At 42.4% G+C, this 72,089-nt stretch overlaps 1 protein-coding gene, 1 long non-coding RNA gene and 3 other non-coding genes across 13 annotated transcripts in view; all 5 read left to right on the plus strand.

Annotated features, from left to right (window-relative positions):
* Window positions 1-13,131: 13,131 nt before the first annotated feature.
* On the plus strand, window positions 13,132-23,742 carry LOC112102123. Of its 2 annotated transcripts, none has more exons than XR_002907721.2 (7): window positions 13,132-13,182; window positions 15,133-15,188; window positions 16,363-16,440; window positions 17,132-17,236; window positions 19,007-19,036; window positions 20,056-20,099; window positions 20,735-23,742. It is a non-coding gene; the product is annotated as an uncharacterized LOC112102123 (long non-coding RNA). The 2 variants fall into 2 exon arrangements; XR_002907722.3 differs by lacking the exon at window positions 13,132-13,182 and adding an exon at window positions 13,716-13,742.
* On the plus strand, window positions 17,992-18,061 carry LOC112102139. Its single transcript, XR_002907724.1, has one exon. It is a non-coding gene; the product is annotated as a small nucleolar RNA SNORD50 (small nucleolar RNA).
* LOC112102138 lies at window positions 19,089-19,157 on the plus strand. The gene has a single exon (XR_002907723.1). It is a non-coding gene; the product is annotated as a small nucleolar RNA SNORD50 (small nucleolar RNA).
* On the plus strand, window positions 20,471-20,539 carry LOC112102140. Its single transcript, XR_002907725.2, has one exon. It is a non-coding gene; the product is annotated as a small nucleolar RNA SNORD50 (small nucleolar RNA).
* Window positions 23,743-42,939: 19,197 nt separating the features above from the next.
* Window positions 42,940-72,089, plus strand: part of SYNCRIP (synaptotagmin binding cytoplasmic RNA interacting protein) — a 48,699-nt gene continuing 19,549 nt past the window's right edge. For 6 of the 8 annotated variants that reach the window (XM_024193208.2, XM_024193209.2, XM_024193210.2 and 3 more), the window contains exons 1-8: window positions 55,987-56,075; window positions 57,435-57,594; window positions 58,476-58,594; window positions 58,779-58,886; window positions 61,978-62,091; window positions 62,181-62,357; window positions 67,996-68,131; window positions 68,933-69,138. In XM_024193208.2, coding sequence (XP_024048976.1) covers window positions 57,447-57,594; window positions 58,476-58,594; window positions 58,779-58,886; window positions 61,978-62,091; window positions 62,181-62,357; window positions 67,996-68,131; window positions 68,933-69,138 — 1,008 coding nt within the window. In that variant the 5' untranslated portion in view covers window positions 55,987-56,075; window positions 57,435-57,446. Of the gene's footprint in view, window positions 42,965-55,918; window positions 56,076-57,434; window positions 57,595-58,475; window positions 58,595-58,778; window positions 58,887-61,977; window positions 62,092-62,180; window positions 62,358-67,995; window positions 68,132-68,932; window positions 69,139-72,089 lie in introns of those variants that run through there. The other 2 variants (XM_024193207.3, XM_024193213.3) reach the window with 2 other exon arrangements.

Raw genomic sequence — 72,089 nt, forward strand, 5'->3', positions numbered from 1 at the left:
CTGCTTGCTGCCCCCCGTCCCAGCCAGGCTCTCTCCGAGGCAGCTGGCTATGCTGCATGGAACAGCAACTGGGAACTGCTTGTGATGTTGTTAATATAATCTGGGACCATATAGAACATGGCTGCAACCAAAGTCCTGTAGTGGCACCAAATCTTGTATAAAGGGGGTCAAATGAGGTGTCTTATTTAGACAAGGTTACTTAGACAAGGTTATGGTTTACTGGTTATGATTATGCTGTCTGTGTGTCAATTTTGTAGTTGAAGTTGTGAATATTGGCTCTATACTATCTGTATTTCAAACTTATGCTATGCTTCTGGGAGACATCCCAGACAAGTTGATGTTAGCTCTGCCTAGCCTGCTTGATGGCCCATTAAGGACCATCAGCCATACAATTGACCCATGGAGAGAAGGCAGATACGCCTTGTAACTCAGCAAAGTATGCAGGAACTTGCCCATGTGACTCCAGGTTCCATTTTGCTGTTCCTTTCCACAGTAAGAACAAAGAGGGGTTCTTACACCTGGAAAAGACTATAAAAGGCTGATGCCTTGTCTCCATCTAGTCTTCAATCCTGCTTTTTACCTCTGGAGGGACTTTGTTCAGAGCTTCAGTTTGTAGCAAAGGACTGATGACCCATCCCAGCTGGGGATGTATTCCAGAGACTTGATTTGAACCTGCAGTTTATTTCATCACTGCTACAAGCCTAAACCAAGAACTTTGCCATTACTGTATGTAATTGATTCCATTTAACCAATTCTAGCTCTCATCTCTATCTTTCTCCTTTTATGAATAAACCTTTAGATTTTAGATTCTAAAGGATTGGCAACAGCATGATTTGTGGGTAAGATCTGATTTGTATATTGACCTGGGTCTGGGGCTTGATCCTTTGGGATCAGGAGAACCTTTTCTCTTTTATTGGGGTATTGGTTTTTATAACCATTTGTCCCCATAACGAGTGACACTGGTGGCGATACTGGGAAACTGGAGTGTAAGGGAATTGCTTGTGTGACTTGTGGTTAGCCAGTGGGGTGAGACCCTCTTAGTCCAGCTGGTTTGGCTTGCCTTAGAGGTGGAAAAACCGCAGCCTTGGGCTGGAACTGCCCTGTTTAAGCAATTTGTCCTGAATTGGCACTCTCAGTTGGGTCCCACCAGAACAGCATTGTTACACTGCTCCGTTCCACTCCCCGCCCAGGCCTGGCTGCCAGGGAGGGTGGCCAAACGTGCCTAGGGGGAACCAGCACAGCAAGAGGACAGAGCCCCTTCCTGCCCCCACATCCCCTGGTAACATGGGGCAGAGCACAGGGCCCCAGGCTGGGGGCAGGGCAGGGAGAAGACGTGGGGAGGTCACATGTCCTCCACTTTAGCTGGTGTCCCCGAGTAGAGGGCGGCACCAGTCATGGTCTATGCAGAGACCACTTGTATCTTTGTGGTCCGCATATGATATGAACAGGCAAGGCAAAGCACAGAACTGTGTAGTCCTGCTCAGATAAAAGGGTAGACAGTGTCCAATATATGGAGGCATTGCTCCTCCAGCTTAGGGGAAAATATAGGCAAATACATGGCCACTGAGAAACCACCTTGGATAAGAGCATCAGGTGTGACTGGAGCATTACCTTTGTCCTTAGAAATGTGTATAAGGAGGTCCCACCATCAGGGCCTGTAACTCGCTCACCCTGCCTCCTGGCAGAGGTAATAGCAATCAAGAATGCAGTTTTCCTGATGAGGGGCAGTGGACAGGGGAAAAGAGGCTCGAATGGAAGCCCTATTAGAGCTACTAAAACCATGTTCAGGTTCTACAAAGGGACCAGCTCTCAGACTGGAGGATGCAGGCAGAGAAGTCCTTTCAGAAATCTCATCACCATGGCATTGGCATTTTTCTTGGATATTGCTGCCAAGTGCACTCTCAGAGAATTGAGTCAGACCCTATTTCTGAAAGTATAGCAGGTACTACAAGATGTCCTGGATGGAAGTCCCTATTGGGTGGGCCCCACAGGCCCAGGACCACTCTAAAAAAAAAAAAAAAAAAACCTCCTACCGGGGGGGGGGCCAGCAACAACAGCTGCCCAGGCTCTGCTTCTGGGGACAGGAGCTGACTCTGAGCATGCTGGCAGGCAGCAGGGGTCACTGACTTGCTCAGCCGCTATCCCGGAAGCCAACCCTGGGCAGGAGGCAGCCTGCTGCTGCCGCAGCCAGGCACTCTCCCAGGCAGCTGCTGCACCGCACCAGGCAGCGTCCAGGAGTGGCTCTGTCCTGTTTCCTGCCCAGCTCTGGCTGTCAGGAAGAACAGCTGAACATGCCGGGGGAGGGAGCCAGCACAGTGGGAGGACAGAGCCTCTGCACACACAGGTAACATGAAGTGGGGTGGAGAGAACATGGAGCCTGGGGGCAGGGCATGGAGGGGAGGAGATGTGGGGAGGTCACGTGTCCTCCCCTTCCGTTGTGTTCCCCCCACCCCAGTTTGGGGGGCACCAGTTGTCACAATGCTCTTCCTCCTCATTCACCCAGGCAGCAGGCACCCTGTAGGGGGCAAGGAACGGATCGCTGGATGCACAGTGTGGTTGCAGTCCTGTGTGAGAAGGTCAGGAAGGAGAGGAAGCAGTGTGGGAGGCACAACTGACAGAGCAAGGAGATCCAAGAACCATCACTGTCTCGGCCATGCTGTGGTAATCAGGATGAGCCTAGCTCAATCCGCCTTGAGCTTGGTGTTTGGGATAGGAAGGAAGGCATACAGAAGAGTCAACTGCCAGCTGCAGTGGAAGGTGTCAGAGGGAGCTCAGGCTGAGACCTCCCCAAGAACAGAACAGGTGATGTTTCCTGTTGTCCCTTGTTGCAAATAGGTTGCTCGTGGGGATGTCCCACTCTGTGAAAACAATCTGAGGGACACCTGCCTTCAGAAACCATTCACTGCTCAGGGAGAAAATCCTGCTGAGATGGCTTTTGGGCTCCCTCTTAGCAAGTCAATAGCTAGTGGGGTGATGTCCTCTTCAATGCTGAACTGGCACAGGTTGATCACCTCTAGGAAGAGTGACCAGGAGTGGGCTCTTTTTGCTCACACAGTACATTGCAGAGGTATTGTCAGTGAGTATGTGAACCACTGAATGCCTGATACAGTCCCAGAAGGCATGACTCATGTTGTGGGTGGCCTGAAGCTCCAACACATTGATGTGGAGTGAGGCTTTGTGTTCTGGCCATTGGCCCTATATCCTCAAGTCCAGATGCACTCCCCTACCCAGAAGGGACACACTGGTAATCGCTGACTTGGTCAGAGAGGGTTAAGCGAAGGGGACTTCTTGGCATACATTGTGTGAGGCCCCCACCAGTGCAAGGACTCCAGGGCAAGTTGAGGAAGGCAAAGATGCAACCTAGAGAACTGGACCACCTGTGTGCAAGTGGACATGTGACCCAACAGGCTCAGCATACGCAGACTGTCATGGAAGGTTGAGATTGTAGACTGAGACACAGCTGTTGAATTTCCTGGAAGGGATCAGTCAGCAGAAACGCTCTCTACTTCATGGAATCTAACAAGGCCCCAATAAACTCTATTTGTTGAGTGGGAGCCACAGTTGACTTCATGATTAGAATGAGTCCCAAATGGTCGAGTAACTGCAGTGGGGTGTTGACATGGCCGAGAACTTCCTCTCTAGAGCAGCCCTTTAGTCCTCAAGAGGGGAAGATGTAGATTCACTTCTTCCTGAGGTACGGCATGACCACCACCATGCATTTGACAACTCAAGGGGCAGAAGAGAGGCTGAATGGAAGAACTCATGCTGACAATGACATTCTCCTGCTACAAAACACAAACTTCCTGTGACTCAGTAGAATGGCCACATAGAAATAAATGTCCTGAAGGTCCAGAGCAGCAAACCAGTCATTCTGAGACCAAGCAGGGAGGATAGCTGAGAGTATGACCATGAGGAACATCATGATGAATTTGAGTCTGTGAAAGTTGAGGATGGGCCTCATCCCACCCTTGAATTTTGGTATCAAGAAATACTGGGAGTAGAACCCATGACTCCATTATTCTTTCAGGATTTCCTCCACAGCTCCCTACGTTAGCAGAGAGCTGACCTGCTCAAAGAGCTGGCTCGTGCCGAGGTCTCTGAAGATGGATAAGGAAAGGTGGTGGGGAGGGAGCGTGAAGAGGAACTGGATGGTATAGCCTGATCTGACCATGTCAAAGACCCAGCTGTCAGATAATTGCAACCCAGCATTGTCAAAGCAGGCCAGTCTGTTCCCAAACAGAGGGACAACAAAGGTGGAAGAACAACAACTGGAATGGTGCCCTGGACTCACTGAAGAGTCAAAATGGGCACTTAGCGGGCACTGAAGGGTGAAAATACTGGCCAAGCCTTGAGTTCAAGCAGTTCCTCTTGTGAGACCTCTCTCTCTTCCTGGGATAGTCTTACTGTTTCAGGGGGAAGGGCTGCATGAAAGAATGCTGTGGCCTATATGACTGTTGCTGTGCATCTCTGCATGGGTGACATGTATAACCCCAAAGACACTCTTAAGGCCATTTATGTGTCTCTGGACCCTGTTGAGTTGTCAAGTTCAGATGGTTTTTAATGCCTTTGTGGTGGATTGGGTAATCGGTGAGTTGGAGAAGGATGCAAACCCTACCGCAAGGGGCAATCTCTGCCAAGATCTGAGCCCTCTTTCACACTCCCATTAGGACTCAACATTAAGCTGACAGAGACCACTCAGTGAGGAAAGCCTCTGGATGGCAAGTCCCACCACCACCACCTCATGATGAGTCAATAACTGGCATGGATCGCCAGGCAGAATGGCAAGGGTGAACCCCCCCTTATGGTGGGGTGGGCAGCCCCAAGAAAATCTGCTCCCCCTGGCAAGGGTAGCCTCCTCCAGGCATGGGTGAATCCCCCTGGTAAGATATAGCCTCCCCCTGTGAAGGGTAGTCCTTTTCTTCATAAGGAAAAATTTTTAATATTCATACTGTAGTGGCGCTGGACCAGGTAAACAACACCCCCGCTGCTGGTTTTGATGTCCCAGCAGGCAGTGTCAAATATGTTAGGGGACTAATTTTGGGTTGCTGGACTGATGCATAAAACACTTTTTGAGTGGTTGCCTCACTAGACTGAGATGATATGGGAGTGGAGAATTTTGGCTGGTTAGGTGAGGACCAGGTTGATGATTTGTTGTTTTTATGAATAGCTTTTTAAGAATTTGGATGTGGACAATTTTAATCCTAGTTTTAAATATTTAGGTACTTTGGATGATCTGTATTTTAATGAGATTAGACACTTCAGCACTAATTTAACTACTGTTTTTAATAATGCAGATAATTTACAAAATACCAGCTCATGGAAGGATTAAATATTTTTTTATTTAGAATATTTTGTTGAATGTTGTTCTACATGCCCACAGACTTTAGCAACCTTTGGTAAGTAGGCTAAACATACCAACGTAGTCCATAAGAGTACGGCCATTAGAGTTGTATGCAAAAAAAGTGGTAAACACGCAGTCCCATAATATAGCTTGCCACTACCCCAGTGTGTGCCCAAGAACGTGGCCACCCCGGATATGGGTTATGCCTGTTTGCTCTGTGGGTCGGCTTGCCACACTAAGTCAGGACTGAGCCAACATACTAGACATAGGCATCCTGAAGTTAGAAATGAGCAAAGGAGGGAAAGTAAGGTGGTTAGGAAGGTTGTTAGTGAGTCTACTCACTCTCAAATATGGACTGAACAAGAAGTTGAACTTCTTACCCGATTAGAGAGTAAATATGCAGGTAAGAGAAATACAAATGTGTATAGAGTGAATTAGGGACTAAAACTAATAAACAAATTTCAGATAAGACATAAGTTGGCTAAGAGGGTTAGTAAGGATATTGTTGATTTTAAGTAATGAAGGAGTTTGTGATAAGTGTATATTCCCCTAGGGAAAAAATTCTGAGAGACTCCATCGGTGGATAATGTGGTTACACTGTGTAGGCAAGGTAGACAAAGTAGAAAGGCTGAGCAGACGTTAGGTAGTCTGGAGGAAATCGAAAAGTTATTGAGAGAAGCTCATATGGCTTCTGTTGGTCGAGGGATGGTAGAGGAATTGTGTAAATCAGGGGTTGGCAACCTGCAGCACACGTGCCAAAGGTGGCATGTGAGCAGTTTTTTTTTACTGGCACACTGCTGCCAGCCAGGGTCCTGGCCACTGGCCCCACTCAGCCTGCTGCCAGCCTGGGTGAAGGGAACCGGCAGCAGGCTGAGCAGGGCTGGCGGCCAGGACCCCAGCTGGCAAGAGCCCGTGGATGGAACCCCAGACCGGCAGCAGGCTGAGCCGCTCAGCCCACCGCCGTTCTGGGGGCTGGCCCCTTGCCAGCTGGGGTCTCTGCTGCCAGCCCTGCTCAGCCCGCTGCCAGCCTGAGTAAACGGAACCCCCAGCCGGCAGCAGCTGAGCGGGGCCAGCAGCTGGGACCCCGTCTGGCAGGAGCCGGCAGACAGAACCCTAGACCGGCAGCGGGCTGAGCCGCTCAGTAGACGTTGAGAATGCAGATAATTTATTACTGAGTCGATCTCTATGGAGGAAGTTGGGAAGGCCTCGTGAATTATTCGTAAAACTAGTGCCCCAGGCCCTGACAGGGTAACTATTAATTATTTATGGGAAATATTTAATTTTGACTCTCAAATTCTCACACTTTCAATATTTTTTTATATGCAGATCCTTATTTATTCTAAAGAAAATAGAACAGTTTTAATCCCCAAGGTACAGGATGAGGAAGAATTGGCTAAACTGTCCTCTTGGAGACAGTTGACCATTGGATCTATTTGGATTAGACTGTATACAAAAATGTTAGCCAAGAGATTGACAACTGCAGTTAAAATATGTAACAGACAAAAGGGATTTATTTCAGCCCCAGGGTGTGAGGGGAATATTTTAATTTTAGATCATTTAAATTGAGAGTGAAACAGAATGGGGACGAGTTAGCTATTTTGTTGATTTGGCCAAAGCCTTTGATTCTGTTGGACAAAGGCATATTATATCTGGCCTTAAGAGGTTTGGCGTTAGTGAACATTTTATAGAAGTTATTAGGGATTTGTATAGTAATTGCACTACTAAGGTATAGGTTGGTGATGATAGTACTGAGTCCATTTTTATACAGAGCTGGGTAAAACAAGGAGATCCTTTGTCTCCAATTTTATTTAATATAGCTATAGATCCCTTATTAGTTTAAATTAGAATCAGTGGGGTCTGGGTTTTATGTTCAGGGAAATAGTATTACATCATTGGCATTTGCTGACGATGTGGCAATTTTAAGTAGTTCTTATCAGGGGAGGCGTAAAAATCTTGAGATTTTAGACTGATTTTGTATGACTACTAGTTTACAGGTCAATGTTAAGAAGACAAAAGGGTTTCACATATTACCTAAACATAAGACTTATGTGATTAACCCTAAGGAGAATTGGAAATTAGATAGCGAGAGTATCGACTATGTGCAACCAGGTCAGTTTGAAAAATATCTGGAGGCGAGAATCAACCCCTGGATTGGAATGGGTGATATGTCTCGAGGTTAAATTGACCAAGTGGTGCGATAGTCTATGCAGGGCTCCCCTTAAGCCTGCCCCAAAATTGGTGATTTTACAGACATATATTTTTTACCTAAGCTATTTTAGAATTTGCTTTTAGTTGAGCCTCCCTTTTATATTTTAAGTGGATTGGATGTTTTGGTTAGGAAAGGTGTTAAATATTTTACATCTCTGACAGTGTACTACAGATGGGTTATTTTATGTTAAGGAAAGAGATGGAGGGTTAGCATTAACAAAATTTAGTGTGCAGATTCCCAAAATGTTTCATAAATGGAGGAAGCATATAGTCTCAAGGGATAATGGGACTAATTTATCTTTCATTTACACTGGAGAAAATTTAGTGGATAAGATCTTGATTTATAGTGCTGATACTCCTAACCTGAGGAAATGGAGAGATGAGGAATTTTCCAGATAGTGTAGTTTGAGGTGTCGGGGGTGGGTGTAGTAAGAGGAGGCCCTGAGATATAAACCTTAGTATCAGAGGCCCAGTATGAGGCCTAAGGCCTGAACTAAAGTAATGATCAAGACTTTGCTAACATAAAGCAAAGTTAAGCTGTGAGCCAGAGGCAGGCCCTGCTCACAGAAGCTGGAAAGGAAAGGGCTGATGCTGCAAAAAGAGACATACCTAAAAGATACTGGACACCAGATATCAGAACATTTGTATACTTGTACATTCCACACAGATAACAAGGAACAAGCTGACCCATCCCAATGACAGGACCAAAAGGGTAATATGATGGATAGAGTTGTTTTTGTTCAAACCAACATGTACAAGGTGAGAGGCGGTACCTTACTTTGTAGTGGGGTTGTACCTTGCTACATAGAGGGGTTGCACCTCAATAAGTCAGGAGTGATGTGTAACTTGTTTGTACCTGTGTATAAGAATGCATCCCTGGGGCGGTATCTCTGTCTGGCCTACAGGGCAGGGAAAAGTCCCGCCACTGCCTGAGCTGGTCCATTGTCAGGAAGAGCATAAGTACAAGCTAGCTGCACCTTGGATCTCTGATTCAGGGAGCTGGAGACTGTTTCTCTTCAACAATAAACCTGGCCCAGGTGCCTTCGTACCTTACTAGAGTCTGTGGTAATTGGGTTTTCTTGGAGTCTGCTGTGTCAGCTATCTGCACAGAGCTGGGGCAGCACACAGAGGGAACACACATGCAGCTGACTGTTATCAACATTGAGCAGAGCACCACACTGGTAGCATCTGACAACAGTGGGTATTAAGTACTGTAAGAATATTATCAGTAACTTCTTCTTGAAGAGACCTTGCATAGCTAAATCTTCCTCCTTAATTGCTGCATTACAAATGAGGGCTAACATTTATCCAACTAGGGAGACTTTAGCAGGAGGAAGAGTTAATGCTAGGTGTAGATGGGTGGGGATGGTCCCCCTAACCTTTCCACATATATCTAGACAGTGCTATAAAACTAAAGATGCTCCGATTAAAAGACATAAGAGGATAGTCTCAGCTGTGATTGATAGTTAGTAAAGTTGGGTGGAAGACAATAGTGGAGCCACATCTTAGAAATACTGAAGGGAATTTGCATAAACAGGATGTTTTTGTGAAGGAGTGATACTACAGTTGTAGTAGATGTTACCATTTGTTAGAAGATCACCCCTTGTACAGGGAGCAGCAGGCTCCTTCCTACTGGACAGAGTGAGGATCACTGGATCTCAGCCACCACAGCCCTATCTTAGCCCCTACAGCCCCAGCCTACCACAGCCCCATCTTAGCCCCCTGCTCCCAGCCCTCCATGCCATCCCAAAGCCACCTGCCTGGTCTCCTGCACTCCACACACACCCCCCCAGGCCATCCCAGTCTGCATGGCCTATGCAGTCCCCCATGCTCAACTCCTGCCCAGCCTCTGCACCCTCAGCCCACACCTTCCCTATCCCACACTGTGGTAGCACCTCCAGAACCCAGCCACAGTGGGGTTGAAGTGGCAGAGGCAGCCATGGCAGAGCCCACATGCTGACAGGGAACAGGGCGAGTCATTGTATTTGTGTCTGAAGCCCCAGGAGCACTCGTGGTGCTGCTAGGAGCAGCCCTGAGCCACTCAGTGCCTGAGCCATGATCTTACTGGGGGCAGGGAGTGGTTGGGGAGGGGGCAGGAGTGCTTCCCCAGCAGCCCAGCTGGGGGCTGCTGCTTGGAGTGCCTGTTAGGGGATGGCCCCTGCCCAAGGCAGCCCCACCAGCCTCCATCTCAAAAATCTGCTGTGCTAGGCTGTGGCCTAGTTTGTCTATAGCTAGAGCAATTCCTGACTGGCAGCTATCAATACTCTTCAGCATAATAATACTTAAGTAGGAGGCATTGTGGACATATAACTATATTTCTAACCTTTATAGGTCTCTTTATTAGGCAGCAAATAAAAAGAGATTCACCTTAGGAAAATGCAAGTTAATACAGGTGGGGAATAATAATCTGAAAACAGATATTTAGTGGGTGGGTCAAACCTGGAAAGTAGCCTTCCAGCAGTGACTGGGGGGGACAAAGAAGGAAATAAGACTATAGTGTATGATGTAGGATGGCAGCAACAAATAAAGAATATCAATATGATTTTATGCTGCATACAAGAAGACATCATGTTCTGGAGTAACAAATTATAATCTCTCTGTGTATGACTCAGTTGAGACAACACCTGAAATATTTATTACTTCAGTGTCAGGAAATTTGATCAATAGCCAGGTGCTGAACAGATTAACAGGTGAAGAATGATTAAAATAACTGTCTATTATATAGCTTAGCCAAGTTATTAAACAGGGATGTATTAACCATTCTACAAGTATATGAAAGGTGTAAACACCAGGCATGGAGAACAATAATTTAGGATCATGTAAGGAGGTCACCAAGGATAATAGATTCAAATAAAGAAAGGGATTTTACAATATCAGGAAAAGTGCTTTGGGAGTGATTGTGGATGTGGATCCATTGCACTTCTTAGAGAAGGCACAATGTGCCTCAGGTGGCACATGACTAGGATTCATCACCGAATTTGGAGTGCTGTTTGAATCATTAGCTTCCCCAGTTTGGTACTGGTACTGATGGGGAGTGCGATGCGAGCACTGATCCATGCCCTTTCTCTTCTCCCCCCCCCATTGCAATTATGAGCAGTTACACAAGTAGGCCTACTGTCTTCAGTGGGATTGTTTTTGTGGATAAATAGTCATCCATGTAAGGGCTGAGTGATCTAGTCCTGAAATATTATAGTGACTGACCGTGCAACTTATTAGACTGCTGAGTGGCCTCCCTTGTGAATTAGTGGAAACCCATCACTAGGAATATTTAAAAATAAATTAGAAAATGTACTGAAAATAAGAATACTAAATTTCATAATCCTGAAGTAATCAATTCCATTCAAGAAAAGTTAGATAACTAAATCCCTATTTCGGCACCTAAATAAGTAAGAGATCTGCACTTTCAAAACTACCACTGAAGACGCTGGATTTTTATGTAAGTTTAGGAACACAAGTTTTAAACTTTTGGCCTTAGTGCTGTTTATTTAGGGGGATGGTCCTCCCTTTGGCCAACTGGCATTTATGTGCTTATTTTGGCTGGTATATAAAATATTAAAGAATGCAAGCATTATAATAAAGAGCCTGTGAAGCTTGCCTTAAAATTGTAATGCCTCTATAACGTAGACAGAGTACACAATTCATAGATATATTTACTATTTGAAAGAAACCCAGCCACATACCTCAGTGTTTTCATACCTACTTTGAAAAATATACAAGAACCAGCAGGGAAATTACTAAAAATTCATCTTTAAGCCTATTTCCATTCACATTGTGTCTTTTCATAGCACCCTCTTAACTATGCTACAGGAGGATGCACTGTTACCTCAGATTCAAACACAGCCCATGTTCACCTTCTCCCTGTGTCTGTAAGAGAGAGGCAAAGCTGATCAACAAGAAAATTTGTAACAACGAGGAGTCCTTGTGGCACCTTAGAGACTAACAAATTTATTTGGGCATAAGCTTTTGTGGGCTAGAACCCACTTCATCAGATGCATGGAGTGGAAAATACAGGAGTAGGTATAAATACATGAAAGGATGGGAGTTGCCTTACCAAGTGTGAGATCAACCACAGGTAATGATCACAGTTTCTTAATGCTGAAGCTATGTAAAACACAAGTAGGGGCAGTTATAGCAATTTAAGCAGCAACAGTGATTCTTACCTTCTAAGCATTTCAGGTCATGTACTGTCCCTTTTTTCACATAAAAAAAAATCACAATAGTTTGACCATGCAATTGTTGAGAAAAAACTTTATCTTCTTTCCTCACTTAGGCTGCCACAGCTGAAAATGCTGCCATAACCCTAACAAACACTATTCTGGCACTAATTAGACAATGCACAAATAGATTCTGTTTAATAATTTTTTCTCATGCACTCTGAGAGCCACAAGGGAGGGAGGTCAAGTCATAACTTTTATTGGCCCAACTTCTGCAGGTGGGAAGCAGAGCCGGCACCAGCAAACCATGCAGGTGCTTGGTGCAGCACATTTTCAGGGTCGGCATTCCAGCAGGCCTTTTTTTTTTTTTTTTTTTTTTTGCGCTTGGGCGGCAAAAGCCTAGAGCCGGCCCTGGCAGCAGCAGCGCGTCCTGCACCGGGGGCACTCTGGGGCCGCTGCAGTTCATGTCAGGGAGCAGCGCCCGCACCTTATGGCCGGGCGGGCTCCAAGCGCGGGACACTCGGGCTGGGGGCCATCCCTCGGGGCACACGGAGCCGCCTGCAGGTGCCGCAGGGCGGCCGCCCCCCAGCGCTGCAGCCGGGGCTGGGTGAAGCGGCCAGAGCTGCCCAGGGACTGTGGCAGGGCGGCCAGGAGCTGCAGCAGGGGCGGGGTCATAGAGGGCAGGGCGCTGCCATGCGGGACCTGTGTCCCGCTCTCCAGGGCTCTGCTCCCTCTGGGGCTGCCCTGCCCTGGCTCTTCAGCCCCCTGCCAGGGCGGTCCCCCAGCTCTATCCTCCCCGGTCCCGGCCGGTCCTGGAGGCGGGAGCCCCGGCTGGAGGGACCCTGGGCTGAGTCGTGGCCCGGGAGCCCCGCTGCTTACCCCAACCCGGCCAGCGCTGGACTGGCTGGAGGCAAGTGGGGAGCGGGCAGAGTCCGCGCTGGTGGGGCGAAGCCCAGTGCTGGGGCAGCTGCGGGGGGGGGGGGAAGAGCCCAGGGTTGGGGTGGCAGGGGGTGAGGGGGAGAGCCCAGGGTTGGGGTGGGGGGGCAGCCAAAAAATTTTTTGCTTAGGGCAGCAAAAAACCTAGAACCGGCCCTGGTGGGAAGGACACGCTTTGGAGCATCACGGGCTCTTCTGCGGCGCTGCAGACTGAACCACAGTTTGTCAATGCAGTGCCAGTACCCAAGCTCTGGGCGGAGCGAAGCACTGGACCCTCACCCTGCGCGCGCCGGCTCTGCTGCGCTGAATCTTCGCGCCGCTACGATGCGCGCTCCGGGAGCGAGGGGCGTGGCTTCGGTTGCACGACGAGGTAATCGGGACTCCACTCCCGCACAAAACTCCGCCCCTGTGCGCGCTGCCCAATGGGCGGGTAGGGGAGGAGTCGGCCTCGCTCTGGTTCAGGCAGCTGCTATATAACAGTCTCTGGGGGATGTTCCCTCCCTTTTTCCTGCGGAGAGTCAGAGATGGTGGTTCAAGTAGTGGGTGAGTCTGGGGTGTCCTGCGCCCGGGGAGGGAACGGGCTGGTCTGGTCCGATCCGGTCCCTATTCTCGGGAGACTGCGTTTTAGGTTTCTCTGGGAGCTCTTGCTGCATTTCCCCCGGCGCTGGCGGAACTGCCGGCTGCACCTGCCGAGGCCGGGTTGTGTGACTCGCGGCAGCGGCCGGATGAGGGCTGCGGGGACGACAAGTCCCAAAATGCACCGCTCCTCTGAGCCGCCTCTTGCAGGTGGCGCAGTGCATGCCGGGGTCGGCGGGCTCAGTAGCTCATAGAGACGCTGCGTGATTGGGCGCGGCGAGGCTGATCCGCGTGGAATGTGGCTTGGGCGGTGGGTCCGGCCTCTGTCTCGAGCCTTGCGGAGCGGGGGCAGGGTGCTGCGTTCGTGGCGGCGCCAAGAAACCGCGCAGCGCCACGTGCTGTGCCGCGCCGCAAAGGGAGCGCGAAATAAACTTGGCCTGGACAACAGTCTGCTCCTGTGCAGCACCAGGTAGTTCGTCCCTCTTCTTCCTATTCGGGGCCTGAGCTGTTCTCCGCGACATCCAGCGGTTAGTGTTCTCAGCCAAACAAGGGGCCGTTTTATGCTAATCTCTGGTCCTGTGAAACTGATCTGTTACTGCTCAGCTGTATGATGTGTGGAGTTCACGCTTGCCCAAGCATCCCTAATATGGTACTAGTAGCTGTGTGTGCGCAATAAACTTGCTTTAATCATGTAAATGTGTTGCTGTAGTCATATTAAGTTGAAAATGTATAAAGGTAGCTATTTAAAAGCATCTCAATCAATTTAAATGGGCTATTTCATGGATCCTCCGTGGCTATAAATGAATGCTATAAACTGATAGCTTTAATTCCTAATCCTTATGGTTGTTGCGGTATTTCATATTGAAATCCCCTTTCAGTGCAATTGTACAGTCACGACTCCCACCCAGTATAATTTTGTGGCTGATGCTTGAATTACTATACCTATAACCAGAGCAGTACACAAACTGAAGTCAGCTGGGAATCTTAGTTTTTGGAATATTACTGATTAATCTTTAACTCTAGGGATTTGAAACTACAATCAAGATGAGTTACACATATTCCAACTCTGATATCGTCTCACTCGAATTGGCCTAGTACTCTTAGATGTGGAACTGGCTTGGAGGAGCGGGGTGGCAAAGGAACAGAAAGCCCAGAGCTTCAGCAGCTAAGGCTCTCTGGACTCCTGAAGGACAACGAGGGGTGCTACAGCAGCAGCCTTGGGAGAGGAAGGGCTCCAACAAGCAATTGGGAGGTGGTTGTATTGATTTGGGAGAGTTTGGTGGGCTGCTTTGATTGAATATTGAGGCAGCTGGGTTGTGAACACCAAAATGTGGAACCACTAGTGTATAAAACTTCTGAATTAAGATTATTCAGCTGTAACAGGACACCCTCCAACAATTAATCTGTAACATTGCCCAGTTTAAGATATGTAGTTGAAACATCCTTAATTAAGTAGGTTGTGTACTTATTATTGTCAATTACACATTTCTGTGGCCTGTCAATTGGGAGACAAGACTATATAGAAGACTAAACAGCCCCACAGAATTTGCCAAGAGCAGGAACCAAGGTAGAAGCACAAACTTGTTTTAACAAACTTTTTACATAATAACAAAACAGATAGGTGACTCTGCTGCTTAAAGGGACATGTGAACTTTTAAATAACACACAGCCACTTTTGTTAAGCCCGCTACTATTGTGTCTATCTCTTAAGATTGTGTTTGACAATGTTTTTTGTATAATTAGTTGCCATGTTTGTGCTGGTCTTTTACACAGCAACGGAACACTTTGTAAATCTGCAAAAATTAGCGTGGGGACTCGTTATATTAGCTGAAATTACTTTTAACACTTTTTTCAACTGTCTGTATTTCAAGTAGGTAGTGCATATAACTAGTTCTGTTGCAATTTTGTTTATTCTAGGAACTATGGAGATAAACTTCATGGTGATATCCTGGAAGTTGTGCAGAATAATTAAGGTATGACTCTGAGAATATTTTGAATTTGGTTGGGCTGGAAAGGGCACTATGTCTTTGGTTTTGGTCAAGATTGAACACTCCAAAGTGCTTCAGTTGCATAGTACGCTCTCCACGTCTTCATCTATTTGAAAGTAATTCCCTCTTACGTATGTGCCAGAGAGTCAATTACTTTGTCACAGTATTACTGGGTAGAGCGGAACGAAAAGATAGCTACAGTAAATTAGTGGACTCATTTCATATAATCTTCCATTTATCAGCTCTCTAGCATCTTACTGCTTCTGCTTACTTGTTCTTAGTAGATTAAAGCACTTTGGTGCTATTACCAACACTGTATGCTATATTCTGGACTCTGGAGCACCTGTTTATCCTGGCACTATGTTGTTCTATGTTTGTTTTTAGACATGTTATACACCTAAAATTTAGGTCAACCTAGCTACATTGCTCAGGGCTGGGAAAAATTTCACACCCTATGCAATGTACTTAGGTTGACCTAACCCCCACTGTAGATGGGTTGACAGGAATTCTTGTGTTGACCTTGTTACTGCCTTTCGAGGGGATGGACTTGTTACAGCAATGGGAAAAACTCCGTCTGTCACTGTAGTAAATGTCTACACTAAAGAGATGTGGCTGCAGCTGTGCTGTGGTAGTGTTAGACATACCTTTAAGGTTAATATGTGAATTGGCCATATGGACTAAGCCAGGTAGTTGACTGTCATCTGCAGTAATTAGGGCCTCGATCCTGCAAGTATCTGAGCATGAATAGCTTTACATATGTGGCTAGTCCTATTGAGTTATTTTGTGCATAAGTGTTTGCAGGATTGGGGCCTAAGTGTATGTCTGATATGACTTGGTTTTTCAGAAATCCCGTCATCGCATAGGTAGACAATACTTCAGGTTAGCATACTACACCATGTTAATTTTGAGTGTCTATTGATTAGATGTAAACTTTTTCTCTGACACATGAGCTGAAGCTTTGTTTTGACTGACTTAGATTATAAATTCTTTGGGGCAGGGAACGTCTTACTCTTTTTTTAAACAGTTTTTATGGTGCAATATGACTTAGTGTTGTATCACAACAAAGACAGCATAAGTATTCCCATATTATAAAACTTGAATTTGCTATGGATTTTTCTACATTGAAATCTGACCTTCTTCTGTTTAATTTTAACTGCAGCCCTTCATGAAAACATCAACAGTTCTAGAAGACTATATGATGTACAGTTGTGGATGTTCCTGAATATTTAAGACAGAAGTATGTTTGTGAATGGTCAAGTGGAGGAATAAATATTAAGATGGGGATAAATGGATTGGCAAAAATCTAGACTTTAATGCATTTTGATTTAATTAATCCATATTTAACTGAATAGTTGAGGTAAAATTGTTGCTTTCAGTCCTGTGAGGTATCACGTGGTCCATCTTGACATTGTGAACAGTTGCGAGATTCATGGGAGTAGATGTGGTGGTGTAGTTTATTTTGATTGTAAACCATATCCATTTGTGGAGTTGCCCCACTAGGCTTTACAACCATGTTAATGTATTGTCAATTAACCTGAATTATCTAACTCAGGATAGAAGTTTAGTGTTCTCAACTCTTAAGAGGGTGGGAACAAAACTGACCTACTCAACGATTTTTGTTGGTGGTGAATTCAAATCTATCAGAGAAAATGAACATGTATTGTGGTGTGTGGTTTTAATAAAAATATGCTCACTTATAGGCAAACTAGCTGTGGTTTTTCAGGGTCTTGGCCAGTGACCCTGAATGGTGCAAACTTTGGGCCAGTTTTTTATAGCTTTTATGCTGGTTAACAAGAGTATCTAGTATTTCCCTTTCCTGAAAATGCTTGAGGGGAATGTAACTTGTTTTGTTAAGTCACTTTCAAAATGCTGTATTATGCAATATTTATTAGTAACAATTTAAATGGTTACTTTATCCTTATTTCTAGTGTGACTTATTAGCAAGTATCCAGTGGATAATGAATCAATGAATGAATAACTGACAGCGCAGTTGGGATATAAAACTACTTGCGACTCTAGTACTACTAAAACAGGTATTCTTAACTTAAAACAATTGAAAAATACACTTTTTTGACTATTTTGACACAACACAATATATTAAACTTCAAAGCACAAATAATACTTTCAAATACTGTAAAGTGTGGGACATAGCTAAGATATGGAGTAAGCTCTGGCTTTGTCAATTGAACCTTTGAGTAGTCTTTCTTATGAACTGCCTATACATTCCTGCCTCTTATTCTATAAAAGAAGTGGTTTAGATAGTTCTAGCTTATACACCTCTACCCCAATAGAACGCTGTCCTTGGGAGCCAAAAAAACTTGCACGTTATAGGTGAAACTGCATTATATCAAACTTGCTTTGATCTGCCAGAGCACGCACCCCTCCCTTCCTGCGCGCGAGCGCTGCTTTACTGCGTTCTATCCGAATTCGTGTTATATCGGGTCAGAGGTGTATAAGCAGTTCCAATCTTTTTTAAATCAAGACAAGACATGTAATGGGGACGGATCTGTTAAGTGCTTTCCTTTGTCAGGGCTTATATATATATATATAAAAAATTTATTTTTTTTTAGAAAAGCGATTTTTTTTCTTCCAACAGACTCTATTGTATCTATAAGTTGCAGAGCCTTGTATTGATAAAGGTATCTGGCCCAATTGGATAAAGGGCACTGTTCAACTTGTTGAGAAATAATTTCATTCTAGGATAGTATCTAAACTGAGTTACAGTTCACATGTTCATTTTGGTATAGTGTTCCAGTATACCAAAAAGTGTCTTCAAAAATAAGTGGTCTGTCAGTGATGAACCTATCCCGAACCTGACTTGCTGATGAGAAATTTTATACGGATCTGGCTTCTGAGATGAGACCACTAGCATTCAGAAGAGTTAACCTGGTTACACCTCTGTTCTGTGCACTACTTAGACATGTTTACTGCTACCACTAGAAAAGTATCTGTCAATTGATGCAGTTACTCAAATTGTCATTTTTGTGCTGTACTAGCTGTACATGCAGTTATGTAGTGTTCACACTTGGGGCTGTGCTGCACTGTGGTACATTGCTGTCTGGAAACCTATCCCAGAATTCCTGGCAAGGCTTGTTGGTGTGCTGCATTCTGGACACTTTGCTCCGGATTCTTTTGGCAAATCTGGGAAATTATAGTAGGAGGGGTCAAATACCATAATTCCCAGAACACTCCCTTTAGTGAAGAATAGTAACTAGGCTGGGATTTTCAAAAGAACTAAAGAGTTAAACTCTCAAATACCATTGATAATTATCAGAATGTCTGCTTAGTCAGGAGGTTTGAAGATTAGTTAAAATACAGTATTGTGGACTTAATGAGTGGAGTATCTGCATACAGCATTGAACCAGATCAGGAGGAAAAGCCCTATGGCAGACAGCCTGCATATATAGAGGCCAAAAGCATGGGCAGATCCTTAGGGACAAGAATTGACTAGGCCCTGTAGCTTAACTGCTGGACCCTTACGTTGGCATTCATACTTTTTCCACTTCCAGGAGCACATCTGAGATTTCTAAAGCTAACCTTCATAAATAAAATGCCAATATCAAATTTCTGAGTTGGTGTAATCCATACTGCATCTGTAAAGTGTTTACATGTAAAGTATTTACATAATCCTAACTTCCTGTGCAGTCAACTCCTGCATCTGGACAGGTAGCAGACTAGTGGGAAAGTGTGACCTCCTCATCACAGTTGCTCTAGGGAAATACTTCTTTAAAATAATAAATGAACATACTAACCCTTGGAGTATTCAATTTCACCGAACTACTGTGCAATTTGTCTTGTTGCAGAGATCTCTGAAGGCTGACTCAATATTAAAGGTATGTATTCTAATAAAGGTTGATATTGATGAAGTATGAGTAATTCTGGTCTGATCAATGATGATACTATCCCGAACCTGATTCCTTGATGAAAAACTCATACGGATCTGGCTTCTGAGATTAGACAACCATGATTCATATTGCTTTTTCTAAATACTAGAGCTGTGTGAAAGTAGTATTTCAAACAAGTAGATTTTGTTTACTTGGTAGATTTCATGTATTGACTGAAAATTTGCCTATTGTATCCTCATTTTCTGTTTTCCACAAGGCATGGTTCTTGCCTTTGTTTTCTTCTAAAACTGCACTGTTATTCCCCACTTCAGTCTGATTTCTGAACTTGTGGTGATGCATGGGCTGTTGCATGATCAGTGGCTCATTTTATGTACTTAAATGGTTTGGTTTGTGTGCTTTCTTTCCTAATAGGATATACTGCGTGATTGATTGTTCATGAAATATTTGATATTTCAATCTAGGATGAGGCCACTTCAGTTTCCATTTCTGTTGCAGTAATAGATTAAAATGCATTGAATACCTGACAGTGCAATAAAAGTGGCCTGGATGTAGGCCTTTAATTTAGTAATGCCTGCTGTTTTTTAGGCCCATTTAGGATTTTTATTGTTCATCATAGGCTGAGAATTAACTTCTGCATTGGGAGTTCCCTCTGGTTCTAATCTCTGAAGGATGGGAAAATAGGAATTTTAGTAGTCTAGTGTCATGATCACATTTGTTTGCTTGTTGTTTACCCAGCCTTACAAAGGTGCCAAATTATATGTGAGCCAGAAAAGCAGATATTTTAGGATAAGAAAGGGATGTGTAATCATGGTGTTACACATGCAACTCAACAGAATTTGCAGAATGCTTATACGGATATAGTATATATTTAATACTACGGCTTATTGAAGTCTTATATGAAAGGATGAATAGCTGTTACTTGCCCATTGAATGACGTTGGCACATTTCCTTGCCTAATCTAAGAATTAAAAATGAATGATTTACTAACTGAATCTTTTTTTGAACAGTGAAATGGTGGAAAATGTAGGAGCAGATGCATTTAGTTATTCAGGTATGTACTTGAAGAAAATGCACCCTTTGTTGTTGAAAAGTGCCTTGTATTGGTAATTTTGGGTTTCTCATTTCACAGATATCTATAGGCTTAACTTGGTCAGGAGCTGATCTCAATTTGTCCTGAACTGAAAGGACATCCCTCCTCTTTCCAAGGCCCTTAATATGTCAGTAATCGTAATTAGCCTTGGAATTAATCAACACTGCCCTCCTCTAATCTGTAGAGGTGTCTGTGAAATGTCAGTGTGCCTTCCTTCTATGGGCTGAGCATATTGCTTGCACTGTTTGTTTTTTAACTTAAATTTATGAACCAGAGAACTTATACATGTATAAGTATTGTACTTTAAATGTGGATTGAATTGTAATTTATTGGGGTCTTTATGATCCTATTCTGAACCTGATTTTGTTGCTGAAAAACTCTATGGATCTAGCTTCTGAAATAAGATCTTATTTTAAATTTCTCTATTGGATAAATCTACCAACTATTTCCACCATAAAGGCACACTTTCAGGTGGAATAGCTTCGCTTGCTTAAGAATAAAATGTAAAATGTCTTGTAACACTTTTTTTTTCCCTTTGTGGATTCAGTTTCTCATGTAAAATAAGCCATTTTATTTAGTTTGTTTTCCCTTTTTAGTGATATGGTGGAATTTTTGTATCACCTGACAAGTGTGGATAGTATCACTGGAAGAAGTCTGACACCTGAAGATACCAAGATTTTAACAACAAAAAATGTTACCAGGTTTATGCTTCTGAAATAGTTTGTGGGATTGTTTGGTAGTTAATATTTCTGAAACTTCACATGGCACAGAACCAGTCGGTCTCTGCTCACTGTTTTAAAAGAAGCAATCATGTTTTGTGGAAATCTGAAGATCTTTCCAAAATTGTAGACCCAGCTCCCTCTAGTGAAACCAAAGCTGTCTTATAATAGGGAAACTGCATGTGGGATCAAAGAAGAGAAAATTCAGTTTTGCTAGAATCAGTCAGATTTAACATCTTCTGTTTTCCGACATGACTTCTCAGGAGATTATGGTGGCTGAAGGGAAATAGAGCATACTTTAAAAGTGTAACATAAGATCTATTTTTCCCCCACTGTTTATCAGGAGAGGCTCCCCTACTCAATAAAGAAAATATTAAGGGCAACAACCAATAAGCTTGGGGGAGGGGGGTTGGAAAAAACTCCCAGTGGCTAGCCAGTTTCCTCTGAAGGAGATAAAAGCACAACAAAGAAATAAAGTACACTTTGATATTACTTGGAAAAAGTGTATGCCCTGAACAGTAATAAAATGGGCAATGGAAAACCCAGGCACCCTATGTAGAAAGATGGCGAGAGTACCAATTAATGCAGAAAATCATAGTAATGAGGCTTCCCCCTTTTGAGTGCAATTTCATTCAGGAAGTGAAAGAGGAAGGTCAGGTGGTGGTATTAATCCATGAAAGCACTGAGGAAGCAAAAATATCAGACATTTGTAAGAAAGCAAAATTCACCAGTCATCGTAGGAGTTGTGGTCACAAGAGAAAACTAGACTTAAACCACAGCCTGGGTTCTGTTTATGCTGATGGGGAAAGAAGTTTGTTTTTATGCACCACTGCCCAACCGCATGATAAGACCAATGCATTGGTGTGGAACTCTTTTCTCTTGAGCAGAAAGATGGTAGCAATGCTATGTTTTGTGTGGAAGAGAGGCACACCTGGGAACTTCTGCTTTAAGAAACCTCTTGAAAAATAACCATGCCATAATGTGGGAGAAACATCTCTGCTGCATTCAGCAACTAAGCCCTAATGCAGTAGGGAAAGAGATGGAGGAGACAGGTCATAACATCTGATAAAGTGGGGTCCACAGATACTCCAGTCAGTGGCATAACATCCAGTATGCCTTTTGGTGTTAGGAAGGGAGGGAAGCAGAATGAAAAAAGATACACAGGCAAACTACCCAGCGACTGACACAACCTCCACTTAAAGACACATCAAACTATAAGAAAAACCATCCTACAATCCCCATGCTTAATACAAAACTGGCAATAATGCTAGTAGTGGGTCTGCAGCCCTTTTCATTTGTCAGGGTAGAGGGCTTTCAGGCACTAATGGAATTCTCAAGTGGCAAATACCTAGCAAAACCTACTTTTTTTGGCTAAGGCAATACCATAGTTGTACAAAACTCATATTGCAGTGTCCAAGGCATTGAGGATGTCAAAGGTGAGGAAGATCCATCTGACCACTGAAATGTGGACTAGTGGTCAGACCATGGACTGTGTATCAGCTCATTGGGTATCTCTTCCTCTTCAGTTACCTGTGGTAGCAGGTAGCCAGACACTTTGCTACAGACTACAGCCCAACATTGGGCAACATGCAACACTGAAATTTTGAAAACCCCTACAATCCATTGTGTATTGGTGAAATTGCAGAATGGCTTTCCCCTTGCTCACTTTTAGCAGGATTTATTACCACATTAGTCCCATTATCAGACGTATGTGCCATTAAGGAAGGGGGATACTTCCATGTGCCATGCTTTGTACACATTCTTGATGCAGTAGTTCACATCCTCATCTTTGTTCAGAAAAGAATGAAGTGCTGGCCATTGCATGTCAAGTCTGCAGTTACTTCAGCTATTCCTTTACAGCTGCTTATACTTTACAAGAACTGCAAAGGCAAAATACCCTTCCATTGCACCAACTCAAACACTATGGCCCAGACAAATGGGATTCCCCTCTCTGTGCTTGAGCAATTACTGGGGCAATACAAAACTATTAATGACTATGTAGTGCTTCAGAAGTGTGAAGGAAGCAATCTGTTTCTAACTCTTCCACAGTGGAGTTTTAAGAAAAACCTATGTAGTATGCAGAGACCTTTTGATGAAGCGTTCAAAGGGTGAGCTAAAACGATGCTAGTTTTAGCCAAGTCATTCTGCTCATGTGCCTCCTAGAGGTGGAAAAAATGTGCCGCCTCTGAGAACAGTTTAGAGAAGTGGGTGATATTGCAGCAGTCTATTTGGTAAATGGTATATTAGCCATTCTGAAAGAAGACTTATAATTTATATTAGGGGATCTGAGGAGTACATTTTTGCTACATTTTTTTAGATCCATGATTTAAAGATGCATTATCTGTCTTTCTCCTATGGGGTGAGTCTAATATAGAATACCGCCAGACTGTTCTCAGATACGGTTGCTAAATGTATTTCTACTAGAATGGTAAGAAAATAAGCTCCTCTAGCATCAGGCATCAAATAGAAGAAAGTTGGAGCAAAACTGAAAGATTTCAACCTTCAAAAGGTGAGATCTTTTTGGGAACCCCAGTACCTCACATGCATCATATTCCAAAATGTCACTCTGGGATTTGCTCCTTGATCTAGGTTTGATGAAAGTAGCAGAAAAGGGTATCATGCCAGAAGATCCTGCTATCTCCAGGAAGAATTAAATGTAAATCATGGCAGTTTTTAATGCACAATGAGAAAATTCAGTCACTTACATGATTTTATAAAATTACTGTTCAACAAGATGCAAGACCTTTTAAAGTTCAGTTGCTTTGTAAATGAAGCATTAAAACATTACGTGTATCATGCAAAACTATGTTGACATCCTGTACCAATAGTCATTGGATTTGAATGTTGATGTCTGTTGCAAGCCAGTAAATGAGAAGTTAAAGCTACATTACTCAGTTTTATTGTACTTTGGGCTTTGATACATGTGAGAATAAACCGCGTGCCTTTTCTCAGGTAGATTTTTACCTTCATCTAAATTACATCATGGAGTGGAGGGAGAAATGTTTTGCACTCTTCCTTCCCTCCCCCCGGGGAGGGGGAAAAAAAATTTGGAATGGTGCTGCATAAATTCCTTGGTACCACTTACATTGTTTGCTTTTCTAGGGTGAGGCAGGAGCCTGCACCCCGTTCCTGAAGGGGCATTCTACTCTTGTCTATAAGTAGGCTAGGAAGGATTTGACTGAATGGTAAATGTTGGCAAACATTGATTTCACTGTACACTATTTTTACGGATAATAAAAATTCACAGATAAGCAGTGTTTTTCTTACATTGTCTGAGAACCAAGTTTGATTTAAGAATATTAGTATCTCTTAATTTGTGATAATGGGTGTGGTTATAAACCACTAACTTTTTCCATCTCAGTATCTGCTGTCATTAAAAATAGTTAGACCCTGTGTGCAATCCTTTGTGCAACTGAACTTAAACTGGTAAAAATGAGAATGGGAGCCATCAAATTCTGTATGCTAAGCAGCTCCTTCCCTAAACTAGGCCGTGGAAGATAAGGAATGTGCTCTATGGACAAGAATCCCTCTTCTGGTGTCAAACAGTTTAGGTGCCCCTAAGCTGTTTCTTGTGAGTATTGGGTAACTGCAAAGACGGGGGAAGTGGAGGTGGTGCCTCATACGTTTTGACCTGGGGGTTAGCGTATTTTTCTAGGGTTGGGACAGGGGCAGACCCACATTCAATTCTGTCTTTTGCCTGAGGGGAAGAGAGGATTAGAAGAGGGTTCTCTGCACTTCGGGAGAATTTCCTAACCACTGAACTGGGGTTACTCTGATAGATGTCTTCCTCAGTGTGTCCTATTAAAGCTGTTCTGCTGGGTATAGCTCGTCATTGGATAAGGGAGAGTGGGCCTTTCCTTCCTAGCTCGTGTGGGTGCCCTGCCCATCAGGCTGAAAAGTCATTGGGCCGAATTCAAACAGCTTCAGGCAAGGTAGGTGGAGAGTGCCTTTTCCCCCCTTTGTAGAGCAGTGGGGCTTAGGTAGGAGCCAGGTGTTCAGACACCTAGTGATGCTGCAGTGCACATGCTCAGAGCCAGAAACTTAGGTGCCTGAGAAACTTTTGCAGGACAAATTCATTTGTCAAGTGATGTTAGGCACTAGCTGAGCAGGGGTTTTGTGGATTCCAGTGGTGCCTAAATCTGGAGTTTAGGCATCTTGCTATCTTTGGGCATCTGGTCCTTAATGCCCAGCACAAAGCTTGAGGGTGGGGCTTTGTGTTGGGAAAAATTTGTTGCCCCCCTCAGACATTATCCATTAAAGTGATACATTCCCAGAGTAGAGATGGAAACAGAAATGGATTTGGTACAGTCTGGACAGAAATAACACTAAGGAGGAAGAAGCATATGGAAATAAGACATTGCATTACATGCCAAGGTCCTTTGTTTTCTGAAGTGGTCTGTTCCATTCTTTAGGCCAGAGGTTTCTGAACCTTGGGGCCAAGACCAAAATCATTTTCACCCCCTTTCCACCTCAGAAAAAGTCACTAGGCAACTGCTGGGACCTAAACTAGGAAAGTCAAATCATGCAGGGGTGAGAACTGAATTTCATTTGCAGTTATGGGCCATGGGCTGGAATATAAATGTTATATACTCCCTTTTCCTGCTACAGTAAAAGCCATTGGCAGCACAGAGAGGCTGTGACAGCTCCCTGGTGCCAGAACTTCTCACTGAGACAGGTAGCTACATTCTGCAGTGTAGCCATAGCCTAAGAGCCGTTATTTCAGGCTGCCTGCAGACTCAGGAAGACAACATTGTGTTGACTTAGTCATTTCATATTTGGGAAGTTTTCTTTGCAACCAGGAGAGGTACAACCAGTTTAAAAATCCCAAAACTTAGTTTCTGCAGAATTTGAATGTCATGTGGGCCACAAGTATATAAAGTGTGCTAGATCCAGTCTCTGTGCTGAGTGTTTGTCATCCCTCACCTACAGAAAGTTAAAGGAGAAAGCTCATCTTTTCCTGCAGTTCTTCCCTACCTCTGACATTACTTCTCTCTCCTAACACTACTGAACACCAAGTGAAATATGGAGACACAATAAGCCTACACTGTTTGTAGAACTCAGGTAGCTCTGCAATTTATTTACTTGAGAGTGGCAGGGGATTTGGGGAGGACTGAGATGCTGCAGCAGGAGTGAGTCTTCTCCCTTCTGATAATCCTCTGCAGCACTTCCACAGGTTGTCTTTCACCTTGCATTGCCTTCCCACTCCCATCTTGAATACATCACCCACCCATAGAGCTGTTTCTGACTGAAACCTCAGTCTTGTAACCTTGCAGGATTGTAGTCACAGCAGCAATCACAGTGCTAGTTTTGTGATTCTAGGTGGAGGATAGTTGAGGTTAACAGAACTGGAATATAACTATTCAGCTTCTAACTGTATAAAGAGTGAAAGTTTGGGGAATTCAAAATAAATCTTTTGTCTATCTTGTAAGGTTCCTAAAGAGGGAGAAAGCAGCTGAAATATGTAATATGTTAAATGAACGTAATTAGTGCCATATTAACATGAGACAATTCTCACCAGTTTTAGCTGCTTCCTGGTTTCTGTACTAGAATGGGTGGCATCACAAGTACCATAAACAAAATTTCGAAGGAAATATTTCATCCTCAAACCCTGTTTTTATTTGCTTTATTATTTGTAAGATCACTCCAGGAGAGAAATTAAGAACTCCTGCTCTTCTTGCATTCTATAGGAACGGGGTGTAATTTTGTGCAATATACATTTGTAAATAACTATATTTTACTCTAATCAAACATGCACATTTAACTTATTAGCAAAAACTTGTATTTTTAAAAATGCAACTACATTTAAACAATTGTTATTGCCAGTATGGTTTGTCTGTTGTACCCTAAACTAGGTACATTTCTTTTATCCTGTCTGGTTTGAATCTGACTCTTCTACTTGGGGAAATACTGTTAGCATTCCTGAAAATTGCCTATCTTCAATTCCAAAGAACAGAATGAAGAGATTAACTGTTAAGTTGCTGGTCTGACACTGAGGGGACATTGGTTAGAAAGAACTAATATCTCCCATTGCACACATCCTTCACATAAGCTAAGGGCAGACTAGACACTAAACATTTAGTGGGCAAGAGCAAGTTAACCCATGAGAATATAAATTTTAAATGGTAATAATATAGCAGATACTCACCATGATGAAAAATTTAATTGCAAGAATCCTATTACAGGGAGCCGTGCGTGGATTCTTAAGAGGTAAGTGGAGGTGCTTCTGACAAAAAGCAGATTCTCCTGTAAGTTCCGACAGTAGTGAAAATACTGAAAAGGATACGAAAGAGGCAAAAAATGGTGTTCAGGTATCCTGTCCAAGCAAGTTTTGAAATATATTTAAATTTCTGTATTTAAGAACTTAGTATTGATCTGGAATTCTGTATTGACCTAATGACCTGATCCAACTCCTAATAGAAATCATTTGGGCCCTGAGCCTCTTTATTTCTGGTTTATGTTTTATAAAGTACATGCTTATTTAATAGCTGATAAGGAGGGCATTCATTATGGTATATACTAGCATTGTGTTTCCCCCGTTCTCCATTTAGACGTAAAAATGTAAGTGCTCAGAAACCACAGCTCAGAATGGGAATCCTAAGGTCACTTCTTAACTTTACTCTGCTTTCCCACATGAAAGTGTTAACAAAAAAGTACATAACAATCACTTATATATAACTACAAATATACACCTTTACAAATATAAGGGCCAAATTCTGCCACCCTTATGCACATTGAGTAGTGTGTACATCATGAATAGTCCCATGGATTGCAGTGGCACTAATTCCAGAGGAAGGTTCTTCTCAACATGAGATGATACATAGAGTAAGATGTTCACTGCCCAAAAGAGTTTACAGTCCTTCTGGGTCAATGGAAGATCTCCTGTGATTGAATTTTAACTTTAATATACTTCGTAAAGTAAGCCTAGCTAAACTAGGACAGTCATATCAAATCACTGAATGTGTTTTATGATTAATATCTGCATGCATGAATATGGAGAGCAATAAAATAACACCACCAATAAAGAGCAACTGATATTTCTTTGAGTGGCTCTGTGTATTTCCATTTCTGGGTAATGCACTGCCTGGTGCAGTCATCTTAAAGAACTTGGGTTACAAATAAGTAACACTCATTTTCTTTTAAGTTTTGTATCTGTAATAGTTGCAGAACCCTAACATTTAAATAAAATAAATTCATTTAAAAATACAACTTTAACATCACTTCACATACATATTTATGCTAATTGTAATGTGTTGTAGAATAATCAGCATCTGTAATACACTTGATAAACTCCATCCACATTTTGAGAGTTGGCTACTGTTGGAAAACAGGATACTGGGCTAGATGGGCCTTTGGTCTGACACAGTATGGCCGTTCTTATATTGGGATAACTTGCTTCTATAGCAAATCAAGCTAAAATAATTAATGTACAGCAAATATCAGAACTATAGAATTGTCACATAATTTCCATTAGAAACACAGATACCGTATGAAACTCCAGAGTCTGATACCTTGCCCCGTACTTAGCATGAAAAAGAGGTTCCAGAGCAACTGCTGATAGAAGAGATTTTGCCCCCTCCAGTCTTGGTTTCCTCTTTGTCCTGTCCAGATGAAGCCATTTTGTCTTCGACAACTTCACCCCCTACTGATGATTTTAAAGTTTATCAGACATAGTTAACGAGAATGGCTGCAGACTTAGGTGTACAGGTCAAGGTGATTAGAGAGTTCTTACATTGGCTGGTGGACATTTTGTCATTTGTGGGTTCCACCAGGGTACCTCTGCCAATTAACAAGGCAATACTAGAACTTATAGAGGCTTTATGCCAGATTCCACCCTCTTTGTCTCCCACCTCTAAAAAGATAGAAAGAAGGTACCATGTCCCCTCCCAAGGTTTTGACTACCTTTATACTCATCCCCATCCAGGCTCATTAGTTGTTACAGCGGCTAATGAGAGAGCGCAACAGGGGCATGAGGCTGCCACCCTCCAAACCAAAAGATGGTAAGAGGCTAGACTTATTCAGCAGAAAGATTTATTCAGCGAGGGTTTGCAACCATGGCTTCCACAGTTGCCATGCATAGATCATCCTGGTTGCAGTCTTCTGGTCTTCCCTATGAAGTCTGAAATACCATACAGGACTTGCTATTTGAAGGTTATTCTCTAGAATCATAGAATATCAGGGTTGGAAGGGACCTCAGGAGGTCATCTAGTCCAACCCCCTGCTCAAAGCCGGACCAATTCCCAACTAAATCATCCCAGCCAGGGCTTTGTCAAGCCGGGCTTTAAAAACCTCCAAGGAAGGAGACTCCACCACCTCCCTAGGTAACGCATTCCAGTGCTTCACCACCCTCCTAGTGAAATAGTGTTTCCTAATATCCAACCTAGACCTCCCCCATTGCAACTTGAGACCATTGCTCCTTGTTCTGTCATCTGCCACCACTGAGAACAGCCGAGCTCCATCCTCTTTGGAACCCCCCTTCAGGTAGTTGAAAGCAGCTATCAAATCCCCCCTCATTCTTCTCTTCTGGAGACTAAACAATCCCAGTTCCCTCAGCCTCTCCTCGTAAGTCATGTGCTCCAGACCCCTAATCATTTTTGTTGCCCTCCGCTGGACTCTTTCCAATTTTTCCACATCCTCCTTGTAGTGTGGGGCCCAAAACTGGACACAGTACTCCAGATGAGGCCTCACCAATGTCGAATAAAGGGGAATGATCACGTTCCTCGATCTGCTGGCAATGCCCCTACTGCCCAAAATGCCGTTAGCCTTCTTGGCAACAAGAGCACACTGTTGACTCATATCCAGCTTCTTGTCCACTGTGACCCCTAGGTCCTTTTCTGCAGAACTGCTACCTAGCCATTCGGTCCCTAGTCTGTAGCAGTGCATAGGATTCTTCCGTCCTAATCTCGGACCAGATGGACAGTAAGCTCCATGGACTTAAGGAGAGCCACCTTGAAGTCCTTAGGTCTATACACACCTGCCCTGGTTAGGAACCACTATCGGCCACAGCAGATGCACCAATATTTCATACCTTTTCCTCGACAGGACTTGTCAAAAAAGAGGTCCAGCGGTTACAGGCATAGGCCTCTCCCTCCTGCTGGTTTCACTCCAGCTCCGCTCCAGGCCCTTCAAAACACCTGGGAAGTGCAAAGCAGTTATTTTGATGGGCCAGTCAAGGTCGACATACCAGTCTCCGTCTCTCCAAACCCAAGGTCCCTCACCTTCACAAACTGTCTTGTACTGTTTCCACAGTGCTTCATCCCAAGTTACTTCAGACCAGTAGATCTTGAGCACTGTGGAAGTGGGATATACTCTCCAGTTTGCTTCTACCCCTCCCTCCCTGTCTCTCTTCAGGGGCCACTCTCATGAGAAACTCCTCATCCAGGAAGTACAATCGCTCCTTCACTTGGGAACCATAGAGGAGCTTCCATATGGTTTCAGAGGGAAGGGGTTTTATTCCCAATATTTCCTAATCCCAAAAGTAAAGGGGGGAGCAGGGTCTCAGACCAATTTTAGACCTGCATCAACTCAACAAATTCTTAAAAAAGACAAAGCTTCTCATGGTCACCCTAGCTTCTATTATCCCTTCCCTGGATCCCGGGGATTGGCATGCCACCCTTGGCTTAAAATATGCTTACATCCATGTGGCAATCAATCAAACTCCAATTTCTGATAAATCAAAATCATTACTGGTTCACTGTACTGCCTTTCGGCCTGTCAGCAGCTCCCAGAGTCTTTACACAGGTCATGGCCATAGTAGCTGCATTCCTCCATAGATCAGGAGTTCAAGTTTTTCCCCTACCTGGACAACAGGCTGATCAGAGGGCAGTCCAAACTGCAAATACAAAACAGTGTTGCCTTAATCCAGTCAATGTTCAATGCTCTGGGACTGTTAATCAACACAGAAAAATCTCTCCTCTCCTTGGTAGAAAGGATAGAGTTTATAGGGGCTGTAATAGACTCATCACAAGCCAGGGCCTTTCTTCCAGACTTCAGGTTCCAGGCAATCCAATCAATTGTTAAAGGTTTGAAAGCTCATCCGGTCACAATGGCATGAAACTGTTTGAGGCTTCTAAATCGCATGGCCTCTTGCCACCTATGTTCAATATGTAAGACTGCACCTCAGATCTCTGCAGAGCTGGCTGGCATGTGTTAGACTCAGTGGTAAGAGTGCCCTCCCATGTCCTCACATCCCTAGAGTGGTAGACAAATCCAGCCAAAGTATGTGTTTACCCACCCACAAATGAATCTCATGCTCATGACAGATGCTTCTGCTCTGGATGGAGAGCCTATCTGGGTTCTCTACAGACACAGGGTCTATGGTCCTCAAAGGACTTAGCTTTACACATCAGTGTCAGAGAACTGAAAACTGTCAGAATGGCGTGCCAAGTATTTCTATTATAGATCAGAGGAAGCAGCCTGTTAGTCCTCACAGACAACAGGGTGGCATTGTTTTACCTCTACAAGGAGCAGGGAGCCCATTTTAAGTTACTTTATTCTGGGAGCTCTGTATTGCCAACTCAATAGATCTAGAAGCATCTTACCTGCCAAGGGTACAAAACAACCTGGCAGACCACCTAAGCAGATCATTTACAAGTCACCATGAGGGGTCTCTTCGCCCAGATGTGGCCATATACATCTTCCAGCAGTGGGGGTTTCCCCAAATAGATCTGTTTGTTACAAAGTCCAACAGAAAGTGTCAGCAGTTCTGCTCTCGGTGGGGTCACAGCCCAGGTTCTATAACAGACGCCTTTTTACTGACATCGTCAGGCAGACTTCTTTCGACTTTCCCACCAATCCCGCTCATTCACAGAGTAGTTCTGAAGATAAGACAGAACCAGGCCAGAGTCATATTTATAGCCCCAGCCTGGGCCCATCAGCACTGGTTCTCTACTCTCCTGGCGCTGTCAGTGAAACCTCCAATTTCACTTCCACTACAATTGGACCCAATCACTAAAGATCACAGTCACCTACTCCACCTGAGCCTACAGTCCCTTCACTTAACTGCATGGATCCTCCATGGGTAGACACTAGAGAACAGGCTTGCTCAAAAGACATTCAAGAGGTCATGCTAAATAGAAATCCCTCTACAAGAGCTACTTACCTTGCAAAATGGAGGCGTTTCTCCATCTGGTATTGTCAGTATGGGCATCACCGACCAGTTCTTCAGTTCAACATATTCTGGACTACTTGCCACTACTTCTGGACTAATACCTGAAATACCAAGGTTTGGTAATTAGTTCCATCTAAGTACATATGGCTGCCATTTCAGCATTCTATCCTAAAGTGGACAATTCTCCACTTTAGATAAGGAAAAGTTATTAGTAGATAAGGAAAAGTTATTTACTTATTCCCATAATACAAGAACTAGGGGTCACCAAATGAAATTAATAGGCAGCAGGTTTAAAACAAATAAAAGGAAGTTCTTCACACAGCACACAGTCAACTTGTGGAACTCCTTACCTGAGGAGGTTGTGAAGGCTAGGACTATAACAGTGTTTAAAAGAGAACTGGATAAATTAATGGAGGTTAAGTCCATTAATGGCTATTAGCCAGGATGGGTAAGGAATGGTGTCCCTAGACTTTGTTTGTCAGAGGGTGGAGATGGATGGCAGGAGAGAGATCACTTGATCATTACCTGTTAGGTTCACTCCCTCTGGGGCACCTGGCATTGGCCACTGTCGGTAGACAAGATACTGGGCTAGATGGACCTTTGGTCTGACCCAGTACGGCCATTCTTATGTTCTTACGTTCTCTGTTTTCTTCAATGACACATCCATAAAGTTTTTAAAGAGTTTAGTAAAATTATACCCTCAAGTGCAACGCCCCATTCCCCTGTGGCAGTGCTTCTCAACCTATTTACCATTGTGGGCCACATATGCTGCTCTCTCTGTGTTATGTGGGCTGCATCCACACAATATATATACTACCGGTATGGTCCGTCCTGAGGATGTGATATGGGTCGCAACTGTGTGCTGATTGGACTGCAAGTGGGCTGTGGGCTGCAGGTTGAGAACCACTGCTCTGTGGGATCTAAACTTAATATTATCAAGACTTCTGGGTCCCCTGTTTGAACTGTTGGTATCTGGTTGCTGCTGCATCTATCAACGAAGGTGGTAGGGGAAGCTCAAGCCACCCAATAGGTACCACTGAGGAAAGAAGTTTCTGATGGCTGTGCACTGGGCATACCAACACCAAGAGTGGAATGTGCAAGTGCAACACATCTTGAAAAACAACAGTTAGAGAACAGTTTAATAACCGTTTTTTCCTCGAAATCTTGATATAAAGTTGAATGTATAGTATATTTTTATAACATCATGATCCATTTTTTGTGTGTGGTTCCATGTGAGAAGTATCCACAAAAATAGCATAGTGGGGATTCATCATTATTGTTTTTTAATAATTGCCATATCAGATTTATTCAGTTAAGTGTATGCATATATTTATTACATATATACATAAAAACATTTTTTGCCTAACTTCGGTCTCTGCATAGTCAACATAAGGTTTTAAAGGTAATTTAGATTCTTTCCTTCTTGATCATCACCAGTAAAAGATTCCACAGACCAAATTCTGTCCTGAGTTATACTTTTGAAAACCTATTATCTTTAAATTAAGTCCTTAGTTAAACCTATGTAATCTTTTTGTATCCAGTGGGGCTTGGATAGGTGCAAACTAGTTCAGGATTTTTTCTGCAGATTCTTTTTGTGGGTGATGATGCATGAACCAGGAGAAATAATTGTCTTTCAAATTCCAGGCTTAGTATGCAGAGTTGGCATTAGGAATGAACATGGAAACTGCCCTCCGCCAGCCACATGCCATTTTTAGTCCCTTCTCAAAGCAAAACTGCTATTTAAAAACTCTGTTGACTACATGCAAAAGGAATAGAATTGTGTTCCCTTAGTTGTGTCAGCTCTTTGCAGTGATAATAGAAGTAGAAAGTAGTAAAAACTTTTGTCACTAAAGTAAACAGATAAAACTCAGTGGATTGTGGGAGTGAGTTTGATTAAGATGGTGCCAGTTTCAGATAGAATCATAGAACTGTAGGGGCGGGAAGGGACCTCAAAAGGTCATCAAGTCCAGATCCCTGCATTGAAGCAGGATCAACTATACTAGTCAAACCCTGACAGGTGTTTGTCTAACCTGTTCATAAAACTTTCCAATGACAGGAATTCCACAACTTTTCTTGGAAGCCTATTCCAGTGCCTATCCTTATAATTAGAAAGTTTTTTCTAATATCTAACTGTAATAGGGTCCTTGATGGGCTGGGTGGCCTAGTGGTTAGCATCCACCCTATAGTGGGGGCAGTGGTAAGGGAGCCATGGCCCACCCACTCCTCCAGGCTCCGACCCAGGGCCCTAGGAGGGTCAACAGCATTTGGCCTCCAAGGGGACTCTGTGAGTTACCCTCCCTGGGTCATTTCCTACTGCTACTTTCCTCCTTCACCTTCAGGTCCCAGATGAGGTAGAATGAAGAAAACAAACCATCAGCCCCAACTAGAGTGACCAGACAGCAAATGTGAAAAAGCGGGATGGGTGGAGGGTAATAGGCACCTATATAAGACAAAGCCCCAAATATCAGGACTGTCCCTATAAAATCAGGACATCTGGTCACCTAGCCCCAACTGGGCTCAGCATATAGTTCTATTCCTTCAAGAAGACTTCTGGTGCCTTTGTCAGGAGCCTTCAGAGTAGGACTGTCCTCTTCCCCAGCCTCCCCCCTTCTGAGCTGTGTTGCTCCCTTTTCAACCCTTTCTCTGCAGGGCAGGAGGGGCAAAGCTATCTAGGCCCAATACTGTCCTTTAACCACTTCTAGCCCAGTGTGGCATTTGTATACCGCATCACATTAACCTAAATCTCACTTGCTGCAGATTAAACCCATTACTATTTGTCCTATTTTCAGTGGAGATGGAGAATATTTCATCACCATCCTCTTTATAACAGCCCTTAACATATTTGAAGACTGTGATCAGGTTCCCTTTTAGTTGCCTTTTCTCAAGACTCAACATGCCCAGTTGCTTTAGTCTTTCCTCATAGGTTTTCTAAACCTTTTATCATTTTTGTTGCTTTTCTCTGAATTCTCTCTAATTTGTCTGCTTCTTTCCTGAAGTATGGAGCCCCAAACTGGACACAATACTCTAGCTGAGGCCTCACCAATGCCAATTAGAGCAGGACAATTACCTGCCATGTTTTACATACTATACTCCTGATAATACACCCCAGAATATTAGCCTTTTTCACAAGTGCATCACACTGTTGACTCATATTCAATTTGTGATCCAATATAACCTCCAGATCCTTTTAAGCTGTATTGCCTCCCAGCCCATTATTCCCATTTTGTAATTGTGCATTTGATTTTTCTTCCCTAATATAGTGCTTTGCACTTGTCTTTATTGATTTTCTTCTTGTTGATTTCAGACCAATTCTCCAATTTGTCAATGTCATTTAGAATTCTCATCCTATCCTCCAGAGTCCTTGCAACCCCTCCCAGTATGGTGTCATCTGCAAATTTTATATGTATACTCTCCATTCCATTATCTAAGTCATTAATGGAAATGTTGAATAATAGCAGACCTAGGACAGACCTCTGTGGAACCCTACTAAGTACATTCTCCCAGCTTGACAGTGAACCATTGGTAACTGCTCTTTGCATATGGTCTTTCAACCAGTTATGCACCCACTGGCATGCTGTCTAGAGTGACTCATGACCGTGAGTGCCTACCTCAGGGCAGACGGTCAAAAACAGGGCATGCCTCACAAACTCCTGATATGTTCTATACAGTAAAACCTCAAAGATATGGATTGACTGGTCAACCAGACACCATGTGAAACTGAAAGTAACCAATCAGGCAGTAGCAGAGACAAAAAAACCCACAACAAATACTGTACTGTGCTTGTATTTTATTTTAAAGCTAGGAACATCTGGGCTGCCTGTCCCCACCCCCACATGCAGGGCAACCTCTTACAGCAAGATGTGGGCTGCCAGAGCCAGCAGAGCAGGAGCAGGGCTGGGGTCTGCATGGCTTTCACCTCTTTGCCAGGAGGGGGACAAGATGATTTTAGCCCCTCTCCCCTGGCTGGAAGGGGGACATGCAGTTTACACACACACACATACACCCCTCCCTCCCTGCTGGGACGGGGGAAAGCTTGCAATCTCATGCCAGCGCTGAGTAGGGAGCTCAGCTTCTGCTGAAGCCTGGCCTGGAGTGTTGGCTGCTGGATCTGGAGCCCAAACTGCGCTTTGTTCAGAGTTACGAACATTTCAGAGTTATGGACAACCTCCATTCCTGAGGTATCCATACCTCTGAGGTTCTACTGTAATTAGATTTCACCAACCTAGTAACAAATGTGAATTCCTGGATCCACTACATCAGTCTTACCATGGAGTCACAGACCGTCCCCTTAGACTCTCCAGTCTATCTTGCCACCCAGGCAAGCTGGACTTAGTGATAAATAATCACTTCCAGCAAAAACCATAAAATATTCAGGTTGCTTCCAGTCCCAAGAGACCAGTCACTTACCCCAGGTCAATGGGTACTCTAGATTTTACACCAAAGACAACACCTGTAGCCAATCCTGTAATAAACTATCTACATGTTTATTAATAAGGAAAAAGAAATGAGAGTTACTTACAGGTTAAAATATGTAAACAGGGACACACAAATGAGTTGCAATCTAAAACCTCAGAGTGACAGAATTGTAGTGATCTACCAATTCAAAATGTCCTTCAGGATGGACCTAGGGGTAGCTGCAGGAGATCTCTAGCTTCAGTTTAGCATCTCTGGCCCTGTGAGAGTTCAATCCGCAAAGACATGCAAAATTTTCCTGTGTCTCTTTTATGTCCTTCATTCAGCCTCCAAGGCCATAGGACAAGCTTCCTTGCATGTAGCATTTCCAAGATCCAACAGGGCCATTCACCAATCCATTGTACAGTAACCCCTCGCTTAACAATGTAGTTATGTTCCTGAAAAATGCTACTTTAAGCAAAACGATGTCAAGTGAATCCAATTTCCCCAGAAGAATTAATGTAAATGGGGGGGTTAGGTTCCAGGGAATTTTTTTTTCGCCAGACAAAAGACATTATATACATATACAGTATAAGTTTTAAATAACTTTAAACAAACAATTTAATACTGTACTCACCAATGATGATAGTGAAGCTTGGTTGAGGCAGGGGCATAGCGGGGTCAGGGAGCGGGGGCTTGCCCAGTTCCACCCGCCCGGCGCTCCTGCCAGGGAGTGGAATTGGCTGCTTGCCCACTCCCCAGCTGGAATGCCGGACGGGCAGTGTGGGGTAAGCCCTGGTGCCCCGACCCCACTCCCCGACTGGAACGCCAGGCGGAGCAAGGCAAGCCCCCATGCCCTGCTCCCCAGCTGGAACGCTGGGAATACAGATATTACAAATAAGACTAATACATGCAGCAACTTACAAACATTCTACAGAGTCTAAACACTAATTACATTCTTATAAAGCTAATACCTTTTTTGAGCAACACTAAGATATAAGTGAACTGGTCTGGTCTCCAGCAATGAGTTTGTCATTGCTTAACTAATGCCTGCAGTCTTTGCAAGAGCTGGCACCTGGCCTGTCAGCATCATGCCCACCATATAGCAATTTCATCTAAACCACATTTCTCTAGTATGCTTACATATGTGGGATTGTGTCAAAAGACTTACTAAAAATCAAGATATATCGCATCTACAGCTTTCCCCCCATCCACTAGGCTAGTAATCCTGTCAGAAAAGGAAATGGGGTTGTTTTGGTATGATTTGTTCTTGACAAATCCATGTTGGCTATTACTTCTAACCCTATCATTCTGTAGGTCTTACAAATTGATTGTTTAATAATTTGTTGCAATATCTTTCCAGGTACCAAAGTTAGGTTGACTGGTCTATAATTCCCTGTGTTCTCTTTGTTCTCCATTTTAAAGATAGGTGCTATGTTTGCCCTTCTCCAGACCTCGGGGACCTGACCAATCTCCATGAGTTCTCAAAGATAATCAGTAATGGTTCCAAGATTGCTTCAGCTAGTTCCTTAAGTACTCCAAGGGAGGAATTTCATCAGGTCCTGCTGACTTGAATACATCTAACTGATCTAAACATTCTTTAACCCTATTCTGGCTTGCGCCCCTTCCTTTTCGTTATTTAATATTAATTTTGTTAAACATCTGGTCATAATTAATCTTTTTAGTGAGGCAAAATAGGCATTAAACACCTCAGCCTTCTTAACGTTATCCGTTATTAGCTCTCCTTCCCCACTAAGTAATGGACCTGCATTTTCCTTCATCTTTCTCTTGGGTAACTTCAAATATTTATAGAACCTCTTCTTATTGCCTTTCATGACCCTTGCAAAGTATAACTCAATTTTGTCCCTGAGCCTTTCGGATTATGTCCTGATATGCTTGTGCTATTCTTTTGTACTTTTCCTTCACAGTTTGTTCATGTTTCCACTTTTTGTAGGATTCCTGTTTTGAATTTTTAGGTCCTTAAAGTGCTCCTGATGGCCTCTTACTATTCATCCTATCTTGCTTCACATGAGGATAGTTGGCTGTTATGTCTGAAATATTGTCAATTTAAAAAAATGCCAGCTGTTCTGAACACCTTTTTCCCTTAGATTTTCTTCACAGGGAACCTTACCTACCAACTCTCTGAGTTTGTTAAAGTCCTTTGTCCTAACTCTGCTGCTCTAACTCTTTCATTTCCTTAGACTCTTGAAATCTAGCATTTCATGATCACTGTAACACAAATTGTTTTCTACCTTCAGATTCAAACCAATTCCTCAGTTAGTCAGAATCAAGTTTAAAATGGCTATCCCCCTGCTTGTTTCCTCCACCTTCTGAAGTTATTGATACATTCCAACACCTTTTTGTATGGACATTTTGTATTTTGCCATATTGCCTTCTTTCAGGACACTTTATAGTTTACCAATCCTTGCTATATAAATATTGGAAACGAAACAATCATCACAACAGTAAGCTTTTGTTTAAAGAGATGTTAGATAGGAATATAACCCTCAGATCTTTCTATTTAACAGGGTGTTACTATATCATAGAGTGAGCATCATTACAACATCTGTGGTGTTTCTAGTGATTTTATTAAATTGAGTGAAATCTCTATATACACATATTTAACAGACCAGATATGTCTATCAAATGTTAGTATTTAAAAAAAAATGGATAGATGTGTGGGTTCTGTTTTGTTGTTGTTGTTGTTTTTGTTTTTTGCAGAGGAAGTACTTTGAGTACTGAATAAAAGGTAACCAAATATCTAAGTATCTATCTATTCTTTGTCTGTTTTGCTGGGTTTGTAATTGGTGTATTAATTTTTCCATAACTACAACATCCCTTTTTTATTTTTTGAACCATTCCTCAATGGTTGGGCTATTTTTTTTTTACAAGGAGAGGCTACCAATAGCAGAGCAGCTACTAGCAGATGAGAGATTCGTTCTTCATTTCCCTTTGTGTGACCATTTCCACTAGGATACCCCAGGAGTATTACCAAAGGAGCATTTGGTAATAAATATCCAACAATTTGTGACATGTGGTTACAGATTGCATCCCAATACTCTCTAATGACTGGACAGAAGGTAAATACAAAAAACATAGAATTTGTTATTAAAAAAAAACAACACTCATGATTTTTAAGCTAATCTGATGAATTTTGGAGGCCTGACACATTTTTTGAATATTTGGGGTTGTCAACTGAGATCTTTTCTGTTTCAGTTTCTTGTTGGAATTATTTTATTAAACACAAGATAATCTGCCATTTAATGTTTATTATCTCGGTTACCTTCCTGTGCTCCACTCACTAGGCTTTGTGTGTTAGTTTGTTGGGAGAATGCACTTATGCATTAACCATTTTAATTATCCAGTTAGCATTTATGCATTAATACACTTGTGTACATGGTTAAATAGGGCAAGGAAGGCAAGAACTGGAAATTTTGATAAGTGCATGCTTTAGCGGAGATGAAATTTCCATTATGATTATTGATGTTATAGTGATGATTAAATGAAGTAGTCATTTAAGCTCTCTCTTCGGTCCCTTTTTTGTATGCAAAAATGTTTAGAAATATTTCTCCTTTTAAAAATGCTATTTAGAAATATTTTAAATAGGGGTTTATAAATAATTTACTCTGCAAATGTTTATGCAATATTAAGTTTTAGGTTTTAGTGGCACAACATTTAGAAAAGCCACTTAAGCATAGCTGATTGACATTTTTGTAATTATTTTTTTAGTCAAAAAAGGGCCTTTTATTTTAAAACAAAAGATTTAAAATAAATTTTGCTCAATTAAAACTGAAAACGTTTCTCTCTTTCTCCTGCTTTTATCCTTCCCCAGACTCCATTTTCCAGTGGCAAAATTGGAAAGGGGGAGGGGACACAAAGGGAGAAATGAAAAGCTGAACATTTTTAGTACAACAAATAAATTGAAAACCACCCCCCAAATTAGGGTTTTTTTTTAAAACTTCTAAACAAAACCAAACATTTTCAACTTTTTTGAAAATTTTTGTGAAATATTTATCTTTCAACAAGCTGTAATTTAAAGATTCATGAAGGAACAGTTAACTTTGATTTGTTCTCTGGCATACATGTGATCCCTTGGCGCTTGTGTTACCTGATCTCATTGGCTTAAGGGACTGATTGATAATGGGAGAGAGAACCTGTTACCTCTAGGTTCAGTTTCATATCAAGACTAGTTTGCTAATGTCCAAAATTTGCTGCCATATATAATGCTAATTTGGGTAATTAACCACTTGTAAGAGAACAAAAAGCCTCACCCCACAAGAGGAGCTCAGAAGGAGACTGAGCTGGAGGCTAAGGATATCGTGGTTGCAGAGATAGCTGCACCTCTATCCCCTTCATGGTTTTCTCTTAGTGCCCCCTTAGGTGTCAGGCCTCATGCCTTTCCTCTCCTGGGATGGAAAACATGATTCTTCTTCAAGTGCTGGTCCCTATGTGTATTGCACCCGTGAGTATGCATGCGCACCATGTGCCCAAGATGGGAAATTCTTGCAGGTAGCATCTGTTGGGCAGTGCCCGCACCCTGAATCTCCTCATGCTCACTAGTGATAGATAGTATAGCTGGAAACCAGTCTGGCTCACCTGTGTGTTAGTTGCTGCATGCGTTAATTTTACTTATAATATCTGCATCCCATGTTATAAGGTGTTTGCTCCGTAACTGTAAAAGTGTGTGCTCTGAAACTGTTAACCACCAGTCATGAGAAAAAGAATTACCAAGAGTGAAATACTATTTTAAGACAGGAGGTGTTATCTCCTGCCCAACAAAAGAAGGCACATAGACATCAGACAAACCATTGTGGAACATCAGAGGACAAAAGACTTGGTTGATTGCTTCCCCCGTCACATCCATGAAGAGGAGACATGGATGTGGACTTGTCCCATCAGCTTGACCTCTGAGGGGCAAGGGAATAAAAATCCCTGACAAGAGGAAGCTGTATCGTTATGCTGCTCGATTCTTGAGGCCTGGTCTACACTACAAACGTACATCCATATAACTGTGTCACTCAGGGGTGTGAAAAATCACATCCTAAGCAACTTAGTTATACCAACCTAATCCCCGGTGTAGATAGTGCTATCTCAACAGGAGAGCATCTCCCATGGATTTAGCTACTGCCTCTCCCAGAAGTGGATTAACTACACTGACGGGAGAAGCTCTCCCATCAGCATAGTAGCATCTTCACTATAACGCTATAGCAGTGCAGCTGCAGACCTGTACATATAGACAAGCCCTGAGGGACAAGGATTACTAGGCATAAGCTAAAGATCACCAGTGCTTGGCCTGGGTAGCCCTAAAGGACATATAGAGCTTGCTTATTATAGAAGCTTCTACCACCTTTTGGAATGTAAGACTGTAACTCATTTGTGTGTATATGTTTATCTGCTTTAACCTTGTAAATAACTCTCATTTCTTTTTCTGAGTTAATAAATCTTTAGATAGTTTGTTATAGGATTGGCTACCAGCAGTGTCTTTGGTGTGAGATCTGAGGTGCAATTGACCTGGGGTAAGTGACTGGTCCTTTGGGGCTGGGAGTAACCTGAACACTGTTGTGATTTTTTATGTAAGGGACCATCTATCAAAAGACAAGCTTGCTTAGGTGGCAAGATAGGTACCCAAAGGGACTATCTGTGATTCCATGTTAAGATGTTTATAGTGCATGAGGAGTTCACACTTGATGCTTGGTTGGTGAAATCTAAATATAGAACTCACAAGCAGTTTAGGGTTTGTGCCCTGTTTTGTAACAGTCTGCCCTGATTTTGGTACTCATCCTCTTGAGCCACTCCAGACAGCTTGACAGGGTCTTTCTATTAAATTGTTGCTAGGTGGACCCATAGCAATCAGTGCATTCCACTCTCTGGTGGTTGGCTATTCTATATTTATTTACCCAATAACAGCCAGTTTTCTAAAGGGTCTGACTAGGACCTTCCCACCAGTAGTGAAGCCAACACCACAGTGGGACATCAGTCTCTTACTTCCAGGCAACCTTTCAAACTGTTGACCACATGCTTGATGTCTCACTGGTCCATAAAGGTTGCCTAATCCTGGTTGCCACTACATAAGCCAGGATGGTGGTTCAGGGATGTAGGCAAGGCCATTGTTGTGAAAAATGCTATATCTTTGGGAAGCATTTTATCGGGCTTTCTGTAAGCATATTATGCTTTGTGTAAAGATTTCCTCATGCTTTGGTTATGGATTTTATCATGCCTCATGCAATGATTTTATGAAATTTTCAAACAATATCATGACACTTTTTATAATTTTAGTAAATAATAACCAAGTTGTAAGTAAGAAGAATGTTTGTTGAACATGACATGGTGCAAAGTTTAAAAAGCAGGGCAAAATTAAAAACAACTTAAGGGCTGAGTGACGCATGTTTGTGCAGATGAGGTCACAAACTTATGTAGGTGGAGCAGTACTCTGCGTCTTGGGGTGTGGGATGGTGATAGAGGGGCTTGCCCCTTGTAGTTGTCCTAGTATTCACTGTTCTCCTTGTTTTTTTGTAGTGTTGCCTGGTCAGGGAAGGACCTGTTACTTGGAGTTGTGGAAGCTGGGTGTCTCCCAGTGTGCAGAACTCTCAGAGGGCTGCAGGATATAGGTAGGTTACGGTAGTGTCGTGAACGTAATACTACTTTGTTCTGCAGTAGGATTGTCTGCTGTGGCCCTCAACAGTTCCCTGTTCTCCTCTCTCTCCTTAGCATCATGAGAAGGAAACTTTCCCTGCACTTTTCTGTTGTCTTCTCCCTCTCCTGGGATGCAGCCACAAGGTCACCAAATGTGTCATCCCTTATTCTCTTTCTCTTCCCTCAGACTTGCCATGCATTCACCTGGTGATAGCACCCTGGTTGTTGGGGACCATGACATGCCAGGTGCTAAGAGAGGGGACAGAGAAAAAGCACAAGTAGTTCTTACCCGATTTTAGTCTCCTTGCCAACACTGATAAAATGTTTCTTTTTTCTTCAATTGAAATTCCAGTCCCAAGGGCTCTTTTCAGTCTGGGTTGTGCTTGGAGCTAGTAAGATGTTTTCCAACTTCCTTCCCAATTTGTATAGACCTCTGGGATGGGGAGTGTATTTTTTGTGGGGGAGAGTTGGAGAGCAGTTGGGGGTAATTAGTAATTGCATGTACATGTCTTCAGGCTGTCAGTTGGCTTGGGGTTGGTTGGTTGATGGGGGTGGGAGAGCAGGGACAGGTACGTAACTGCATGTGCACCTTTGTAAGCTGACCTAGGACATTACCCTGAGTTGTCACCAAGAAGGGGGAAAGGATCTTGTTCAAAAACAAAGCAGGAGATATGCCTGCTGTTTGCCAGCATGGTGCCCCCAGAGTTGGTGTATGAGTGGAAGGAAAATCACAAATTACATGGGCAGTCATGAGAGCTGCATTGCTTTGCAATGTACGACCCAAAATAGAAGCACTGTCTTTGCATAAAGTTCTCTCTTGTGACACTTGCAGATCAGCATAAAGTGCACTGCAAAATAAACAGAACTCTGCAGTAATTGCTCTGGATCTAAGAGGGATAGCTATGAATGCCTTATGATATCTGACAATCTCAAATTTACCTCATAAAATCACAAGTCAGCTAAAAGATGAGGGCATTAATGAAACTGTGAGCCAAAATATTGCTGTTGCTTTTTCTTGTCTGTATCTGGCGCTACAATAGACATGCCTGCCATGCAATGCTTTTAATTTTTAACCCACACAGTGCCATTATTTTCAGTAGAGTGAGGGAGATGCTGCAATCAGTCAGGAAGGAGAAGGAGCAATCAGCAGTATGGGAAGGGGATGTCAGGGGGATGCCCTGCATATTTGGTCAATGGTTGTGGGATTTGATATTTTGGAGAAATAAATGGTATGTATGGAGCTTTTGAATTCTCTTGTGTAGCCATCATTTTGAGTATGCTGGGGGATGGGGGAGAGGGGAGGAGGGGAAACACTATAAGAAGAGGAGGCGGAGAGAGGGTAGCCAAACAGAAGCACCCTGACAGTACCCAGAACAAAGTTGCTTAAATTCCCCAGTTCAGTTGTACTGTAATATACCACATACACCTCTACCTCGATATAACACTGTCCTCGGGAGCCAAAAAATCTTACTGCGTTATAGGTGAAACCGCGTTATATCGAACTTGCTTTGATCCACCGGAGTGTGCAGCCCCCCCCCTGGAGCACTGCTTTACCGCGTTATATCCAAATTCGTGTTATATCGGGTTGCGTTATATTGAGGTAGAGGTGTAATACTTACTGAGAGAGGCTGCCTCCCAGGCAATGGCAGGTTGATTCTCCACATGTGATTCAGGTTGGTTCACTGCCCTGTGATTTGGGGGTCTCGTGGATCTGTAGCACTGTTTCTACCTCACTGTTTAGCAGTTCAAAGAGATCTGAGCTGTCCTTTTAAGTGGTGTCCTGGATGGCATCTGCAGAGGTGTTCTTAATGGTGTACACAGCGTGCTGTTGTTCTGTGGTGGCTCCCTTTGTATAGGGTGACCAGATAGCAAATGTGAAAAATCGGGATGGGGGTGGGGGGTAATAGGAGCCTATATAAGTAAAAGACCCCAAAATCAGGTCTGTCCCTATAAAATTGGGACATCTGGTCACCCTACCTTTGCAAAAATATGGTCCAGCTTCTCGTAGTAGCTGCAGACCGTGTAAACTGTGCCAGAGGTCTTGTTATTTTCCCTGAGATTTCTATAATCCTGCCAGAGCTTTGTGTCTTTGTCACAGCCCTCTCTCTAGAGGACAAGAAAATCCAAGACCTAAGCACGGGATCATGCAGAAGCACTATATGAGAGCTATATATAATTGCTGTATAATTGGTATGTGATTCCTGGTGTGTGAACTCAGCATGAGCTGGAATTGCAAAGGGGTGCACCTGGCTGCATGCCAGCATTTAAATTAACCCCGGAACAATGGAGAGCACACAGACTGAACAAACATGCCAACCCAGGTGTCCAACAAAGCAGTGTAGAATAGTGGGAGGAGGACTGCCAGAAGTGGAACTGTTGGTTCGAAATGGGGATGCATCTACTGGTTGAAGGAAAGCATCCTGAATTTCAGTAAACTCGCTTTCAAAGAAGGTTTATTAACACAGGTTGAAACACAAGATAATTCAGAACAAGAACTTTTGTGTATGAATGTAAAGTAGTTTATCCAAAAATCCTCAAGTTAACCCAAAACAACTTTTAAATGTAGACAAGCCCTGGGGGCTTGCCTACAGAAGGATGTTATTAAGGAAGAGCTGCTATTCCTGAATAACCCCATGTGTGGACCCTATTATTACAGAATAAGCCCTGGTCTACACTATGAGTTTAGGTTGAATTTAGCAGCGTTAGATCTATTTAACCCTAAGACTGTTCACACATTTGTGTTTGAAAATTAATTAAATCTAATTCAATTATGTCTTTAAAAGGGACTGTTCAGTGAAAAATAATGTGCTTTTGTCTCCAGTTGATAAATTTATATTGTAAAAATTAGAGTAATTGACCTAAGCCCTGAATCTGCAAACATATGCTTAACTTTATTTGTATGTATAGTCTCATTGACTTAAACGGTAATACTTAACTGAATAAAGTTAAGCACATACTTAGTTTGCACAAGTTTTTAGAGAGGGATTAAATGTATGAGGCACAGAGTTTGATTTTGTTTTTTAATCAGGTTTATTGTTGCTGTATTTTTTTAGCTATACAAACACACATTGCCACATTTGTCAATCTCAGCAGAGAGGCCAAGGGCTGAATAGATTTGGAAACTGAACTACCATCTAATCCAAAGAGATGGCTCGTGCAGTTCAAGATTGAGGCGAAGTAGCATGGAGAAGCTTGTGCTGCTGCTAAACCAGGCTGTGTCTGTTCTATGAATAGAGAGTTTCTCTCCCCAATACTATGAAGCTAGCATGTTTCATCAGTTCAAATATAATCATGCAAGTGAGTCTACATTTCCAATGGAAATTTGCTCAAGTGAGAAATCATAGAATCATAGGACTGAAAGGGACCTCAAGAGGTCTCCTAGTCCAGTCCCCTGCACTCGTGGCAAGACTAAATATTATCTATATCATCCCTGAAAGGTGTTTGTTTAATTTATTCCAGTGCTTAACCACTCTGACAGGAAGTTTTTCCTAACATCTAACCTAAACTGCCCTTGCTGAAATTTAAGCCCATTGCTTCTTGTCCTATCCTCAGAGGTTAATGGAACAATTTTTCTCCCTCCTCCTTGTAACAACCTTTTATGTACTTGAAAACTGTTATCAGGTCACCTCTCAGTCTTCTCTTCTACAGACTAAACAAACCCAATTTTTTCAATCTTCCCTCATAGGTCATGTTAATTTTGTGTTGCTCTTCTCTGGACTTTCTCCAATTTGTCCACATCCTTCCCGAAATGTGGTGCCCAGAACAGGGCACTCCAGTTGAGGCCGTAAAATCACGGCGTAGAGCGGAAGAATTACTTTTTGTGTCTTGCTTACAACACTCCTGCTAATACACCCAAGAATTATGTTTGCTTTTTTTGCAACAGCGTTACACTGTTGAGTCATATTTAGCTTGTGATCCGCTATGACCCCCCCCAGATCCCCTTTCCACAGTACTCCTTCCTAGGCAGTCATTTACCATTTTGTATGTGTGCAACTGATTGTTCCTTCCTAAGTGGAGTACTTTGCATTTATCCTTATTGACTTTCATCCTATTTACCTCAAAACATTTCTCCAGTTTGTCCAGATCATTTTGAATTTTAATCCTACCCTCCAAAGCACTTGCAATCCCTCCCAGCTTGGCATTGTCCACAAACTTTATAAATGTACTCTCTATGCCATTGTGTAAATCATTGCTGAAGATATTGAATAGAACTGGACCCAGAACTGATCCCTGTGGGATCCCACTCGATATGCCCTTCCAGCTTTACTGTAAACCACTGATAACTACTCTCTGGGAATAGTTTTCCAACCAATTATGCACCCACCTTATAATAGCCCCATCTAGGTTGTATTTCCCTAGTTTGTTTATGAGACGGTCATGCGAGACAATATGAAAACCCTTACTAAAGTCAAGATATACCATGTCTACCACTTCCCCCCTATCCACAAGGCTTGTTTCCCTGTCAAATAAAGCTATTAGGTTGGTTTGATACGATTTGTTCTTGACAAATCCATGCTGACTGTTATTTATCACCTTATTCTAGGTATTTGCAAATTGTTTGCTTAATTATTTGCTCCATTATCTTTCCGGGTACTGAAGTTAAACTGACAGGTCTATAATAAGAACATAAGAATATAAAAATGGCCAGACTGGGTCAGACCAATTATCCGTCCTTCTAGCCCAGTATCCTGTCTTCCAACATTGGACAATGCCAGGTGCTTCAAAGGGAATACACAGAACAGGGCAATTATCAAGTGATCCATCCCGTCATCCACTCCCAGCATCTGGAAGTCAGCAACTTAGGGACACCCAAAGCTTGGGGTTGCATGCCTGACCATCTTGGCTAATAGCTGTTGGACCTATCCTCCAGGAACTTATCTAATTCTTTTTTTAATCTAGTTATAGTTTTTGACTTCACAACATCCCCTGACAAATTCCACATGTTGACTGTGCATTTTGTGAAGTACTTCCTTTTGTTTGTTTTAAACCTGCTGCATATTAATTTCATTTGACCCCTGGTTCTTGTATTATGTGCAGGGATAATAAATTCTCTATTCTCTTTCTCCATAACTTTCATGATTTTCTGGACCTCTTTTCTCCCTCAGTCGACTCTTTTCCAAGTTGAATAGTCCCAGTCTTTTTAATATCTCCTCATATGGAAGCTGTTTCATACCCCTAATCATTTTGTTGCCCTTCCCTGTACATTTTCCATTTCTAATGTAGCTTTTTTTAAATGGGGTGACAAGAATTGCATGCAGTATTCAAGGTGTGGGCAGACCATGGATTTATATAGTGGCAATATGATATTAACTGACTTATTAATAATCCTGTTCCTAATGGTTTCTAACAAACACTCTGTTAACTTTTTTGACTGCTGCTGCACATTGAACAGATGTTTTCAGAGAACTATCCATAATGACTCCAAGATCGCTTTCCTGAGTGATAACAGATAATTTAGACCCCTTAATTTTGTATGTATAGTTGGGTTTGTGTTTTCCAATGTTCATTACTTCACATTTATCAACATCTAATTTCATCTGCCATTTTGTTGTCCAGGCACCCAGTTTTGTAACTTGTCGCCGTCTGCTTTGGACTTAGCTATCTTGAGTAATTTTGTATCAGCTGCAAACTTTGCCACCTCACTGTTTCCCCTTTTTCCCAATCATTTATGAATATGTTGAACAGCACTGGTCCCAGTACAGATCCCTGGGGGAGACTGCTATTTACCTCTTTCCGTTCTAAAAACTGATAATTTATTCCTACCTTCTGTTTCCTGTTTTTAATCAGTTACTGATCCATGAGAGGATATTCTCTCTTATCCCATGACTGCTTACTTTGCTTAAGTGCCTTTGGTGAGGGGCCTTGTCAACAGCTTTCTGAAAGTCCAAGTACACTATATCCAATGGATCAGCCATGTCCACGTTTGTTGACCCCTCAAAGAATTATAATAGATTGGTGAGGCATGATTTCCCTTTACAAAAGCTGTGTTTAGTCTTCCCCAACAAATCGTGTTCATCTATATATCTGAAAATTCTGTTGTTTACTGTAGTTTCAACCAATTTGCCTGGTACTGTAATTGCCCGGATTGCCTCTGGAGCCTTTTTTTAAATTGGCATTACATTAGCTATTCTCCAGTTAGCTGGTACAGAGGCTGATTTAAGTGATAGGTTACATATCACAATGAGCAGTTCAGCAATTTCATATTTGAGTTCCTTCAGAAATCTTGGGTGAATACCATCTGGTCCTGCTGACCTATTACTGTTTAATATAACAATTTGTTCCAAAACCTCCTCTACTGACGACTCAGTCTGGGACAGTTCCTCTGATTAATCACCTAAAAAGAATGGCTCAGGTGTGGGAATCTTCCTGTGACATCCTCTGCAGTGAAGACTGATGCAAAGAATTAATGTAGCTTCTCCACAATGGTCTTGTCTTCCTTGAGTGCTCCTTTAGCACCTCAATCATCCAGGGGCTTCACTGGTTGGCAGGCTTCCTGCTTCTGACGTACTTAAACATTTTTTTGCTGTTAGTTTTTGAGTCTTTTGCTAGTTGCTCTTCAATTTTTTGTGTGTGGCCTGCTTATTTATACCTTTACACTTCACTTCCCAGAGTTTTTGCTCCTTTCTATTTTCCTCAGTAGGATTTGACCTCCAATTCTTGAAGGATACCTTTTTTTCCTCTAACCACTTTGTTTACTCTGTTGTTTAATCACGGTGGCATTTGTTTGGTTCTCTTACTATTCTTTTTCATTTGGGAGTATACATTTAATTTGAGCCTTTATTATGGTGTTTTTGAAAATTTTCCATGCACCATGCAGCAGTTCACTCTTGTGAGTATTCCTTTTAATTTTCATTTAACTAGCTTCCTCATTTTCATGTAGTTCCCCTTTCTGAAGTTAAACGCTACTGTTGTGGGCTTCTTTGGTATTTTTCCCCGCAACAGGATGTTACATTTAATTACCGTATATTATGGTTGCTATTACCAAGCGGTTCAGCTATATTCTCCTCTTGGACCAGATCCTGTGCTCCATTTTCTATTAAGTCTATTAGGACAAAATCAAGAATTGCCTCTCTCCTTGTGGGTTTCAGCACTAGCTGCTGCAAGAAGCAGTCATGAATGGTGTCTAAAAACTTTATTTCTGCATCCCATCCTGAGGTGAAATGTACCTAGTCAATATAGGGGATAGTTGAAATCTCCCATTATTATTGAATTTTCTATTTTTATGGCCTTTCTAATCTCCCTGAGCATTTCAGAATCACCATCACCATCCTGATCAGGTGATTGGTAGTATATTTCTACCACTATACTCTTATTATTCAAGCATGGAATTTCTATCCTTTGAGCGTCTGTGGTACAGTTTGATTCATTACAGATTTTTACTATGTTTGACTCTATGCTTTCTTTCAGCTACAGTGCCACTCCCCCACCAGCATGACCTATTGTGTCATTCTTGTATATTTTGTACCCTGGTATTACAGTGTCCCATTGACTGTCATCATTCCAGCAAATTTCTGTGATGCCTATTATATTAATATCCTTTTAATGCCTATTATATTAATATCCTTGGTTTAATACCAAGCACTCAAGTTTACCCTCTTTGTATTTAAACTTCTAGTGTTTGTATATAAGCACTTATAAAATTTGTCTCTTTTTAATTGTCTGACTTCATGTGATATAATTGAATGGAACTCTTTTTCATTTGACAGTTTCTCTTCAGTTCCTACCTGTATTTTATCTACTTCTGTCCTCTCCTCTTTACTACGATATAGAAAATCACACTTAACATATCCTCCCGTATCAGCTGTCTCTGTCCTAACCGTGTGCTTCTCCACACCTGATGGCTTTCCTCCAGCACTTGATTAAAAATTCCTCTATGACCTCTTTAATTTTACATGCCAGCAATCTGGTTGCATTTTGGTTTAGGTGAAGCCAATTCTTCCTGTGTAGGCTCCTCCCTTCCCAAAAGGTTCCCCAGTTCCTAATGAACCTAAACCCCTCCTCCCTACACCATCATCTCATCCATGTATTGAGACCTTGCAGTTCTGCCTAACTGACCCTGCATGTGGAACTGGAAACACTTCGAAGAATGCTACCATGGAGGTTCTGGACTTTAATCTCTTACCTAGCAGCCTAACTTTGGCCTCCAGGACCTCCCTCCTACCTTTTCCTATGTCACTGATACCTACATGTACCACGATCACCGGCTCTTTGTTACACTGCACATAAGTCTGTTTATATGACTCAAGAGATCCGCAACCTGCGTACCTGGCAGACAATTTACCATGCAGTTCTCCCAGTCATCACAAACCTACCTATTTCTAATGATTGAATTTCCTATTACTATTACCTGTCTCTTCCTAATAACTGGAGTTCTCTCCCCGGGAGAGGTATCCTCAGTGCGATAGGGTACCATGACATCTGGAAAGAGGGTCCCAACGTTGGGTCATTTCCCTCCGCTCCAGTTTGATGTTCTCCTTCTCTGAGACTTTCATTCTCCTCAACAGCACAGAGGCTGTCAGAGTGGGGCTGGGACCACTCTATTGTGTCCTGAAAAGTCTCAAGCTATACGTCTCTCTGTCTCCCTTAGCTCCTCCAGTTCAGCCACTCTGGGGTCTCAAGAGCCTGTACTTGGTCTCCGAGGGCCCTGAGCTCCTTGCACCAAATGCACACATATGCCACCTGCCCACAAGGCAGGTAATCATACATGCTGCACTTAGTGCAATAAACTGGATAGGTTCCATTCTGCTACGGGACTTCTGCCTGCATTCATTTTACTCCTGCTGCTATTTTTTGTTTTGTCACTTTTCTGGATGCCATGGTATGCATCAAATAGAAAGTGAAGACAAGATTGCTGCTACACTTAGTATTTGAAGGATTTTCATTCTTTAAATGTACATACTTTATAACTTTTTAAATATATGCCAGTGGATCAGAAACAAAATTTAGACCTTTTTGAAAACTGGTGAAAATCCAGTTTCTGCTTCTACTGCTTATCTGCTTTAATTGTTGGGCCTTCAGCATTCTTCTTCTGCTCATCCTGTCTCAGGCCCTGATCTTGCACATGGGCAGACCCATATGGCCATACAGAGCTCTGGCGACTCCAGTAGGACTTTGTACAGGCACAAGTCTTTTTTTCATGTATTCGGCCTTAGATTCTAAGGAGACTCCAGGTACAAGCACAACTTTCTATATATTAGAGAAAGTCAATTAGCCACATGAAATAGAACTCTTGGTGAAGATCCCAGGTTACCAAGTGCTACTGTTCTAGAATACACACATTGCATACAAACATTTCTGATGTCTGTTTTTTTTTTCCAGGAGCTGATTCTGCATGCTAAAATCTTCCTTTTTTCTTTTTTGCAAGTTCACTTTCTGATTTCATCCATCTCATTTTGGTCAGACCATAGTCTGCTCTGTTATACTGATATTAATGCTAAGTAACTCAATTAAATTTAGAGGAGTTGCATGGCACAATTCAACTGTTTCTACAGGAAAATTCAAGGTGTCAAATTTAGACCTGCTGTATGCAGCTGCAATGCCTAGGGAAGTTTCTTGGCCAAATTCAGCTGTGATGTAAACAGCATAAGTTTGTCGGAAATAGGTTCTAGTGGCAAAGTTCTTTTAACTTAATCTGATTTCATAACTCTGTGTTTCACTGTGATTTTTTGATGGGTAATATGAAGACGATGCTTCAAGTGAAGTTCCCCTCTGAAAAGTGAGTCTAAATGGGAATTTCTTTCTCAACAAATTTGCTCCATGTGTATATTCAGTCATATCTGCTGAGTTTTTTATGAGAACTTTAGTGACAAAAGTAAATTTTTACTATTTCTGTGAGTACTGCAGAGCTAAGCCACAGTTATGGGTGAGAGGTGGGTACTATCTGGCTCAGAATTTCATCAGCTATGAAACACATTCCAGTTTAGGGCCAAATTCTGCCCACAGAAAGCCCATTGAAGGCAATGCACTCTCTTATATAAGTAATACTTTATATTAAGATGCAATTCTACCATGCAAAATGACTTAAAATGGTATGTTTGTTGTGTCTTAATAACTCCAGATCAAATTTGTTTTGATTCCAAGTAAAAGAGATACCTGCTAACTGATTAGACACTGTGGTGATGAGTGCTATACAAAAATCCTTAGATAAGCATCTAATTCAGAAGAAAAACATGTTTTACTTGTAAATGTAGTAAATTTAATTTGGTGCAACTGGAGCAATAGGGAATCAATCTCATGATACCATTTTTGAAGTCACGTTCACAATAAAACTGAACTGTAATAGTTACATGTTTATATAAGATAAATAATAGATTTTCATGCAACGTTTTCCCTGAAAATTGGCTCCAAAACATCCTTCCCTTGACTATAGATGTCACCTGTATGTAGAACTGACTGAAATTTTGTAAACAATTTTTTGTCAAAAAATGGCCTTTTGAAAAAAATTTAATGAAGAAATATTGACATTGTTAAAAAAATTTGTGAATAACTGGGGTGCTTTAATTTTTTAAAACTAATACATCAACATTTTTGATTGACTGGAACCTGGGTTTTCAGAAAACAAAAATGTTCAATATGTTTTAGAAAAAAGTTGTTGAAAAAAATCACAAGTTAGAAAAAAGTCTATTTCACTGAATCAAAAACAAATTTGATTAAAAATCCATTTCCATTTTTTCCCATCAATGTACCTCTATGATATAGTGTAATCTACAATGTACTTGTATTTGTTTGTCCAGATAGATTACAAGCACTGAGATCTTTTAAACTAAATACTAAATTACTTTTACGTGTGTATTTTGATCTGTCACTTAGGTGGCTAATTACTAGCTGTGGTGTTTAGATTCTTAACTCACATATGCTATTGCTGTATATCTGATATATTTATATATAGGTATTTCTTAAAAGTGGACTTTTGACCTAATTAGCTGTACTTGTTCTATCATGTAGACTTATTTATTAGGTATTCTTGGTGCTGTGAGGACTATGGGAGAAGGCATTGTACCCATACCTCTTAGTCTACCAGACTAAGACCCCACTCAAGGTCGGGGACAAAAAAAACAAACAAAAAACCATCCAGAAAGCTTAAAATGATGTTGGATACATTAAAAGAGTATACATGATTTTATTACCTCAGTTTTGTAATTTTTTATTTTTGATATACATTTTAAATAATAAAAGTGAGGGGATGCTATATTGTGTGGAACATTATATAACACTGTAACTATAATAGATGTACAGCTAAGAGGTATGATACTGATGTGGAGAACTTACAGTCTAAAGGTCTGCTTGTGCTGTTATTTTGCTGGTTGTAGAACCCCAGTTGATGTTCGTGGGAGCTTAGTGCAGAAAGGTTAGGCCTAATTGTTCTAATTCTATATTAAATGGCAGAATGCTGAATTGAGCAAAACCAGGAAAACTTCTGAAAACCAGGAAAAGCAGCCCATGCAGCCCTTAATTCTGTTCTTTCAACAGTGCCCCACATGCCCCTTTACTACACATACCTTTATTCGGCCAACCCTGAAATATATAAGCTCTTCACCTCCTTTGACAACCCATTTACTCTCACCCACGGGACTCCAACACAAAAAAGCAAAAATGGAGGGGAAAAAAGTTGCCCATGTCATCTTCCCTCTTTCAGCAGTGCCTCAATATGCACATAGCACATGCTCACAGGGGTTCCTGGCGCTAACAGTTACAGATCCTGGTGTACTCACAGCCTTAGCCAACTCCCCAGAAAGAATACATGTGTACAATTTCAGAACAACTTTACAACTCCCCTGTGCTTACTCACAGGATAGCATCTACACTTTCACTTAACCATCATAGAAGCATTAGAATCCTCTCATATTCGACCTAGTCTAGAGTTGCAATGGCCTAAATGAAATAAAATTCGGGCACTGAAATCTCTTAATTTTAAATTATGGGCACATAACATGCACCTCCCATAAACCCATCCTGGATTTTTAACTTCCTTACAGGCTAATGACTTGCAGGATCTCAGTTTGAAACCAACACAAATTAGATTGCTAAACTTTCCGAATTTGGCCCCATCCTGGAGTTGAAACCATGCAGAAGCCCCCTGCTGGTAATCCAGTGATGCCAATTGGGATCCAGGCATGCAGAGGTGTCTACCAATGCAATCAATTGCAGGATCAGGGACTTTGAGTAAGACACTGAGAAATAGCCGGGACGCTCCATCGGAAAAGGGAAACTCTTTTAAATTCTCACTGTAAACCTAAATGAGTCGTTTCTCTCCCAGCGCGAGAAGACAAACCCTTCGGAGCTCTCAGGAGTACAAAGCAGCACAACCACGAAGCACACAAAGCGCTAGTGTTGCGCCGCCTTCCCGATGGCTCTCAACCCGCTGCCGTGCACGGTACGGCGCGCTGTCATTCACACTTGTGCAGCGTGGGCACCGGCGTGCTCCGCTTTGCACCCGAGCTGCACGAGTGCAAATGCCTGACGTGCAGTGAGGCAGGGAAGGCTCCGCGTTCCCCGGGCCGGCCGTGCCGCCGGCTCCCTCCCCCGCGCGGGGAGACGGGATTCCTGGCATGCCGGGAGCGAGGGGTACGCGGAGGCCGCGGCGCCCCCGATGCTGGGCGCCGGGGCAGTGTGTCCTCGTTCGGCCCCCGGAGAGCAGCGGGACGCGAGGAGGGGGAGGTCTCGCTCATTCACACCCTGCCCGGGCGGAAGGGAGGGGACAGCCCCAGAGCGCCCTTCTCCCGTGGAACGTATAGCGCGCGGCGGGAGGAGAGCGAGGAAGAAGAGGAGGGACAGGCGGACGCGCGCGCTGGCGGCCTAGCGGGCGGGGCGAGGCGATAACCCTTGCGGAGCTGCCTGGGAGACCCCGGGTTTGGGGCTGCGCCAGCGCGCGCGGCGCCTCTCCGCCCCCCTCCTCCCCGAGCCGAGTGGAAGGGGCTGGGGTTGGTGCCAGCAGCGGCGTGAGCGCTCGAGCGGCCGCCATTTTACGCCAGCTCCAGCACACTGTCCGGACACGCCGCGGGAGCGGAGAGGGGCAGCTCCTCCGCACGCTGAGCCGCCAGCCGCGCCCCGAGCCCCTTCGCTCGGCCTTCGCCCCCACAGCGACAGGTCAGACACCAGGCCGGGGCGGGCCGGATCCGCGGCCGGGGCTCCCTCCAGGCAGCAGCAGCCGCCCCACGAGTGGGGTGGGAGCGGGCCTGGGGCTTTTGGGCGAGGGGAGCCGGCTCCCTGGAAAATGGAGTCGGGTGGGGAGTAGCACGCGGAGCCTAGGCCGCGTGAGCCGCTCCCGGGAGCGGGGGGCCCGGCTGCCAGCTGCTGCATGATGGGCGGGGGAGCTGGCTGCTTTCGTGGCCGCTCTTGCCGGGCGGGGGGCGGGCGCCCCGAGCTGGTGGCCGCGCACTAGGCCCCTCAGCGGGTGGGGCGCGTGGCTTTCGCCTCATTGTCCTGCCGGCCCGGCAGCTCCATTCATTGCCATGAGGCGCCGGGCCGGGCCCGCCGGCGGAGGGGCTATTTGGTTTCGGCCTCGGCGCCCAGCGTGCGGGATCGAGCCTCGCGTGCTACGGCTCACGGACTGGGGGGTCGGGCGGCGGCTCTGCCCAGCGTGGCGTGGGAGCCGGGCCGGGCCAGCGCATTGTTTCGGGGCCGGAGGAGGCGGCGGAGCAAGGAGGCGCGGCGAGCTCCCGATGGAGGGGCGAGATCGGGCCCGGGGTGTTGCAATTGCTGTCCCGGGGGTTGGGGTGAGAGGGGGATGGCTGGGGGGTGAGGCTGCATCTCTGAGGGACTAGGGAGGGAGGGGGAAGTCGGTCACTGGAGGAAGTTGTAGGACATCTGAACGCGCAGCAGAGCACGTGTTTCCATTGGGCTCATGGCGGCTACCGCCGCCCCCGTGGGTGCGGACTGGGAAGCGCTTTGTTCCTCCTGCCTGCTCGGCAGACCCCGAAGCGGAGGAGGGATGGACCCCGACCCCGTGCACGGCCAGGCGGGATGGCCTGTGATTTACTCCCAGGAGATGGGGGGCTTGAAACAGGCGATCGAGGTGGAAGCAGTAGTGAGTGTCAGTGACTGTATCGCGCGGTAGCGGCTGCTGCATGTGGCAGGTTTGCTCTTCCTCCCTTCCCCCCTTCCTCCCCCGCCATTGGCGTCTTGCTCCATTTCTAACTTGTTCAGGGCTTCTTAGGGAGTGTTAGAGAGACAGAGAGGGAGGTGAGTCAGAGTGTCTGGCTGGCTGGATTGTGTAAAACCTGCAGTGAAGGCTACCCTACCCCCTATAGGCTGTGGTGCTAGGGTATTCCTTTGTGTTAGTGCTTTCTTTTGAGGATTTTTGTGGATCTTCCGAAATCAAAAATAGCAGGGGAGTGGTCTGAGAAATTTTTGGAAGCATAGAGCAGGCGGTTGCATGTATTGTCACTTGAATTGTTCTGCTTGAAGATTTCTAGCTTAATTATGATGCTTATTGCGTTTGAACAGATATCTGGAAACATGGCTACTGAACATGTTAATGGGAATGGTACTGAAGAGCCCATGGATACTTCTGCTGCAGTTACCCATTCTGAGCATTTCCAGACATTGCTTGATGCTGGTTTACCACAGAAAGTTGCTGAAAAACTAGATGAAATTTACGTTGCAGGTAAGATGTAAAACTTGCAAAATCACTTTTGGTTTTTTTATTGGACTCTTCTGGCTTTGGGCTAAAATAGCAACTTTTTGTGGTTTCCAAAAGTATGGGGACTGCAGTCGTATCTTTTAGTACTGGTTTATGGATTTTTTTAAATCAAATACTATAACTGATTCCTAGTATTACCAGTGAATAAGTCTGGGACCAGTCATTAAAGTCACTTGGAGTGGGTAGGTGGGAAGGAAGGAGGTCGGTAAATCAGATGGGTAGGTACAAGACAATACCTACACCAGCTGTTGCTAACAGCTGTTCATAGTAGGAGCAGGTGATGTGCTTGGTGCATATTAATAGTTGTAAGTAACTTTTCAGTAACTGAGGCACTGGTTATATTCTCTTGTTGTAGATGATACTCTGATTTAGTATTTGGACTCTTGGATGCAGAAGTTGTGCTGCTTAAGCATTGTATTTGATTTTGATTGTGGTATCAATTTGAGCGCTTACATCTCTTTGAGCTAGATGGCCCCTTTTCAAAATGTACCAAGTTACTGTGCTGTTCAAGCTAAAGTCTGTTGCTTATAAACAATTCCGCATTCAGTTCAGGATGATGAAGATAATTTTGGCCCATGTAATATCTGGATGCCCTATGGTATTAAAATAAGTACATAAATACAATAACTATTTCAGTAAATATCTTTGTTTTTATCTTAATGGGGAAATGGTAATCATTTTTATCATGTGGATGAGTTAAGGAGGAATGGTAGGTTGTGTAATATGAGCCTTTTTACTTGTTACAGAAATTCAATGATTGATCTTGGACCGCTAAAATTTGATGAATATAGTTAATCGGAGATTGCTGCTCAAATATAATTAGTAATTTTTTTTCTTTTCCCTAGGGCTAGTTGCACACAGTGATCTAGATGAAAGAGCTATTGAAGCTTTAAAGGAATTTAATGAAGAAGGTGCATTGGCAGTACTTCAGCAGTTTAAAGACAGTGATCTTTCACATGTTCAGGTAATGTTAAGCAATTTGGTGTATAACTGGAAGAACAAACTGCTACTAGATTGGCAAGAACTGTACCAAGTCTTGTCAGTGGTCTGTGTAGAACTTTGCGCAATTAGAATCAGATAATCACTTTAAAACAAATTGGGTTCTGAGCTTCAGATCTACAAATATGAAAATGTCAACTCTTTTTCAGAACAAAAGTGCCTTTTTATGTGGAGTCATGAAAACATATAGACAGAGAGAAAAACAGGGGACCAAGGTGGCAGACTCTAGCAAAGGACCAGATGAGGCAAAAATTAAGGTATGTGTCTGAAGTTGTAAAGTATGTGATAGTATCCGCTCTCTCTTTTTAAAAATTAAAAAAAAAAATTCCAGGTCTGACTTTTTAATTCCTTCAGTAACTGTGCTTTGCCTGGTAAATGTTAATTCAGATAATTCATGAACCTGGTAATCACAAATATTGTATTTTGGACTAGAAACTTTTTATCAAGTAAACAGTAGCAAATTCTTCATATCAGTGCATGTATAATTTGCTTACTTTATTGGAGTGAGTTATAATATTAAATGTAAAAATACCCCTTTAGCAGATTGCTTAGATATAAAGACATGCCTCTTTTAGGCTGAAAAGTAGTGTGTGCTACTATTCCATAATTAGGGGCAAATGTTTCCGCCCAAAGTTCTACTGCGCAAGTCAAGAAATACGGGATTTTTTTGGAATATAAAGATCAAATAATACACCTTGTTTTTAATTAAGGATAAATCTGTTCTTTGTTACCCAGACTTAAATAATGAAATTTAGCCACTCATTGTAAAGAGGGTAGCAATAGTGCTGTCTCTTTTTAGACACATCCAGTGGATTTGAGAGTTAGTCCAATTGTAGATCACATGATCTATTAGTAAACTATATACAAAAATTAACTTAAATTTCAAAAACACTTTTAGTGCACAGAAGTCTGTCTCAGCAGTAAAAGGCTGAAAAATTAACTCTTGATGTCGAAGGACCCTTGATAGTAAATGGACTCAAGCTAAAAGTTAAGCTTTACCGAGGATGCTCTAAATGGATGGTTAGGGAAAGGAGAACAGTTTGTCGTCCTTAGCTTTTTTGTATGAGTGTAGAATGATGAACTTGTATATTCTAACATTACCAGTAGTGGGGTACTTCTCAGAACTTCTTACTTTCCTCAACTTGAAAATGGGTGAAAAAGCAGGCTGTGACCTGAGTGCCTTAATTAGAAAACTTTAAGGGCTTACTGGGATTTATATCACCACTTCTTAAAATTGACTTGTATTTGTAATTTTTCAGGCTGTGATTTGTCAACAGCTAGAGTATTAATTACATTCATTTTCCTGGAGTAATACAGCTTTTGCTGTTCATGGTTACAGCAAGTCAATGCCATACCATTCAAAATCATATTCAACATGGCTCCAGTTGTGAAAAAATCAGTGTTCTTGATGTAATTAAATTTATTTAATGCACCTTTTCCTCATGGGTGACATTTTATTGTTTGTGGAAATATTTCTGGAAAGAGAAATAAACTAACGTTTTTACTACTCTTATAACAAAGCTGTTCCAGATAGAGACTTGATGAGGTATTTAACATACCAAATTTAAATATCAAATATTAAACTATATTTGTCTATTATCTAGTATTTCTGTTACGTTAGCATCGTGATTTTCCAGCCAAGGTCAGTCACTTGTGCTGGGGTGCCGTACATACATGTAGGAGATATGCCCTGACCCAAAGAGCTTGTAATCTGGACAAGACAAAGGGCGGGAGAAAGGAAGTAGTAGCTGCATTTGACAGGTGAGGTAATGCTTCAGTCCTACAAACAACTCACATGTGCACTTTAACTTGATGTGTGAGTAGTTTCATCGAGTCATTGGAATACATGCATGTATGAGCAGGAATGTGCAAGCAAAAACAAGGATATCTGGCTGAGATGTCTTTACTTGGTTTCATTGTTACATTAAAAATAAAATTTCCTGAATCTATTCTTATGAAGATGCACCTTGCCTGTTTCTCGGAACTAACTATTCCGCCTCAACCCAACAGCATTAATCATATTAAAATATTCAGTATGGTTACACTTGTTAACGGTTCTGGTTTCATGTGCATATAAACCTACAGAGTGTATTGTAAGTTTCAAAGCAGTAATGTTAACATGGAAATACAGACAGAGATGCCAAAGAAAGGTATAATGAATGGTATGGAGAAAGTGAATAAGGAAGTGTTATTTACCCCTTCACATAACACATGAACCAATGAATCATTGGCTCATCTAATGAAACTTATAGGCGGCAGATTTAAAACAAACATAAGGAAGTACTTTTTCACAGGATACACAGTCAACCTGTGAAACTCATTGCCAGGGGATGTTGTGGAGGCCAAAAGTATAATTGTTTAAAAAAAGAGTGAGATGAAAAGAATGAGATGGCATGCCCACATTGTAAATACTGCATGCCGATCTGGTCTCCCCATCTCAAAAAAGATATATTGGAATTGGAAAAGGTACAAAAAAGGGCAACATAAATTATTAGGGGTATGGAACAGCTTCCATATGAAGAGAGAGTAATAAGACTTTTCAGCTTGGAAAAGAGACGACAAAGGTGGGATATAATAGAGGTCTATAAAATCATGAGCGGTGTGGAGAAAGTAAATAAGTGTTGTTTACTCATAACACAATAACTAGGGGTCACCAAATAAAATTAATAGGCAGCAGGTTTAAAACAAACGGAGGTTTGTCTTCATACAACGCACAGTCAACCTGTGGAACTCTTTGCCAGAGGATGTTGTGAAGGCCAAGACTATTACAGGGTTCAAAAAAGAACTGGATACATTTATGGAGGATAGGCCCATCAGTGGCTGTTAGCAAAGATGGGCAGGGATGCAAAACCATGCTCTGAAGTGTCTCTAGCCTCTCTTGCCAGAAGTTGGGAATGGGTGACAGAGAATGAATCACTTGAAGATTACCTGTTCTGTTCATTCCCTCTGACGCACCTGGCATTGGCCACTGTTGGAAGACAGGATACGAGGCTGGATGGACTATTGGTCTTGACCCAGTATGGCTGTTCTTATAAATTTATGGAGGATAGGTCCATCCATGGCTATTTGCCAAAATGGTCAGGGACGCAAACCCATGCTCTAGGTGTTCCAAAACTTCTGACTGCTAGAAGCTGGAACTGGATGATGGGGGATGGATCAGATCACTCAATAAATTGCCTTGTTCTGTTCTCTCACTCTGAAGCATTTGGCGCTGGCCACTGTTGGGAGACAGGATACTGGGAGAGATGTGCCATTGGCCGTTCTTATGGTTACTTATTTGTTATAGTCTATTTGTCTTGATAAATTGGGAATTGTACGTGACCTAAGATATTCAACTTCTTCTTGAAGGCACTCTTGGAAAGAACAGGCTACACACTTGATGTGACTACTGGACAGAGGAAGTATGGTGGTCCTCCTCCAGATTCTGTGTATTCAGGACAACAGCCTTCTGTTGGTACAGAGGTAAGAGGGAGATGTTTTTATTCATGTAAAGAACAACCCACTTATACCATGTATTTTTTTAAACAATGTTAAATATGTTTGTTACTTAGATATTTGTGGGCAAGATTCCAAGAGACTTATTTGAAGATGAGCTTGTTCCATTATTTGAGAAAGCTGGGCCTATCTGGGATCTGCGCTTAATGATGGATCCACTAACTGGTCTAAATAGAGGATATGCTTTTGTCACTTTCTGTACTAAAGAGGCAGCTCAGGAGGCTGTTAAATTGGTAAGTTTTCTTTGCCTTTTATGAGATCATTCCCTAACCCATAAGCAATTACTATAATCTCTGTTAGTAATTGGTTAATAAGTTCCCTTATGAGCCAGTCACACACGTAATGGACTTGTAAGTAGTCTATTGCACCTTTCTCTGAATTATTTGTTACTGGCCAATATCAGAAACAGGATCTAAACTAGATGCACTGCTAGTAGGGCAATCAAAATTTCAAATTAGTAAAAAATCCTTGATGCGCCGTTTGTTGAACAAGAGGTGGTGTTTGAGGAGGGTTACTTTGGATTGCTTTCTTCTAGAAGAATTTTTTAAATTAGGTGTTTGTGTGGATCCAACTGCTGACACACACTTTGTGTGCATGTGTGCTGATAGTGGGATACACATGGACAAAATATATTGAAGAAGCACACTTATTGTAAGGTAAGTAACTGTTCTTAAAAAGGTATTGAATTTTGAGAGAGACCTCAGACAGGTTGTTCTTGGTAGCAAACTATTCTACCTCTCTTGTTCAAAACTCTTTGGATGGTGAGATTACCAAAATCTAAAGAAAGAGAACACAGTATTTATTTTGAACAAAAGTATGAAATATTGTGAGGTAAAGTATGGACCACGGCCTTTCAGATATGCAGCATGAACACTGAACCACCTACTGTGTGTCTCCTCCATTCTCAAAAAAAAAAAAAATAAATAAATAAATTAAAGAAAAATCTTTATTACAGGTGTCCTGGCCATGCCTCTCCACCCCCAAATTAAGTCTGAATACAGATCAGAGGCCACTCAGTACTACTGAGTATTTTCTGGACAGCATTGCATGATGTTACCATCCTCTCAGTGTTGAGCATGTTGTCTCCATTGTGGTTTTAGTTTTTTCAGCCTAGTGAAATCGGGATCTGAACTCTGCATGATTCACAGATACTAGATTGCCAGCTTTCTGTTGGGACACTCGTATAGGAACTAAGATAAATTAAACTTTTGATAGAATACATTTTAAATAATGTCCCCAAATTCTTAACTTTCTTTAAAAACATAAGGGTTTTTCTGCGTTTGTCTTTTTTTTTTTTTTTATAAAAGATTTTGGTGGACTCAAAGAACACCAACCAACATGCTTGGGGTAAATCCACTTTGTCCGTGCACACACCTGCTTGTTGCCTTTTTGGTTTCAGCTTTGCTGTTAAACACCCTGTTGCATGAGTTCTCTCCAGATTAGTGCACCAGAGTGATGCAACTGACCAACAGCAAAACAATGAAAACTGACTGAATGTTTAGTGCTATCAGATGCTGCAAGTAAACTGGAAACACACTTTTTTTTCCTCAAATGAAAAGATTGAATCTTAGAAATTACTTAACAGTAGGTTTAAAACTTGACTTTCAAATAGATGGTGTCTTTAAATGCACCATACTTCTAGATTTGGAAGGCCATCTATACTGATATATTAAGCTGATATGATTAAGCTCGACTTGATCCTCCTTCCCTTGTGTATAAGGGGTCTCTAGTGCTGCAAAAGTATGCGGCTTTCCATCTAAGATATTTATATAATCAGACATTGTATAAAGAACCGTATGCCGTTTAAATTGTTAGACGGGGTGGATTAGGGAAATACAAGGGAAAATTTGGGGTTGGCAGGGAAACCTTTCCAGCCTAAGTACTAGGACATGACAATGTGGTGTTCTTGACAAATTAGCAGCGTCCATTCAGCTGAGGAGTGGGTATGGGAGAAGATACTATTAAAGCAAGTACCTTGGCATTAGTTGGTTTTGTAAGGTGCCAGCCACACTTGGCTGGTTAAATCATGATTTGGAAAAACTTACCAGGTGCATACTACCCAGAGGCCAATTCAGAAGGTAGGAGTATGGGGATACCAGTAAGATCTGGGCACTGTGCCTTGGTGAGAAGCCTCTCTGTCATGGGACTAGGGAGGCTGCTCAGTGGCAAACTCTCTCCTACCACCCACAGGTTGTCTGTTTAGAACCCCATGCCCTCCCCCATCACTTCATGGAAAGAGCTTTTTTTCCCTCCCATCTTTGAGCCTCTTGACTCCTTGGGGGCATATGTGTATTTGCTATTCTTCCCCACCCGCTCCTAAAAGCCTCTTCTGTTCAGAATTTTCAAAAACATAACAGAAGTGAGATAAATTAGAATGTCCACCTCACTGTTGCCTAAAGACTTCTGAATAGTAATAGGAAAACTGATGGGAACTTTGTCAATATTCTGCTGCTGCTGCTTGAGTAGCCTGAGCCCTTCTCAGATTCAGGAAGATGACACTGTATCGATTTACACAAGTCATATTTGTTGGTTACCTTAGCATCTCCAAGGCTAAAGACTTTTTAATTATGAACTTAAATTAAAAAAAAAATACTTAGACCTTTTCCCACTCACCAGCTTGTGAAAATTTCCTGTTCACCACTTAGATGATTCAAGCTCTGGATTTTGTTTTAAAATAAAAAAAAAAAATAGCTAGAACGGTATATGAACTGATTCTAAACATTGTCCCCAAATTTAATTTAAAATGTGCAGAGAGCTATAATTTAGTTATAACATAGTTTAGTCTTGCTCTTTATAACAGAACAATGAGTAAGTTACAATGTTGTCTATAGTGTAATCTGGCCCTTAGATTGCCATGCTTATCTTTAACATACAAATACTCCTTACAGTGCTTTAAAGTTTAATGCTACATGGAGGTGAAAATGTCTTGTGAAATTGGGGGATGCAGTATGCTAGTTGAACTCCATGCTCAGTTCTCTGATGGTGTGACTTGCACCTTTTCTATAAGACTAGTTAAGGTGGCAATATGTGGCTCATCAAGTGTTTTCAGTGGAGAAGTAACTTTTTGTATAAACCTTAGATTTTGGAGAAGTAAATTGAGTTTGTGGAATTTATAATCCTTTTTTTGGCTCTTTCACCCTTATTTCTTGTAATAAATCTGAACGGAATAATCAGTCTTCACACACACACTCTTGTTCTTCAGCATGTTAAAGTGAGCATTTGTCATCTTGTATTTGCTTTCCCCCTCAATCTCAAGTAGATTTCAAAGCAGTACTTTAGCAGGAGAATCGTGTGTGGTTACATCTTTTTACTTTTAGCACACTGTATTTATCGTCTGATAAACTGGCTGAACGTTTTACTATGGATCACTATTGAAAGCGAGTTTGGGGTTATCCTAGTCTTCGGTGAACATGTATGTTCATCACAAGTCCACTGCACGACTTGGAACTATTAACAGACTTCACTCAAGAAATCCATGACTAGAGTAATTTGGGTGATTGTTAATTGAGATTGAGGCACTGTAATGGGGAGTGTGATAGAAAATATTCCATGCCTGGCTGTAATATAACCATTGTTCTGGATTATATTTTTCTTTATCCTACCACTACCCAAGATTATCAGGCCACTTTGTGAAAGATTCCATCATTCTAAACTTCTCCCATTTTAGAAGCCTTTTTGCTTGCTTGAGGAACGAAGTTTCTTATTGTGACAATCCATAAAATTGAGTATGGTTTTATTTAACTCTGTAATGAAAAATCTAGAACTAATGCAAAACTGATGACCAGTAGCTCAGATAGAAGTGAGATTAGCCACAGGTGTCTTCAAGTAATTTGTGCCATCTGCACACAGCAGTGTAACTTACTGTTCAATATAGGAAGTGAATACGCTAACTAAAACTGCTGTTGGAATTCTCGGTGGGTGAAATGACACAAATTAGTCTCATCAGAGCTGTTGGATTAACAAATTTAGTTTACAGAAAGTAGTATGGGATCTTAGATGACTGGCCCCCAAGAGGTCAGACCTGTTTTGCATGCTCAAAAGACACTTCAGTTGTGTGCCTAATACCAGTTTGGGGCATTGATTCAAAACTGACTTGGGAGAAAGCATATATATGTTGAATTAGCAATGCTGCTTCTGTTGTCTGTGTTCCATGGCAATCTCCCGTGTAAATACTGGGCCTGACCCCACTTAATGTAAAATTACAGGTGGTATGTTTAAAGGGACTCTGCTGGTTTACAAACTTTTTAAAATCATATGTACATTTGCAATACCCATAGATATTAAACTAAGGATCTGATTTATTTTTTACTATGCTATTAATGTTTTCTGCTTCTCTTAGATTGGACAGTGAGATTAGGTTACTCCGTTTTCTTGTTAAATTAGCGCTTTGCTGTAATGTCTTTGGGCTGCAAACACTTCAGGGAATGTATATTAAAACTTTTAATTTTAAAAAAAGGAAACATTCCTGTTGCCTTAAATTTTGTAAGTACTTTTTCTTACAAAAGCTACTTTTGGGGCCAGACTTGATGCTGGCTAACCTTTAAGGCCCTTTTTAATGGTAATATGCAGTCTTCGATCTAATAGCCTCAGTTACATACAGGCATATCTGACACACAAAGTAGTGGACTCCTTTCAGCTTTGAGGGATGTTGGCCATTCACCTGAATTTCCAGGGAAACCATACCTAGTAGTTCCTAGGTAGAACATGCTGTTTATCAATAGCATAATAGCTGGTACTACCGTAGTGTGGATATGCAATCTCTGGAACTTCATTGACCTTTTTGAAGCTTTTTCTTTGTAGCCTGTGAAAGGGGAGCTACAGATACTATTAATGGTTATTTTTAGGTTTTGGTTTGGGGGTACTTCTTAACTAGTTGGGAGTTGCTACTGCAGCCAATAGAGAAATGAGAATCCTCTCCATGCGTGGAAGTTTGTACTTAGAATTACCTTGTAGTTCACTGTTGGTTGTCAGGCATTGGTGAAAATGTTCAGCAAGACAGAATCAGTGTTCTAGCAGGATCAGAGAATTGAGCTAGCAAAACCTGGAAGAAGCAGACTTAAGCATTCACTGCAGAGGAAGTATGGGAGAACTTGGTCCTACAGAAGAAAAACTACCTGTGTCAATCTCTCAAACAAAATATCACTTGCAGAATGAATGGCAAGCTAACTGCCTTGAGAAGATGTTGGTTAAGAAACATCAACTTTCCTAACTGGAGAGCAGCCTATGGTGAAGCTTGCAAGGAAAATAGCTAATTTGTGTGTGGTGTGTGTCTCTCTTGCTACAGTTTTTGTCCAGAAGCTGCTTGAATTGGTGGTGAGGTCAAGCAGTGTACGCATATTGTCTGTACGAGAGCCATATATTTTTTTTTTCAATAGTAGGCTTTTCTTGGACCCCGACTTGTTGAGGGTTTTGTGAACTGAACCTGAATACCTGCTATTATGTGCCTCGTTCAGTTTAAGAACTTATAGTTGGTAACCAGGGGAAGTTTTTCTCTGCAGTGTGACTGGAAGCAGTACCTTTATTGTCAACACTATAGGTAGAATAAGCGCCAACTGCTGTAGTTCTGCATAGTGCATTATCTTGTGAAGACTGAGATAGTAGAAGCTCCTTCCAGAAGTAAAGCTTGATTCTCGAGTCAAGACATAGGGAGAAATAGTTGTGGGCTGAAACTGGGGACCAATGGCAAAGAATATGAATGTACCACAAGTGTAGTAGTCTAACAGCTGTTGTATGCACACATCAGGCCACTGAAGGGTTAATACCTCACTGTTCATCACAGCTGTAGGGAAGTAAAATACCTGCTGTAGATGCTTTTGAGTGGGGAAGAGTGAAAGATTGGTAATAACTTGCCATTGTCTGTTTTTCTTTCAGTACAATAATCATGAAATTCGTTCTGGAAAACACATTGGTGTATGCATCTCTGTTGCCAATAATAGGCTTTTTGTTGGCTCTATTCCTAAGAGTAAAACCAAGGAACAGATTGTTGAAGAGTTTAGTAAAGTAACAGGTAAGTTAGTAAGTGTATTGGGAACTGGGTAAAATAAATGTGAGTGATCAATGATGATTTTTTTTCACCATCTTTCGGCTGATGTTGAATGATGACAATCTTTTAAACTGAGATCACTTAGCTTTGTCCTGAGTGTTCAGACTTCTCACTTTTGAAAGAACCAGGAATAATGTATCCTTGCCTAAACCATTGTGGTGTTTTGGAATAATATATATTTTATTTTATTTGAATCTCTGTAACTAAACCTTAGATTATATACTTATTTAACCTAATGAATAATTGGCAAATACAATAAAAGGAAAGTTTCTTTCAAAGAAATGCATTGTTCCACAACTCACCAAAATTTCTTCAGTATCAAAGAATGTATTGGTCTCCTTTTTAAAGGCAAAATTTAACCAATATGGAGAGAGTTTTGTGCTTGAGTCCTTTGCATTAGTGGATTAAAGTTACTGACTTCCCTTTTAATGCTGAAGGGTTACTTCTGCACAAAGGCATCCAAAAAGAGCAACGTGAAGGAAGGCTTTCAGAAGTCTTCTAAACACAAAACAGTGTTACTTTTTATGGGACAGGAATAATTATGTCCATTGATGCTAAGATGCTGCAGTGATATGTGATATAAAAACTTAGTATTCTGAAAGTACAGAAATGTATCTTGGCGTTTCTTCACACCAATCTTTGAAGCTCATCCATGCTTTCACGTCGGCTTGTAACTTACTTATTTCCTTAAGTAGGATCATTCCTTCGCTTTATAGTATAGCACATCAATTGAAGCCAAATTAAATATTCTGCTTAATTTCACAGAGGGTCTCACAGATGTCATATTGTATCATCAACCTGATGACAAGAAAAAGAACAGGGGTTTTTGTTTCCTTGAATATGAAGATCACAAAACTGCTGCTCAGGCCAGACGTAGGTTAATGAGTGGAAAAGTGAAAGTCTGGGGAAACGTTGTTACAGTTGAATGGGCTGACCCTATAGAAGATCCAGATCCTGAAGTTATGGCAAAGGTAATAAAGCAACTGAGAAATATAATTATACCTACATCACTTAAATTGTCATAAGGTAAATATTTCCGGTATTAGCACTATGTTGAAACTCCACTTTCTAGATAGAGGAGTTAAAGCGGGGTTGTAAAGATGTGAATGCGTTCTAAAACACTTGAAAATTAAAAGGAGCTCTTATAGTCTTAACAGGAATTTCACTGGCAAGTAGTATTTACTACTGCTTGGGCCTGACTGATGATCTTTGTTTCCTGCCAATGCTGAAAAATCTATGCCATGATTCCTGTAATCTGCCTGTACTCTAATAGTATGTAAGTGACATAGTGGCTTCAGAATCAAAGTTGCCTTGTGGCTTCACACTAACGACTTGATTAAAAGGAATCAGTGGGAATATTTGGTTCAGCCCGTAAAACTGAGTTTAAATAAACATGGAGCTTCATATCTGTAATCCTTGAAGTAATACCATTTCAAGAAACATAAACCTGAATTTTCTTAAATCCTTGTCAGAATCCAAAAAGCTATAATTTCACAATCAAGCAATTACTTCTCTTAGACATTATTTCAGTCATGGTGGTGTGTGGGGGTATGTGTGTGTTTGTTTTCCCCTTTCTTTCCCCCAGACTCCCTGAAACAGTAGTGACAACATTCTGGAGTGCAATTTCCATGTAGCTTAAGTTCTTCATATCAAAATACTAAGTTTGGGGAGCATTTTTAATAACAAGAGAACAGTTTTGTTGTGACTTATATTTTGCCACAGCGGAAGCCGATTAATTGATTCTTACCTGAAAACTTCTATTCTCAGATGTTGCCCAGTCCTGTCTCTTTGGTTCTGTTGCCCAGCCACTAGCACAACTCCCCCTAGACAGCCCTTTTCTGAGTTCCTTTTTCTCTCTATCACATCTGCCTTTCCTGACCTGAGATGGTTGACTGACTAGTAGGCATCCTAGTTTGATGGACTTGGTAAGCCGTCTTGGATGGGGTCACCTCTTTGAGCCAAATGGGGTTCATCTTATGAAATAGCTGCTTTTCTAGCAGAAGTATAGAGTCTCTTAGACTGTTTTGCCTGCCAGGTTTAATCCCCCCCTTGCTTTCTTGCCCAGTGTTGTAGTCACTCAACAGCAGGGAGTGTGCCGAGTCTTGCAGATAATTTGCCTGCAAAGTGGCACTTCCTCTGTAGTGCGGCTTCTCCCTGTGATCAATCTCCTGGATCACAAGAGAGGAGCCCTGATCCATCTAACTTTTTCTGTGACCATTGGTGTGGGACTCCTGCTGGTGAAACTTATCAGATGAGTAGGAAGTGAAGGGAGCATGGATAGGAAGAAAGTACTGGGTAGCAGGCTTCTGGGGCAGAGCCATGGAGGTGGGGAACATAAGAGCTAGGAAGCAATGCTTCCTGGTTCCCTATCCCATTCCACAGACAAGTGATTTTGACTAAACTAAAAACACTTCAAATGCTGAATGGGGCAGGGGGATAGCAGGGCATTGAAAGGATCAAGGGAAAGAGCATGGAAAAGACGTAGAGGATCAGGAGTGCCATAGACTTAGTGCGGTGGACCAAGAGATGTGTGAATGGAGATTCCAAATTAAACTGCAGGAAAGGGAGACTACCTGATGGAGAGGACTGGGGAAGAAAAGGGGGGGGAGAAGAGGGGGTTGTCTCAGGTCTGAAGGCTATAGAGAGATGGTGGGAGGATGATTGAGGGAGTGATTTTTCCATGTGTTAAAGATTTAAACTTTAAGTAATCAGACATGGAGAAAAGGCTTTTCCTCCACTCCTTTCCCTGCCCAAATCCCAAACAGCTATAATTCTCTCCTTGCACCACACCACATGCAGATATATGGAGCTCTGAAGGAGGGGAACTACTCTATAGTAGGCCTTAGAACATCTGTCAGAGCAGGAATGCTCTTCTGTAAACTTATCCACAGACCCACTTAAGTTTTGATGCTCTTTAAAATAAACAAAAAACAAAACCTTTTCTCGTGCTGACCTACAGTTAAGGTTGCCAATGGCTTATCTAAACATATAGCACTGCATTGGCACAGTGGCACTAGTGCCGCTGTAGCACTTGGTGAATATGATATCTACGCCGATGGGAGAAACCCTCCTGTCGACATAACGTTGTCTACACCAGGAGTATGGCATAACTGCATTGCTCAGGAGTGTGGATTTTCCACATCCCTGAGTGACGTGGTTGTACCGACATACATCTGTAATGTAGACTAGGCCTCAGAGTGCTGTACATATGTGTACAGTTCCTACAAATCATGGAAACTGCAAGGTAAGACAAGGCTAACCTTATGCCTGAAGTGGTTTTAAAATAGATGAAGGGTAAGTTGAGGTTGTAAGTTGGAGAAGTTGGACTTGTGCATTATGGAGGCTTGCTTGTTAGCAGTCTAAGTAATCTGAGTCTGTGGTTGATAAGGCATGTGAATTGAGGATTGTGTAGTTATTTCCTTAACTGGCAAATTACTAGATTTTTCAATACTGCATAATGATAAACATTTCCTTAAGTTAATGTTTTTTGTATAGTAATGGTTTTGGCATTCTCAGCATCCTGACATCATATACAAATTAGAGGATTGGGCCAAAAGAAACCTGATGAGGTTCAACAAGGACAAGTGCAGAGTCCTGCACCTAGGACGGAAGAATCCCATGCACAGCTACAGACTAGGGACCGAATGGCTAGGTAGCAGTTCTGCAGAAAAGGACCTAGGGGTCACAGTGGATGAGAAGCTGGATATGAGTCAACAGTGTGCTCTTGTTGCCAAGAAGGCTAACGGCATTTTGGGCTGTATAAGTAGGGGCATTGGCAGCAGATCGAGGGACGTGATCGTTCCCCTTTATTCGACATTGGTGAGGCCTCATCTGGAGTACTGTGTCCAGTTTTGGGCCCCACACTACAAGAAGGATGTGGAAAAATTGGAAAGAGTCCAGTGGAGGGCAACAAAAATGATTA

This window comes from Terrapene carolina, unplaced genomic scaffold, assembly GCF_002925995.2.
Source record: "Terrapene carolina triunguis isolate 2854851 unplaced genomic scaffold, T_m_triunguis-2.0 Scaffold42, whole genome shotgun sequence".
In the NCBI taxonomy this organism is placed as follows: Eukaryota; Metazoa; Chordata; order Testudines; family Emydidae; genus Terrapene; species Terrapene triunguis.